At 35.2% G+C, this 71,359-nt stretch overlaps 5 protein-coding genes and 1 pseudogene across 9 annotated transcripts; 3 read left to right on the forward strand and 3 right to left on the reverse strand.

Annotated features, from left to right (window-relative positions):
* Nucleotides 1–7,567: 7,567 nt before the first annotated feature.
* Nucleotides 7,568–15,663, reverse strand: LOC145601536 (uncharacterized). Of its 5 annotated transcripts, none has more exons than XM_081657574.1 (16): nt 15,390–15,663; nt 14,215–14,305; nt 14,068–14,120; nt 13,864–13,900; nt 13,557–13,628; nt 12,775–12,828; nt 12,605–12,700; nt 12,285–12,356; nt 11,313–11,366; nt 11,143–11,229; nt 10,283–10,336; nt 10,112–10,207; nt 9,949–9,978; nt 9,793–9,864; nt 8,600–8,803; nt 7,568–8,166 (listed from the first exon to the last, which is right to left on the reverse strand). In XM_081657574.1, the coding sequence occupies exons 1-15, from the start codon at nt 15,653–15,655 to the stop codon at nt 8,636–8,638; spliced, it is 1,302 nt and encodes a 433-aa protein (XP_081513700.1). In that variant the 5' UTR covers nt 15,656–15,663; the 3' UTR covers nt 7,568–8,166; nt 8,600–8,635. The 5 variants fall into 5 exon arrangements, with proteins under 5 accessions (XP_081513700.1, XP_081513696.1, XP_081513695.1 ...); XM_081657570.1 differs by having other exon boundaries at nt 11,143–11,226; nt 14,215–14,434; XM_081657569.1 differs by having other exon boundaries at nt 14,215–14,434.
* A 2,477-nt stretch (nt 15,664–18,140) lies between these two features.
* On the reverse strand, nt 18,141–19,641 carry LOC145603032 (WEB family protein At3g51220-like). The gene is made up of 2 exons (XM_081659161.1): nt 19,455–19,641; nt 18,141–18,831 (listed from the first exon to the last, which is right to left on the reverse strand). The coding sequence occupies exons 1-2, from the start codon at nt 19,596–19,598 to the stop codon at nt 18,286–18,288; spliced, it is 690 nt and encodes a 229-aa protein (XP_081515287.1). The 5' UTR covers nt 19,599–19,641; the 3' UTR covers nt 18,141–18,285.
* A 1,942-nt stretch (nt 19,642–21,583) lies between these two features.
* Nucleotides 21,584–25,459, forward strand: LOC145602012 (AP-2 complex subunit sigma). The gene is made up of 6 exons (XM_081658122.1): nt 21,584–21,746; nt 21,830–21,928; nt 22,025–22,075; nt 24,060–24,233; nt 24,885–24,944; nt 25,170–25,459. The coding sequence occupies exons 1-6, from the start codon at nt 21,744–21,746 to the stop codon at nt 25,209–25,211; spliced, it is 429 nt and encodes a 142-aa protein (XP_081514248.1). The 5' UTR covers nt 21,584–21,743; the 3' UTR covers nt 25,212–25,459.
* Nucleotides 25,460–27,990: 2,531 nt separating this feature from the next.
* LOC145601467 (uncharacterized) lies at nt 27,991–57,877 on the forward strand. Its single transcript, XM_081657487.1, has 35 exons — nt 27,991–28,433; nt 28,906–29,678; nt 32,521–32,646; nt 32,745–32,830; nt 33,018–33,126; nt 34,555–34,650; nt 34,762–34,824; nt 35,126–35,185; nt 36,581–36,649; nt 37,084–37,165; nt 37,246–37,298; nt 37,391–37,471; nt 37,556–38,785; nt 39,498–40,496; nt 40,565–40,900; nt 42,290–42,548; nt 42,672–42,894; nt 42,981–43,371; nt 44,697–44,846; nt 45,046–45,267; nt 45,408–45,629; nt 45,882–46,535; nt 47,516–47,776; nt 47,888–48,235; nt 48,391–48,800; nt 48,884–49,304; nt 50,649–51,947; nt 52,510–52,770; nt 52,853–53,143; nt 53,249–53,725; nt 54,438–54,869; nt 55,064–55,342; nt 55,574–56,125; nt 56,766–56,972; nt 57,529–57,877. Exons 1-35 carry the CDS (start codon nt 28,376–28,378, stop codon nt 57,646–57,648), a joined length of 11,700 nt encoding a protein of 3,899 aa, XP_081513613.1. The 5' UTR covers nt 27,991–28,375; the 3' UTR covers nt 57,649–57,877.
* Nucleotides 57,878–58,421: 544 nt separating this feature from the next.
* On the forward strand, nt 58,422–59,898 carry LOC145601938 (pentatricopeptide repeat-containing protein At3g42630 pseudogene; annotated as a pseudogene).
* Nucleotides 59,899–66,306: 6,408 nt separating this feature from the next.
* LOC145602517 (uncharacterized) lies at nt 66,307–68,464 on the reverse strand. Its single transcript, XM_081658709.1, has 3 exons — nt 68,260–68,464; nt 67,611–68,065; nt 66,307–67,113 (listed from the first exon to the last, which is right to left on the reverse strand). The coding sequence occupies exons 1-3, from the start codon at nt 68,354–68,356 to the stop codon at nt 66,559–66,561; spliced, it is 1,107 nt and encodes a 368-aa protein (XP_081514835.1). The 5' UTR covers nt 68,357–68,464; the 3' UTR covers nt 66,307–66,558.
* Between the last annotated feature and the right edge of the window lie 2,895 nt (nt 68,465–71,359).

The following is a 71,359-nucleotide window of genomic DNA, read 5'->3' on the forward strand; positions in this document are numbered from 1 at the left end:
AGCTTGAACCAAAAAGAACATATATGACTATTAAAAAGAACACAAGACCGGTATTTAGTGATATCAAAAGTGAAAAAATAGTAGCGTTTAGAAGTAGTGGGTAGGGTTTGACAAATTTTTATTACTTTTTAAACAATAATTATATAAATTTTGATATGTTTGCAACCACTACTTTTACCAAACACTCATACTATCAACCGTTACTTTAACCGGTAACCTCTACCCACTACTAATTGACCGCTACTCGACTACTAAAAGCTACCCGTTACTCGACCGCTAAAAGTTACCCGCTACCGCTACTTTTGCCTAACGAGACCTTAAGCTTTAGATAGGTCAGCTTGATAAGTGATCATGTAACATTTTAATTTTTAACTTCTTTCATATGACTTTTTCAATATGTTATTTATAAAAAAAAAAAAATAATAATAAATAAATAAAATAAATAAATAAAAGGTGAAATCTTCCAGAATTATCATGTAACCCTAATTATATGTATAATCCTATTTCTATATATATTATGATCATGAATAATACATTAGCCGCCTCCTAAATATAATTTTGATAGCCATATTGATGGATATACCATCTTGAATTCTCTTAATTGGAACCAAATTAAAAGAAAAGAGAAGATGCTGAAAATAGGCAACAACACAAGCAATTGCATCAAAAGTCTCCTCCAAATCCGCCATCTTCCACTCTACTCGACTTCAACTTTGAGCGACATCAAGAGCACAAGCACGATCACGAGGCCGTTCTTGGTTAATTATTTAATTAGTCTCGGGTTTTCCAGGGAAGAGGCTAATAATCTAGTTTCCACGAAGAATCTTGCTGACTGTTGGAGTAACAAAAGGAGGAGTAACAAACCCATTATTGCTGCTCATAAACCACCCGAATTACAAGTCTGGAGAAATCGAGGTGCGAAAACAGTTGCTGACTTGAATTTCCTCGCAAATGCCGAAATCTGTTGTCTCCTACCTTCAACACGACGTCGGATTCAGAGCGTCTCATATTCGAATATTGGTATAAAACATAGATGAAGGATTTGTTTTCTTATTGCTATTAGTGACCTTGATCCATCAAGTCAGGGATGGGGAATCGTTGTAGTTGTGCAGGATTAATTTTGTTAATGTTTGTAAAATACACATTATTACGAATCTAACAAGACCTTAATTGATTGGTCAAATCTTAAACAGGGACTTAGTATTATTAATTTACTTGTTCCTAATTAATTTACTTCTTATTAGGGGTTTTTGTGGGGTTAAAATCCTCTATCCCATTTTTCAAGTTCCATTTGTGTTCAACTTAATATTATTGGTTGTAATAATTACAAGGTCCCACTTCTCAAATTTTAAAAGGCAACTAAATATTTTAAGAACCAATTATACGTAGTATTTAGTGGAACATTAATGGGACGCAAAATATGGGATAGATGATTTTCTCCCGTTTTTGTGTGGCAGTTTTTGCCCAAAAAATTTTAATGAGTTGTGTTTGAAAGATAAGTTTTCGGTGTGCATGTTGAATGTTTTGATATTTATTGGCTTAATTAATTCATGTAAATTCGATCAACTTTATATACTATTTTAATATTTTTTAACAATAAAATCAACTTTATATTGACTTAATTGACTAAGTTAGGCCTTGTTCTTTAGAGTTGCTATGCTATGCTAAAATCTACTTTGCTCTGCTTTAATCTGCTCTACTCTATTCTGCTTGGCTTACAAATAATTATTAATATTAAATTATTATAATAATAATTAATAGTTAATAATAATAAATAAATACTATTTAATCATTATAATAATAAATAAATACTATAATAATTATAATAATAATAATAATATTTATCATGTCTCTAGTTCTTTTAAGGCTATTTCTTGGAACTTTGTTCATAGGGATGGAAATAAGGTGGCTAATGAGCTTTCTCATTGTCTACCATGGAAGGTGGGAAGGTATGTTTGGTTTTTGGATTTTCCAACTGATATTGTATCTTTGGTGGAACGTGATATCTCTATGAATGTAAGCTGATCCCATTGGGACTTTGTTTCAAAAAAAAAAAAAAAAAAAAATAATTAATATTTAATAATAAATAATTAGCATTAAATAATAATAGATAATTAAATGGCTACAATAAAATTGTGGTCATTGCACTGTGTGAATCACAACCTTCCAATTAATATAATTCATCATATCCATCCATTTAGTTGACTTTAAAATACACCTTATCAACAAAAAAAAAAAAAAACTTTATCTTTTTTAATAATAAAATAAAAAGTTTGGTTGAAAGATGAAATTTATCATTCATGTTACTTGATGTTTTCAACTTTTTTTTATCTTTAATGTTAATTGGTTGGCCTGGTTTCTTGATAATTAGAGACAAATCTCATTCATGTTACCCTTAAAGGATGCAGATCTTGTATGTTTCAATTCAAAGTCTCTTTTTCTGTCAATATTTCTTGCTAATATTCAAGCGTATGTGGTGTACGTGTTAATGTTATATCTAATGCATTCGTTGTCTACATATTTTAGGCAATCCTAGTACTATATATATCAGGTGTTCTCTCTCGCGTTATTTTCTCATTATATGTTGCAGTTCCAAGGGTAACATAAAGGATTAGTGTTATATGGATCAACACCATGGACACACCTATATTATTGTTTCAACTTGGTGTTCATAAATTCGTAATAATGTATGCAATTATATAAAACTTTAACATATACATATCCTAAACTAGAAACCATTTAGGCATTAACCTTTGGTTCGATGTATATTGCAGGCCGATCAGCCCAAACCAAAGTCATATAAAATAGACGACTTTGCAGAGATAGAGGAAGCCTATAGAAGTGAGTATTTTGCTATTCTTGCATCACCCCTAGTTCAAATTTTTTCTGTCTCCATCGACACGAATTTTGATGATGAGAGACCATGTAAACTCTATGGTTCGATTCGAGCCACTGAAGGAGAAGGTACTGCTAGCTTTAGTCTCTATGATCGAGACCATGACTGCCCGGAAACAATATTGAAACATGGCTACTTGTCCCTAATTGGGCCACAATTCAACAATGATTTCCCATGCACAAAATTGGATCTGTATCTAAAAGATAAGACTCGAAACATTGAATTCATCAAAGCACGGCTTGATTTAGATTCTAACACTGAAGAGGCATACGATAAACTTCAAAAAGCTGTAGTCCGAGGACAACATGGCTTTGCTTCCGTCTACTATGCTACATTTCGGTTTGCAGCTTTTGCTTTTGTTGAGGTTGCAATCTTCGCCAAGTATGATGAGAGTCGCCCATTTTGTGATGTTTATGGAAGCATTGTTGCCGGGTATGCCAACAGCAAAAGCTACCACAGCTGCGAAGATGATGATATGGAGAGTACACTGTTTAATAAGTCACCTGATGAATTTGTGCGAACCCCTGTTTCTACACCACTTAGCCTCTCTCGATATGTCGTGGCAGTGCCGGTGCATTCCTCTCTTAAGATTCAAACACACTTGTGGGATTTGCAAGATGGTCCGTTTGCTAGCGGCTTTGTAGAATTTTTAGCAGGTCCTTACAGTGCCTCTAACAAGTTGATTTTTGGAGAAGGTGGTTCTGTTGTTGTGGCGGTCACATGGGAGAATGCTTTTGAGCGCGTTTATGATGCGGAAGATGTGACCGACTGTGCGGATGAGGAGATTGATCATGAGACCAAGGATAGAGATAATGAACAGAAAAACTCCCTGGTAAGTGGTTCTAGTAAACTAGCTATTTCTACAAAAAGTGATTTTCTTATTCCAAAACTTAAGCAGACATGATGATTATATGAAAGGAAAGAATACAACAAGGACCTCAACTTTCAAGTATTCACCACAAATGGTAACCAACAACAGGAACTATAGGAATAACTTTTTGGCGCATAGCACCTATTTGTTTCGATATAGAATGGCTAAATTGTAAATATTAACATGAGTATAATGTACCATCAAATTAGCAAATAGTAGCATTAAATGTTGCAGTGGTATAAATATTTTTTTAATGATTACAAACAAGTATGTAAATTGTACATCAAATATTATGCCAATGTAATATATATAGACATAGTACTATTAAAACAATCTATAATCTAATGGTATAATAAACATTCATAATAGTACACAAAAAGTACCTTTGTAACCATAAATTGTACCATTATAGGTGTCAAATGACTATTTTACCCTCCTATTCGCAAAGAAAAAATATAGGCCATATGTGCTTAGATGGACTCGAACTATAGTGTAGGGATGCAAGAAACAACGTAAAGGGCTTTTTTTTTTTTTTTTTTTTTTTTTTGCCTAAATTTCTAAGTTCTTGTTTAATCTTTGATCTTATTTTATATTTAGTCCAGGAAACTTTAGTTTTCTACATTATACTTTCCTATCCTAGTCTATATATATATATATATCATTATTATTTGCAAATGTTGGCTTAGCTTAGATGGTTTAGTATGTAAAAGACTCATAATTTGGGCTAATTGTCTTATATCTCTATGTCTACTCTGAAGCAGCCAACTTTTTAATTAGATGTCAATTCAATTTTTTTTTTCCTGCCAAATGTGGGATCTTAATTAATTGGCATCTCTTTCATTTTCAGGTGATTTCTGATCAACTACTTCCATTATCCGAAAATGCCTTGAGGTACATTAGTTTATGTCCTTTTGCCTTTTGGGGTGCATGCATTGCATGTACTATATATATATATGACTTCATTTTTTTGTTGGACTTTATGCGGCTAGGAGCACACATTCATCTGATGATGAGACCAAAGATAAAGATGCACAGATAAATTCCCTGGTAAGTGGTACTAGGTAGTTTGACTCACAAAATCTAAGGTAGTTTGTGAAAATTTCAAAATTTCATTTTCAGATGCATTCGGATCAACCACTTCCATTACCCGAAAATGCCTTGAGGTACATTGATTTATGTCTTTTTGTTTCTTGGAGTGCATGCATGTACTATAGTCTATATATATGACTTCATTTTTTTGAATTTATGCTAGGAACACTCATTCAACTAAGAGTATGCTGCGTCCAATTTGTGGACTAGAATTAGTTGAAGTGCTGTCCATATTTATCGATAGCAAAGCTAATGAAAGTCCTTCCGTTTGTGGGTTGGTTAGTTACGACGATGGTAAATTTTTTTGTGTATTTGACCGAGACATGAGTGATCCCGAATTTTGTTCACCTGGTAAGCGCATGCTATCTTTAGGAGGTGGGTGGAACCAGGCAAGTATCTTTTTTACAACATATTTTTGCATGAAATTATATCTTAAGGATCCGATTAAGGATCTTGAAATCAGCAACGGGTTGATGCCCATGCGCCCCTGGTTTAAATGGTATGACAAGCGCGTATGCTCAGTGATTGAAGGTGCGCATGGATATGCAGCGGTGCACTACATTATCTTTAGCGATGCATGTATGGCTGTCATAGACATGACCATCTTCATTGATGATCCTATTCGGTCATCTCCCAATTATATCTATGGGTGTGTTTTTGCTCGGTATGGCAGCCACAATTATTCGAGTGTCTATGACAAGAAATATTATCAAACCAGACTCTTTGACAAACCACAAGCTGACCCAGTGGAGCTAACCGCGCAGTTGTCATCGTATAAACTTCCTTTGTCAAAATCAGCTGTATCGATGCCTATAGACGACTCCCTAATAGTAGAAGCAAATTTGTGGGCAACAAATCCAAATCAAGACCAAGTTGTAGCTGTTTGTGGGACCGTAGAGTTTGAAGCTGATGATAAGTACAAGCCTTGCATTATCCATAAAGAAATTCACGGACAACGCTACCGCATTCAAGTATCGATTAAATTCGATGATACTTAGCTTGTGGTTTGCCGTGATAGATAGATAAGTCGTTAAAATAATATGCATATTCTATGTTATTTTTTTTTTAGATTTGTGGTAAATCCTTTATATATTGTTTTCTCTTATTGGCTATTACTCCGTCCAATCCTGTAAATTAGTTTGGTTTCATTTGAAATTAAGGAAGAGATTAAAAAACTAAAATACTCGAAAATATCAACAAAGAATACATTTAAAGAAAGAAAAATTCGCTTTTGACGAATGGGGCTGCCTTGTCTCAAGTAGAGTTATTAGAAGAACAAGGGCTAGTGGAGGAGCCAACGGAAGAAAGTATTCAAGAGTATAAATATAGGAAAGCTATTCTAACGAAGGTCTGCTAGCAAGAATCTCAGAGCAATAAGGAAAAAAGGAGGGCTAAAGCATTGCAAAATTACCAAATTGAGATGGAACGCATAAGACAGATAGCTGATGGAGCAAGAGCAAAGGCAATGGAAAAACGGAGGAAAGAAGAGCTCAAGGTGAAGGAGAAGGCTAACAAATACCAAGCAACAGGAGGACCTCCTCTGCCTCTAATGTGCCTTTGTTTGTGAAGACAACAGATCAATATGGCATCATCACACTACAACTCTACAACACAGAGGAACAGTTAAAAGCCTTTGGCTAAAATAGAGCAGTTATTTCTTATTACCTTTCCATCAAAGGTGTTTGTAAAAGTGTTTCAAAAAAAAAAAAAAAAAAAAAAGGTGTTTGTAAAAGGACCATCAATACTATATCATATTTAGGTATAAATAATAACAAACATACATTTCAAACAAGTCATATGTACACTACATTTGAACAAAGCGTGAGGTGTGGAAATATTTGATATAACAAGTCAGCAACCTTAAACAGATGGAACCCTGTGTTTTTGTATAAACAAAATGTTTGTGCTAGGGTGTTTTGGTAACAGTCTACCATTTCATACCGATTAGGGATAAGATTAAGGCCCAAGCAAATCTTTTCCCTATCAAATGCAAATGACCACAATTTCTTTTCAATTAAGCAAAACAACACAATAAAGCCATGAAAACACAAATGATAGGACCTCCAAGCTAATGAAGCCAATACTTGGTAAATATAAACCAGGAATCTAAAGATATGAAAGCTTGTTTTACAAGGAAAATGAGGGATATGAAAAGAAATGATTTGTGAACAATTCAACAAGATATTGTGAGAAATAATCACATCAACTCAAAAGTATATTTATTCAAGAAGGAAAAAAAAAAAAGGAAAAGGAAAATAACGTTGTTGCATAGTAATACCATCAAACAACAACAAGCCCTAAATTGCATGCTATGCTCAGGTATATATCAAAAGCAACATGTTCTAAAATAAAGGAGACCATATATTTGCTTTATGCTTAGGTATACATACAAAACCCTTAAAAGTTGCAGCCTAAATATTGGTAGTTTGATATTCTAGAGTGATGCACATCTGAGAATTTTGATACAAAAAAATGTCTTTTGTTATTGTGGCATATATTTACTGCTTCACTTTATTGGACACTCCCAATACACCTAGAATAATTTTTGAAATGGCGGACTATGCATAACAGTAGCCTAATCTGCACGCACAGTGAATGATTTAGCATTCACTCAGACAGATTAAACATTATCACAATGGATAAATTCCATAAGATGAATTCAAACACTAAAAAATCTAGCAGTGGCATATTTAGTATTTATCACAGCACAATTGATCATAATAGTCCCTAATATGGGAATCACATTTTATTATGAGCCTATAGGACTCCAAATAATCACAACAAAGCATTACAATTGTGATGTCAACTGCGAGAAAGTATGCAACTTCACAGGCCTCTCATTCCATCACACTTCCTTAATAAATCAAGCAATGACCAAAATACATGGATAATAGAGAAGCTGGAAGTAAAAAAGAAACTATCTTGCAAGCCAACAAACTCAACATGAACACAAACTGCAGAATCAAACAAACCTTAGCTGGCAATTTCTCTCAATAACCAATCCAAAGTAGGGTATGCAAAGTAAAGAACCAAAAAAATGGAAGCTTAATCTTCTGGCAGGCAATTTCAGAACAGCCCATTGAAGCCCAAGAACACAATTCTGGCAGAGTGTGACCACACCATAAGACATAAGGCACATTCTCAACGATATTGAAGGATTCAAATAAAGCAAATCGGGCACTCTAGACCTTCCTCTCTGCTAGAACTTGACCCAGTGTCATCATCTGACGAGTCAGCACAACACAGTTTTGGCTCGGTAGAAACCTTCCAAAGACGAAGATTTGGGATTGTATTTGGAAAACTCCACATTCTAGCCAATGAAAGTTTGCTAGTTAGTAATTTAGTATAGTACAATTGGAACTAACACTTATTCATTTATTTAACACAAAAGACACAACATTGAACCTACATGTCTCATAAATTTTACACTCTTGTCACACATTTGGACACTAAATTAGGCAGCCAGATATATAATTTTTGGGCATTGACAGAGTGAAACACTTTTACATACAATGGTAGCTTACTGCATATATAAATTAGTGGATGATGCACAATTATGACGAATTGTTACTAGAGTACTAAACTCTATTTCAACCGGAGAGCAACTTGCATTCGATTTTACACTTCACATAGTTAGTTGAGCTATCACTCCATGATAAATATTTATGAGCTTCTGATAAAACACCGAAAATACTGATGAAAAATCGTAATGTTGCAAACTATTACAAGTTCAACTTACTGACCTCGGAAATGTATCAATATTCAGTCTCTTTGTTGAATTAATAAGCTCCTTTGTTCCTGTAACTGCAACCTGCAAGAAACCGCTTTTTCACTGGATTTTCAATTCTCTTAGCTCGTGATTCTGCAAGAAACCGCTTTGTGCTTTCAAGTACTCCAAAGAATATAGAACCGCCAATACCAATCCTCAAAACTCTTGGCCCAACCCCCTGCACAAAATTGTGTCATATTAGCCATAGATGTAAAAGAAGCACAAGATAGTTAAATTTATGACATTGCAAAACAATAAGGATTGAATGTAATAATTACACTCCATCCACTTTAGCTTAAGCTTTCCAATAATATTGGGGTCAAACTACAATCCAACTCATTATTTTTATCATGAAGTAGAAATATTAATACCAACTAGCCTATTGGGCCTGTCTGAACTAGAGATTTTATTTCAGAAGTAAATTATTGTGAATTTCACAGATGAATAACTGACATTAGAGCGCATAAAGTAGTTGGGACAGGAAAATTATGAAGTAACAATAGGAAAATGAGTTTTTCAGTACATATATGCACCCTACAGATGATTCCTTAAAGATAGTATCCAGTGCACAAGGCTCTCGCTAGCTCCAGATGTATGCAGCCTTACCCTTATTTTCATAAAGAAGCTGTTTCCATGGATCAAAACCATGACCTTACGGGTAACAAGTAGACACTTGACACAACACCAAGGCACTATCTTCCCATAGATGATTACTTCCAACATGAAAAGGCTTATGTGAATTACTGTAAGTTCTATAAGTTCATAACACCAATAAGCCATAGTACTCTGAATTTTATACTCTTGCATATAAAATGTGGCCTAAACTAATTAAATCTTAGGATGAACAAAATTATTCGAGGGAACTGAAAAGTAAGTACATTTAAAACAATAAACCCGATTGGACCTTCAAGAAACGACCCCTTTTTAAATGCCCGGCAATTCAGTTCTGTAATTGTGGCCAATCTATCTGTTTTTAAGTTCACTTAGCTACTTAGGGATTATAATGGCTTGGTTCCTGTCTGTGTTTTGCAGAGAACCATTGTGTCTGCTTCATAATCAGCTGTGGGTGCTACTTAATTCTGCACACTTGTAGCCTTTACGATAGATTACAACAACTTTATAGAGATGGCCCCACATAAACAATTGAGCAAGTGCAAGAAGACTCACTGCCAGTTTGTAACCAATTCTAAGCTGTTCATAATCGAAGGGCAAATCTCGGAGCAGAAATGATCGATATCCCTGCAATGTGCACCCAAGAAAAGAAGTATTTCAAAGATTCTTGCCAGATTCCAAAGTATAATAATGATTTGTAACAAACTGTACCAATATAAGAAAGATGAACACTGGTAAGAACTGCTGAATTGGATAACGAAAACATTAAGCACCGCATATAGACTCCAATGGATTTGCAAGGAGGGTAGGAAATCATTAAGTGCCACATATAGACTTCAATGGATTTACAATGGATTTTCAATAGATTAAGTACCGCATATAGGCCTTTAAATCCTTCCTTAGCAACAGTTAGATGCACAGCATCAGGAGCGGAAACAAATTGACCTGCTTGCATCCTCTGCTTAACAACCTGCAACAGAGTAACATTTAATATAGCACAGAATTTCAGAACATTATACTTTTACTAAAAAAAGAAGATAATTACTTCAGTGGGGACGCGAATTAGAGAAGCAGCAACTCCACCAACAGCACCTGCAGTCTGCACAGAATTGACAAAACATACAGACGTAGATAAAGAGATGAGGGAGAAAACATAAGCTAAACATAGAACACTAATTAGGCAAGGAAATCTGCAATTGAGTGTTGAATAACCAGCTGAATATACAGCACAGACATGTAAATTAATGTGAATTTTACAAATGTATAACTGACATTAGAGCGCATATCGTACAAACTCTCGTACATTAGAGCGCATAAAGTAGTTGTGACAGGAAAATTATGGAGTAATAATAGAAAAATGAGTTTTTCAGTACATATATGCACCCTACAGATGATTCCTTAAAGATAGTATCCAGTGCACAAGGCTCTCCCTAGGTCCGGATGTATGCAGCCTTACCCTTATTTTCATAAAGAGGCTGATCTAGGGATCAAAACCATGACCTTCCAGATAACAAGTAGTCACTTGACACTGCACCAAGGCACTATCTTCCCCATAGATGATTACTTCCAACATGAAAAGGCTTATGTGTATTACTGTAAGTTCTATAAGTTCATAACACCAATAAGACACAGTACTCTGAATTGTATACTCTGCATATAAAATGTGGCCTAAACTAATTAAATCTTAGGATGAACAAAATTATTCGACGGAACTGAAAAGTAAGTACAATTAAAACAATAAACCCGATTGGACCTTCAAGAAACGACCCCTTTTTAAATGCCCGGCAATTCAGTTCTGTAATTGTGGCCAACCTATCTGTTTTTAATTTCAATTAGCTACTCTAGGATTGTAATGGCTTGGTTCCTGTTCGTGTTTTGCAGAGAGGGTAAGTAAACATTAAGTACCGCATATAGGCCTTTAAATCCTTCCTTAGCAACAGTCAGACGCGCAGCATCAGGAGCGGAAACAAATTGACCTGCTTGCATCCTCTGCTTAACAACCAGCAACAGAGTAACATTTAATATAGCACAGAATTTCAGAACATTATACTTTCACTAAAAATGAAGATAACTACTTCAGTGGGAACACGAATTAGAGAAGCAGCATCTCCACCAACAGCACCTGCAGTCTGCACAAAATTGACAAAACAAAAAGACGTAGATAAAAAGATGAGGGAGAAAACATAAGCTAAACATAGAACACTAATTAGGCAAGGAAATCTGCAATCGAGTGTTGAATAACCAGCTGAATATACAGCACAGACATGTAAATTAATGTGAATTTTACAGATGAATAACTGACATTAGAGCGCATATCGTACAAACTCTCGTACATCAGAGCGCATAAAGTAGTTGGGACAGGAAAATTATGAAGTAACAATAGGAAAATGAGTTTTTCAGTACATATATGCACCCTACAGATGATTCCTTAAAGATAGTATCCAGTGCATAAGGCTCTCGCTAGGTCCAGATGTATGCAGCCTTACCCTTATTTTCATAAAGAGGTTGTTTCCAGGGATCAAAACCATGACCTTCCGGATAACAAGTAGACACTTGACACTGCACAAGGGCACTATCTTCCCCATAGATGATTACTTCCAACATGAAAAGGCTTATGTGTATTACTGTAAGTTCTATGAGTTCATAACACCAAGAAGACACAGTACTCTGAATTTTATACTCTGCATATAAAATGTGGCCTAAACTAATTGAATCTTAGGATGAACAAAATTATTCAAGGGAACTGAAAAGTAAGAACAATTAAAACAATAAACCCGATTAGACCTTCAGGAAACGACCCCTTTTTAAATGCCCGGCAATTCAGTTCTGTAATTGTGGCCAATCTATCTGTTTTTAATTTCAATTAGCTACTTAGGGATTGTAATGGATTGGTTCCTGTTCGTGTTTTGTAGAGAACCATTGTGTCTGCTTCATAATCAACTGTGGGTGCTACTTAATTCTGCACACTTGCAGCCTCTACGATAGATTACAGCAACTTTATAGAAGTGGCCCCACATAAACAATTAAGCAAGTGCAAGAAGACTCACTGCTAGTTTGTAACCAATTCGAAGCTGTTCATAATCGAAGGGCAAATCTCGGAGCAGAAATGATCGGTATCCCTGCAATGTGCACCCAAGAAAAGAAGTATTTCAAAGATTCTTGCCAGATTCCAAAGTATAATAATGATTTGTAACAAACTGTACCAATACAAGAAAAATAAACACTGTTAAGAACTGCTGAATTGGATAACAAAAACATTAAGCACCGCATATAGACTTCAATGGATTTGCAAGGAGGGTAGGAAATCATTAAGTGCCACATATAGACTTCAATGGATTTACAAAGAGGGTAAGTAAAGATTAAGTACCGCATATAAGCCTTTAAATCCTTCCTTAGCAACAATTAGACGCACAGCATCAGGAGCGGAAACAAATTGACCTGCTTGCATCCTCTGCTTAACAACCTGCAACAGAGTAACATTTAATATAGCACAGAATTTCAGAACATTATACTTTTACTAAAAATGAAGATAATTACTTCAGTGGGAACACGAATTAGAGAAGCAGCAACTCCACCAACAGCACCTGCAGTCTGCACAGAATTGACAAAACATAAAGACGTAGATAAAGAGATGAGGGAGAAAACATACGCTAAACATAGAACACTAATTAGGCAAGGAAATCTGCAATCGAGTGTTGAATAACCAGCTGAATACACAGCATAGACATGTTCATTCTCCCTTGGTGAAAAATAAATAAAATGTTTACAAAAAATGAAAACATAGCATTGGTGAAGAAAAAACTTCTGAACTTAACCATTACAGGAAACATATAAGACTATGGAGTCAAGGTCATACCCTGCTCAAAGAACACGGTGTTAAACCTCGTGAAACTTTTGGATGAAAAGAGACCAAGAAGCTTTCTTTCACTAAGAGCAGTACTACAGTCAAATCAATATTCAATAATATCACAAGCCTAAGCTAATGATGTAGCTAAGCAAAAGCAAGTCATAACAAGGTCATTAAGAATAGATCTTTGCTTGGCTCAACACCCCTTTCCCAGGACAGAAAGAGAGAGAGAGATACCATTACTGCATATAACCAGTCAAAACATATACTAATGGTAGACTCACAGCATAAAGGTTGGACTTGAATCACTTGATTCAATCCAGTGTAACTAGGCTTCCTAGTCATGAATTACTCGTTGGCTTCAGTAAAATATACACATATGTGACATAAATATTCAAAGGGCTATAATAACATACCAGTAGAGACAAGCTACTAATAATTATATAGAATAAATTAGGACCTTAGTACTTACTGTGACTAGACAGAAGCGCTTTAAGGAGTTCCCATCTTGTCCAGAGCATAGACTTTTGAGTGCATAGAATTCCTGTAAAAAATAAAAAAATAAAAAATAAAAAAAAAAACCAAGTCATTTCCATTCATGGAAGAAAAATATATAAAGCACCCATGGATCCTCATGCATAAGCCAACTTCAGAAAAAATAGCGGCATTTTAACTTCTGATTATAACCCATCCCAAAATTTCAATTCAATCTTGATTAAGGAATATAGTTCCTTTGTTACATTCAATCACATTATCACAGTCTCCTCCAGAAAATTCACCTGCTGTGCATACTTTCTTTTGAATGCTTCTATGTGCCTGAAAGAACAAAAACATAACGAAAACTGAGACCCAAAAAAAAAAAAAAAAAAAAAAAAATCAAAAGTTAAAGACAGAAGCAGCAGAGAAGAGGGAGAGGTACACCAAATGCATACCCTCCATGGAAATATGGCTTTACAAGGTTCATGATGGATATAGAAACTAACCGCATGTATGATATAGATTCCCAATGAGCTTCTGCACGCAACCATGCTGCTGTCTGCCATACAGATAGAGGAAAATTGCACATCTAAATTAAAGGCTCGGTACCCCAATTTTGATATTTTGAGGGGAAAAAGGAAAACAAAACAAACCCAGTATTCTTCATCAAGAACAGCTTCACGAGCCAGAAATCGACCAAATTGCCTATGTAATCCATCACACTCCTTGTCACAAGGCTGCAACCTGTTGAAAGAAAGCTCAGGTAGCCTCTGACTGTCACTAGTCGACACAGAAGATTGCTGTAAACTCTGACTGTTATTGCAATGTATTTCTAATGATTTCCATCTTGAACATGAGCTAGGAAAGTTTTCTCTGACAGGAAATAGATGACATTCACATCAGATATACAATCTCCAATAACACTTGTAAGAAAGATCGATTAAAAGCCTATGAGAAAAAGTCAGCATTCTATTTTCTCAGTTTTCCAGGATCAAAGAAATAGGGAAACTATCGATTCCTTCTATTAAAAGGTTAAGAAGAGGGAATGAAATCCTTGATGATCAAATACTTGCTATCCACATTGTGATTGTAATCTTCAAAAGCCACGTCACAACGAACATGTCTTAGAGTTTGGACTACCGAGGCATCTAAATCTTAATGAGTTGGAGCTTGGGCAGTAGGCAACTAATGAGCATAAATAAGGAACATCCTCTAGTGGATTATCTTTAATCATTTGCTTATTAGTCTACCAGTCTTAAAGTTTTGAGTTTTATGCAAAGTCTTTCTCATTGCAATTTGCAATATAACAAGTCTCAATTCTAAAATAATTAGGCTTAAATTACAGCAAGAATCAAACTGAACAGACAGCACTTCATCGAAATCAAAATACACAGACGGGCATAAATTCCATCCCTATTGCACAATTACATCACTCTAAATGAATGATATTCACTAATCAACTAATTAATAGCAATGTGATGGCTGCTCACAAAAATGACATTCAACCTTTTCATCAATCATAACATCCTATTAAAACTTTACCAAATTTCGATTTAGAGATACAATTCCCCTTTTGACTAAATATTTCCTGTTTATCACATAAATTCACACAGATATTCAAATTAAGCAAAAAATCAATTACTGCTAAACCCACCACAACTTGAAGAAAAACCCATCATAAATTCTGACAAAATTTCTTAGCTTTTTAAGTATAATCATAAGATTAAACTAAATGCAATAACCAAAATCAAAATCATAATCAATCAAACTACTCGACAAGATAAATTATCATCTTTCTCTAGGGACACAAGCTCAGCTGTAGTTTTACCTGTAACTATCATCTTTCTCTGATATCAGTGTTTTACTCGCCTTCCTGGTTGAATTAACTGCCTTTTTCTCCTGTATCACCTCTCGGATTTTACCCTCTTTGGCTGAAATATCTCCTGACTCTCTCAAGTGTAAGGCATCATTAGTATCAGTATCAGATGACTCACCATCTTCTTCTTCACAAACTTCTGAAATATCAACAACATTTCTCTCTTCATCATCTTCTGCTACATGTTTTATCCTCTCAGCTTTTCCAATCAAGTCCATTCCATACAAATCCATCCCTGACTTTTCAAAGAGAGTAGAATACCCTCGGGCCTTTCATGCTCTTGAGTGTTGGGCCTTTCCTGCCTTTCTTCTTGCTTTTTGGGCCTTTTTTGGGTTTTCACAATTTAGAATACCAATGACAGCCCAAACATCTTTGTACTTTATACCTAATGTCTTTATCACATCATTATTATCAAATTGTTCTTCACTTTTGATGTTACTAACAACATCTCTGAATAGTTCTGATATCTTACCCCAGTGATGTATCAATTCTCTTTGTCTTTCATTTAAGACATCCTCCACATTCTCTTCAAACCTAGAAGATATAAAATCTTCTAATTCTTTAAATCGAACTCCTTCGATAATATGGATAATCACAGCTTGAAAACACTTACGAAAGTGTTTATAATTTTTCTTCTCTTGCTTTAAAACATAATACAACTGGATTATCGAATTCTCTAATGTTTCAGGCCCTACAACAACTGGCCTTGTGAAATCATAACTGATGGATGGGGTAGAAGACCAATCTGTATCATCCTTTAGCTTGCATGAGCTACAATACAAGTTATCCTTCCTAATTTTCCACAAAACTTCTATGATTTTCCCATCATTTTCTGTTATCAAATTAGCGTAGATGAATTCATCATTTTCATTTGACAAAGTTGGTATGTCTTGAATCAATTCGACCCCTAATTTTGTTCTAAAATCCCGAACAAAATCGCGATATCTATTTTCTATTCCTTTTACCGATGAACTAACATTGAAATCAACTATGCTCCTGCAATTAATTAAAAAAAAAAGGTACTATAAGTAGATCAAGATTAGATAATAATCTATTTCAAATCATGATTATCTATTTGAGAAAAAAATTAGACAATAATCTAGCAACTTAAAATTGACCTTTGGCCCTGCAAAACCCAAATAGCCCATTTCATTTAAGGCAATAATTGGGCCCTAAGACATTTGCCCATATTACTGTATCCATCAAGATAGTTGTTTGTGGCCAAAGCCCAATTACAACGCAAGATATGCAGTTGGTTTAAGTTATCAGCTGACCTCAAACTATGAAATCATATTATAAGTATAACAAAGCTATGAAATCATGTCACGTACAATAGTATCTATTGCTTGCACTATCTCATAATCTGATTTTTATATAATCCCAACTTATCCAAAATTACAGGTAATATTAAAAGGCGTTACACACTAGTTTACTCATTAAAGCCTACATAATCCTTCGTTCCTTTAACATTATTAATCATTAGTTAAAGCCTACATAATCCTTCGTTTCTTTAACATTATTAATCATTTTATATGGTGAATATGTTATTGTGAAGTAGCCACATTTCCTTTATAAACGTATAAGTTAATTAGATAATGCAATGTTAAATATATTTTGTCTAACAATCATTTTAGTATATTTTCAATAACATAATAAATACTATGATGTATCATTAAATTATAACCATTAAATGTTAAAAAAAAAAAAAAAAAAAAAAATTATAACCATCAAAAAAGGATTTGTATTTATGAACAAACTTTTTTTTTAAAAAAAAATACGAATCGAGTCATGTTAAAAAGTTACTAGTAATAAAAGAAATAAAAGAAATATAAAAAATTTATTTATTACCACCGTGCAACGCGCAGTTACCTATCTAGTTTTATATATGTTCAAAGTAACATAAAATTTATCCACTTTTTCGTATATAAATATATTCACGTAATTTGTTAATTTATGAATTATATATTACAAAATAATATTGAATTTCACATTGTTTTCGAAATATGAATTATAATTCATTATTAAAAAAAAAAGTAGAAGATATAAAATCTTCCAATTCCTTAAATCGAACCCCGTCTAAAAGGTGGATAATCACCACTGCGTGCCTAAAAGGTGTGTTGCAAGTAAAAGAAAACGGAGGAAGTAGTATTGATTGATTTTTTTATTATCCTATGGAATTATTTCTTGAAAATTATAGGCCGTGTACATACATCTGCTTACATATATTTCATATCGTGTTGTAGTCATATTAAATCGGCTTATTTTCGTACCTTATCTTAAAGACCCTCGTGCCAGCCTAATCATGCCCACCTTTAGTCCTTTCCATGGTTATAAACTTACAATTGCAACTTTCTCCATCTTTCTATTTTCATGCCTATGCTTTTTACAAAAAAATAAAAAAAAAATAAAAAAAAAATAAAAAAATAAAAATCAACCCATTTACCATTTAGCTTTTCTGCTTCGATACTTCAATACTCCATAATTGATTGGAGAAGAGAGAATATAATTTATCAATATCAAATAGGAATTCTCTTTAGAAATTGGAACAAAAAATAATGAAGTAATGTCCAATCATATTGGTATATGGTGTTACTCAATTAAAGTAATAAACAAAATTTGGAAAACCAAAATGGATACACCAATCAAAGATATATATGGAGCTAGTACGTATGCGTTACATTGTACTATATTTTTCTTCATCCTTCGATCTTGATTGAATTTACTATTATTCTTTCCATTGCGTACCTAAATCAACTATTACGTTGATAGTGTAATTTTAACTAATAATCCAAAATTTAAATGTAGATTGAGATAGCTCCGTAATACATATTCATTACTAGCTAGCTCTTCAAACTTTAGGAAAACGTTCGAGATCACCTTCATCACTTGTTTTCTTCCTAGAAAACAACCATCCCATAATTGCAACACCCGGCTTTTTCTTTGCATCCTTCCTAAAAGAAGAAGATCTTCCCAACTTGCTTGTTCTTTGATCATTTTGCTTGATTTCTCTAGTTAAAGAGGGTGGACTTGCAAACGTTACAAAATTTTTCTTTTGAAATAATTCTTGTTGATGATCATAACTAATACCGCAATTATTATTATCAAAATGATTATTTTTAGCATTAGTCTCAACAAATTTTAGCTCTTCTATCTCCGGAGTGATTGCTTTTGTATGATGATGATGATGATCTTTCACGACTTCTTTAGCAGCTTTCAAAGTATGGAGCTCTCTCTTTGTTTCTTCAAGTTGTTGTTTTAGTGATTTTAGACAATTTGCCATGTAATTGCCTTCTTCTCTTGCTTTTTGTAGACTTTGCTTGGTTTCTTCTAATTCAGCCGATACAATTTCTACTTTTTCTTTCTCCAAATCTTCCTTCTTGGGTACTTGTTGTATCTACATATAAGCATGTATCAAGTAGGAATTGAAACATATCAGCATGCAATGTAATACTATTTCTATACATTTTTAACATGATATTGATAGTCGCATATATTATATGTACTATACTATGATTTAAAATGTTTGGAAAAAGTTGTTACATTTTCTAAAATAGTATAGAGTTTGGATGTTCTAATGATATCATAATTCAATATAAATGATGGGAACAAGAAAAAAAAAAAAAAAAGTGCACAACTATTATACTCATAATTTATAGATTTTTGTATAAATTGGTTACAATATATATATTACAAGGGCGAAAGAATGGGACCAATAATTCCAATTGGAAGGAATTGAATGTTTGTTTATGAAATAAAGTTATTAAGATAGATTGTTGAATTACTTTTGCCAATTAATTTATGTATGTTTAATTAATTGTGTCCTGACAAATTTATCTCATACTAGTGATACCACTAAATAATAAAACGAGACTTGAATATGAACAACATAGTTAAATTGGCACTAGTGTACTACCATCCATTCCTTTTTAGCTACATGCCTACATAAGCTATCTATTGCACAAATTCGAGCATGCATACTATCACATAGGATTATAGGAAAGAATAAGCATGTAAAACCTCTTTGAGTTGCTTGGCATAAATTTCCCCAACTAGCACCCTCTCCCCAAACAATGCGACTGCTTCTTTAACTGATCGGAAAGGCGGCCGTGTGTCGATGATTGCCCTTCCCTTGACCGTCACACCCCCGTGCTCACTCTCCATCCTTACCTCTATGTCAATTGATGTATTAGTGTACAGCTTTTGTTATGTAACAATTACTAGTCAACTAAAACTTTCATTTGGAAATTAACAAACATGAAAACAAATGGAGCCTTTTTATACCTCTGATATTAATTGGTAAAAAGACAAAAGAGAAGTTAAGTTGATAATGCCATATTAACTATACTTTGTTAATAGAAATGATTAAAATTGTTGTAGTAGTGGATCATAAAATGGGGGTGAGATAGTAGTAGTAGTAGTAGTGGCTTCTGCTTCATTTCTTGGCTTCCACTTCACTTTCTTTTGTTATTTACAATGTGGTTGTAGAGTAGTATCGTAATTAGTTAGAAGAGGAGTCCTTTTAATTGCTCTTAATATTTGGCAATTGGGTTTAAAAGTAACATGGTTTATACCTAATTAATCAGATTTAGATTGCTTTTGGGCCCGCCTTTGATTTGGACATTGCTCCTTTCACAATTGGGAATTGCCTTGTTACTTTGTTAGTATTTTGTCTCATGTTAGTTTGTGTATGATTTTGAGAAATACTTGAGGATAATTATAATACCTCCATTAACTTTAGTTGCAACTTTGGGTATTATTTGTGATATATGAAATATTCTAAAGTTGAAATTAAAGGATAAAAGAGGTAGTATTAGTCTTGAATCAATTAATCTATTCACCAATCTATAGTACTTGTACAAAGTTGTACTTCATGGGAAACAGTACACAAGCTTACAACTATAGACGACATTGGCCAATCCGGACCGAAGTAGCACAGTGAAGACACACATGTTGGGTTTAAGTCGTTTTTACTTGAGAGAAGTATGACAAGGCACAGAATGGTCTAACCCGACCTAGCAAGATATAGCATGCTAACATTAATGAATTTTTTGGCTTAGACACGCAAGCTCGACATGACTCAATTGTTCCAACACAGCGACACATGGGCTTGGGTAATGCATGAGTCACTCTTTATAAAGTTTGATATTGCACAACACAACACATTGTTCATCATGGGTTAGGCTTAACTAACCCCTAGAGCATATGGGCTTATTATGAGGCATATGATCCAACACAACCCACAACCATCTTTACATGTAACCGACCACTATAGCTACCCACTATAATGATGCAATCATACTTCATACGTAGTATAGAGGTAGATATGCAAGATATATAGCGACTCTTTTGTTATTTACACTTCCTTGGCTCTTTGTGGGAGGTGAATCAATTTGCGATCCAACTATACAATGGAATACTTTGAAATTCAATAAACGAGTTAAAACATTGTACTTCGTAATATTTTCCATTTAAAAGTTAGTCTCAATTGATTTTCTTAACCAAAAAATTCTTACCATTGCTCTCTCTATTTTAACATACAATAAAAAAACATAATAAACTTGACATCAATTTGAAAATAAGATCAACTAATTTCAAATTTAACTAGTGTGTACCCCGGGCGATGCCCCGAGTTGCTAGTTTGTGTATTTCTTGCTTTAATTTAACAATTATGTTCGACTATTTGTATATAGTTAGTGTTTGTAGTAGTTCGAGCGATGCCTTGGATGTCACCTTTTTTTTTTTACATCATATGTATTTTTATTTTAATCTTGTGAAAAATATATGAATTATATTACCTCTAATTTACTTAATAAACGAAAGGAATATTATAATATTATGTGAAACTTAAAACATTAATAATAGTTGGTTGAGATGGTAAAAGTAATACCTATATGAATTGGAGGTTATGAGTTCGAATCTGCTTGAAAGCATATTTTATTTTGTTAAATGAAGTGGCTAGATTTCATGGCGCATATACTTTAGATGATGACGTGACATTGTGACATAGGCACACATACTTTGAAGAGTGCCACGTAGCATAAAATAAATGTATAACCGTAACTCAACAATTCTTTACAACTCTTATTTTTAACCACTGTTGCAAGGCCGAGGACACATATCACACATTGGACTATTGGAGTTGACGGTAATAATCGCACCCGCACCTCAATTACCAGTTTACCCTTCATTCATTCTCGTCGCCGGCGCCTTCTTGTTTCTTAATTTCCCGGTATTACACATTTCAAAGTTGAACAAATCTTAGAGTGAGAAATTTCCGATCTCCCAACAACAAACAAGACAAAAAAAATGGTATGAATTTTTACTCATTAATTAATCAGCTCGATCTTAATTTCTGAATTTCTTTGCCCTAATTTTTCTGGAAAAAATGGCAGATCCGATTCATTCTCCTACAGAACAGACAAGGGAAGACGCGTTTGGCAAAGTACTACGTTCCTCTCGAAGATTCCGAGAAGCATAAAGTTGAATACGAGGTTTGCTTCACTTGTCATCTCCACTTGTTTGATTTTTTATTTAATCTGGGGTTGAATTTGATTTGAATTTGATTATTTTTAATGATTTGTGTTCAGGTTCATCGATTGGTTGTAAATCGAGACCCCAAATTCACCAATTTTGTTGAGGTTTGTGTTCTTTGTGTTGGTTAAATTTTATAAGATTATAAGAATAGTTTTGATTTGTTTAGTGTAGTTTGTGAAATGCGAAATTGGGTATGAATTTTTGGTGTTTTTAGGTTGGTTGTGAGTTTCTTGATGTTTTGAGTGAGTAATCAATTATGGATGTAGAATTAGTGAGAATTGTTATGCTTTGAAAAGTGTCATTTGCCAGAATCCAAATTTTGGTCATATTTAGGCTAGTTGTGGGAGTTTCATGATTTATTGAGTGAACCATCTAGTATAGTTGTGAAAATTGCCGAGTCTAGTAGAAGAGCAAAAAATACTTGCAGCTCGTTTGGATACAACTTTAGGGAGAAAGAGGAGGGAAGGGAAGGGGTAAGGGAGGAAGAAATTCAACTCCCTTGTTTGGATTAATTAAGGAGAAAAGGAAGGAAGGGGATGTAGTCACCACCGCCATAATCGTTTGAATTGAAATTGTTCTTTGGTAGCAGATATCAGCAAATTTGAGATGGTTCAGAGTAAGATTTGAGAGTGTGATAATCATAAATAGATGAATAAACAACGATGAAGAATCAGAAATAAAAAAAATCCAGAAATCAAACTTCCTGAAAGCCTACTGCTCCATAAATCAAAAGTTTGCTGTTGCGGGGTGGGGTGGAGGAGAGGGTATGGTTGTGTATTGAGGTCATATCTTGGACTTGAATATAATAAGACTTTGTAGCCTACTGTTTACGCCCAAGTCATGGATGGCTAGGTGAACTATGGTTTTTTGGTTCTAAATTGTTTAGGAAAGCAAATGTGGTTGGATCTCCAGTTATTATGAGTTTTGACTATGTCCTATATTTCTTCTGCTACAGATTTGAGGGTAGTTTTAAAATGAGTTAATCTCTCTTTGTGGGGAGGGAGCAAGATATAAAGAATTGATTTTATATAAATATGATGGTCAGAAAAATAGGCAGTGTTTGTTAAACCCATTTCTTTAGTGTATTCACACTACTGGAGTCCTTTTAAAAGGCAATCTCTTAACATTCTAGCCTATTGCTTTATAGCAAGAAAAGTGACGTACCACAAGTTGTCTCATAAAGTCATAAATATTGCTTGATGTTAGATGAGTTGGATCATCATTTCATAGCCTTAATAATGTGTCGTTATGTCTTGCAAAGTTTAGTGAGGTAAGTGTTTCTAGAGATTATGTATTTTTGACTAATCCAGATACTATCCACATGACATGTAATCCACCCTAGGCTGTGCATAAAGATTGGGACTTTGGCACTACCTTCACAGTTGACAGAACATGAGAAGTGACATTTGTGTTGCAATGCGAAAGTTGTCATTAGTGTGTTTCTCAGATGCTGTCAAAACAATGCGAAAGTTGTCATTAGTGTGTTTGGAAGTCAATTAAAAAACATATATCACCCAAAGGGGTGTTTCTCAGATGTTCTATCCTTCATTCATAATGTAAAGACAACCAAAAAGCATTTTTTTTCCTCTCCATCATTTTACGTGAAGCACAACCTTTCTTTACATCTAGAGAGAATGAGAGAGATTGGAGTGTAGGGATCACCATCAAAGTGTTATTTTTTGGGGATTTTTTTAAAATTGGGGCCAATCACTTCATCAAGAACATCAATTGTAATTCCTTGGTTTTGTAGATAAAGTCGTACATGAGCTTTGTTAATAAGTATTTTTGTTTAAGAGACAAGTGATTTGGCCTTTGGGCATGAAACTTGTCTGACCTTTTTTTTTTTTTTAAATGTAATTGGCACTCCTTTGGTGTCATTATTATTCTTTGGTGCATATACAAATTGAAATTGTCTTCCCTTCTACACTCTTGCTAGTTATGCTCTAGAATAATTTGCTTGTTGTATCCCTTCTAACTTTCTAAGTATTACTCAACTTAGTAGACATTTGGTTTCCTCATTCTTCATTTCATTTAAGCTTTCAGGTTAATTCATAAGATTGTTTAATCTTATTGTTACTATTTTCTCAGTTCCGTACGCACAAGGTCATCTACAGGCGTTATGCTGGATTATTTTTCTCCATGTGTGTTGACATCACTGATAATGAGTTAGCATATCTGGAGTGCATTCATCTCTTTGTGGAGATACTGGACCACTTTTTCAGCAATGTTTGTGAGCTGGATTTAGTCTTCAATTTTCACAAGGTCTGTGCTATATTTGACAATATCTTTTTCTGTCATGTTTCATCTCAATTTAAAAAGTTTTCTTTATCACTAAAGTTTATAAAAAGCCAAATTTTGGCGTTTGCAATTATTCGCGCCTTGAATGTTTAGGTATCATACCAAACTTGTATGTTTGTGCTCTTCAATTTAGGTAATGGTACATGACTTTATATGTTTTGATATCCAATTGACTAGAGGAGTTATTTATGTGTAGATTGTGAACCTAATTGCTGCTTACAACTTGTCGAGTTGTTGGCACTAATCAATTTTAGGGGCTTCTGCTTCTTGGCAAGCCTCTGGTGTCTGGTCTGTCTCTTCTTAGTTCAGGATAATCGTATTACTAGTATCATTTATTTGATCAAGTCTTCAGCCTTTTGTGTTTCTTTGAAAATGGCCAGTGTACACTAATAAAGTACCTCCCATACTTTGTCAAAAAAAAAAGAAAAAAAAGAAAAAAAAAAGAAAAAGAAAAGTTGAGGCCATAGTCCCATGTAAAGTGAGTATCTCTTAAATTTCACAGATCTATAGTGTGATCTGTGATGTAGTTGATGAGCCAGTTCTGTAGGTTTGGTTGTACTTGTGTTTGTTCAATGATATCTGGTTTCTTAATTCCCTCTTTTAATTTATGTATAGGTTTACCTGATACTTGATGAGTTTATCCTTGCTGGAGAGCTTCAGGAAACGAGTAAGAAGGTGAGTGTCCTTACCGTTGTTGCTTCATTTTCTTGTTCATTTTTTTGGCTTCTTAGCTGTGGCCTTCTGTTTCCCTTCCATCTAGCACCTTACAATACAGTTCATCACTTCATGTATCGAGTCTTTTAACTCACGGTTTTACTTTGTCCAAAGCTTGCTGAATGAATAATGGTAGCTTGAATCTCCTCTTCTGGAAACTAAAAAATTCAAACTGTTGTATTGCAGGCTATCATTGAGAGGATGGGTGAATTGGAGAAACTCGAGTGATTTGATTTTGCTGTAGATGAATAGCCTGCAAGTTGCTCGTTATGGATTGATGATTGAATTTAACTGAGCTTTCCCATGTCCTTTTAGGGGAGCAGATATATTCGGCCTGTGTATAAGATCTTGTGATCACAATCCATTTTTTTTTTTTTTTTTTTTTTTACAGTTAACTTCATGCCTGGCAATTTTCTGTATTGATAATTGTGATTTAGTATCTTTTGCCTCGATATGAATATACAGTATATGCTTTACTCCTCTCTCTTTCTCCCTCTCCCCCTTTGTGGCAAGTCGATTCTCATCTCTTACCGAGTTACCGTGGAGGTGGGGAGTTTAGGATTTGGTAACAGCTACCAAGAGGACTTGTGTGACAGTGTAAGGTTACTAGCTCTCATCTTAAGCAAGACCATGTGTGCATGTTAAAATTAGGTACAGCAACTGGACTTCAAGGGAAGTTATTACTCCCTTCGTTTTTAAAGTGTTACACTTCTTTTTTGCCAACCTACTCTTGTAATTTCAATAATGTTTTGGTTAAAGTGTAACACATGGAGGGAGTATCCTTTTCTTTTCCTTGTAATTTCAATGATGTTTTGGGAAAAATAAAAGGCAATTCACCATTTTATTTTGAGTTTGTTTGAACAGCTTTTAACTTTATGAGGTCTTTAAAGGTTTGACCATATGAAAAACTAATTTGGAGGATTGGTAAATAACTTACTACAAAAGCATTTTGTGCCTAACAAATATTTTAGAAAAAACTCATCATAGTTAGAAAAAACTCATCATAGTAGCCTTTTGAAATTAAAATATTGAACACTTATCTTTTTGGTTAATATACACACGAATATAGTTGACAATTAACAACTATTTACCAAACACTTTTGCACCATCAATTACTAACTAGTCAAATCAACTAATACAATCAATTAGTATTACAACTTGCTGTTTCAATCAACTAAACATGATTGCTGTGAAAGTACCAAACATCCAATTACTCACCTATGGTGCCACAAATGGAAGGAAAAATTTGCAGCAAAAAAAAAAAAAAAAAAAAAAGGAAGGAAAATTGGGGAGGATAATGCAAAACAATTCTTTTGGTCTATTTCCATTGAATCTAATATTTTAAAAATATGATTCCCTCAAAATAATAATAATAATAATAATAATAATAATAATAATAATAATAATAATGGATAAAGTTGCTTCTTAATTTAAAAAAACCAACTATATGAGGAGTGCTAAGGAATTAATGATTGTAGTATGAATTGACTAGGAATGAATAAGAAAAGCATTTAGATGCTCTTGCATTGGAATCAATCTTTTTTTTTTTTTTTTTTTTTTTTTTTTTGAGGAAATTCTTTGTGTTTGTTTTACTACAAGGAAATACAAAAAAAAAAAAAAAAAATCATGTTTAAGGCTATTTAAAAAAAAAAAAAAAAAGCAGCTTTATACATCGTGCAAAAGTATATCTTTTATTTAAAGTATTACAAAGTACAATGTTTAATCTAGAGGAAGCAAAATTCGAGATGGGTCTCTTACATTGCAATTTTACAAGTACATGTTTTTCGTTTATATGGAGACATAAATTCGATTAACCATTAAAGTAAAATATTTTAGAACTTTTAAAAACAATTTTTCCTTGGCTAACCTTGAATTTTATTGGGTAATGGGTGGACCTTGGCTCAAGGATCCACCCATGATGATAGTAATGTTCATTTTTAAAAATTTACTTTAGTATAAGGCATCTAATGCATAAGCAATGTTTTTCTAAAGCCTATTAATCTATAAGTTGAAATATATGACATGTATAAGACTAGTAGCAGTATAGTGTTTTCACTATACATATTCGGTGAAATACGAGCTTGTCCTAATGGAGTTTCGTTATGCATAGAGAATTGTAGACAAAGGGCAAGAGTGTAATTACACATAAATGCATATTCTGAATTTAAGTAGTACCATTGGGTATTAATATTACCATTGGATGATCAAAGAGTACCATTGAACATTCAGTGGTACAATATATGTTTGTAGTGGTACTATATATGCATTGAGTGGTACTAACTATAAGTAGAAATAGTATCACTAAATAGACAATGATATTATATAAGTTATCAACGGTACATTTAAAAATGGTCTCACTTACCTATCTCTCTCCTCCTTTCTATATCTTTCATGTACTTTTTAATATTTTTATATTTGTTATGCATTTGCAAATGCATAACAAAACCACATAAGTACTTCCTCGTGAAATACAATTGCAAAATTATCATTCCTCATTTATCTGTATTTGCAACTATATTACAGATAGTAAAAACTTTTTTTTTTTTTGAAGGAGCAGCGCTAGGTAGTATTAATCACGGGACAAAGAGTCCATAAGTACATAAGAGAAACTTCGTTGGGACAATGATTCTCCCAAACTTGCTCCGTACCGAGAAGAACTACCCTAGCTAGATGATGAAAATTGAAAAACAAAGTTACCATCTCTTTTTACATGAGACCACAAAACAGACTTAAAATAAGTATCGTACTTGACACAATTTTACTAATATCTCCCAAAATTGAGTCTAAATCAACACAGTATGAGACACCTTTCGAGAGTCGGTTTTAAATATTTACTACACTGCTACAAAAAGTAAAAAACTTCTTTGCTCTCTAATAGAGCATTTTACAGAAATCAGTTTTAATGTGTAAAAAGAATATAAATAAATTTTAAATATTAAGTCACTCATAATAAAATCCAATAAAAATGAAGGACTATAAAAGAAATCGAACTCAGAGTCCCTGAAAAGCTCTTCTTCAACTCTCAACTCCCGAGTTTGGGACATCAAAACCTCGTTTCAGAAAAAACAAACACAAAATATACGAGGAGAGAGAAACTTAGAGTAAATTTCAACAACCAAAAACTCCTTAATTTCAATAAATTATTTGTTTATCAATCTTCTTGACCTAATTCTTCCCTCAAATTCAGCAAATAAATTCATCTTGAAAGCAGAGAATTTTTTCCCAGAAATCCAAATTCACAAATTCAGCATTTCAAACGGGGTTTTATTTGTGCTGGGTTTATCCCAGGGTCACTCTGAAGTCAAATTGATTCAGAGTGTTAAACCCTAGAAATATTTCATCAGATTTTTCTGAGAATTTTTTAGGGTTTTTCCCTAAATTATTTTCCCGCCATGAGTCCAATTCAGAATTTTGAGCAGCATTCTAATCTTCTCATCGACCATGACCTTCGTAATTTCTCTAATCTTCTTATATAGTTTTTAATTGCTTTTGATTTTGGTATAATTTGCTTGCTTAATTGATTTGTTGTTGTGTTTTTGGAGTTTTCATTATATTTAATAATGTCAGTTGAAGCTATTGGAGTATTTGATTGAATTATGTACTCGATTTTCTTATGTGCCATTTCTGTTTGGGATGTTTCGTGTGCCGGGGTTGCGGTAGGAGATCGAACTGATTAAAGAGCTGTATATCACTGTGCTTTTAGAGTTCATTTTTGCTATGATATTGATATGGTTATAATTCGTTTTAAGTATTACCTTGTGCATTGTCCCCGCCCCTCGAAAATAGGGTTGTGGTATGGAATTGATAGGAATCTGTATAGTTATTGTAGGTTTACATTTTGTTTGTGCTATGATTTATTTTTATGTTATTCAAAAGAGACCAACTTGATTTTTTCTCCTTTTGTTTTGTGGGATCATGATAGCAATACAAACAAGACTACAAATGGCGATGGAGGTACGGGATAGTCTAGAGATAGCACACACGGCTGAGTACTTGAATTTCTTAAAATATTACTTTCGGGCGTTCTCGGTGATTCTTCTTCAGATAACAAAGCCACAATTCACTGATAACCCTGAACATAAGCTCCGTAACATTGTGGTTGAGATTTTAAACCGTTTGCCGCATAGTGAAGTTCTTCGACCCTTTGTTCAGGACTTGTTAAAGGTTGCAATGCAAGTGCTCACTACTGACAATGAAGAAAATGGATTGATCTGTATTCGAATTATTTTTGACTTGCTTAGGAATTTCCGTCCTACACTCGAGGCTGAAGTACAGCCGTTTCTTGACTTTGTGTGTAAAATATACCATAATTTTAGTTTGACAGTGAGCCATTTCTTTGATAACGGGGGTGCAATGGTAGCCGTTCCCCCTGTTGGCACACCTGGAGGTGGAGATGATATTAAGCCAATGGATACATCTGATCAGTTGACACCTTCCAGCAGTAGCGGGCTTAGTGGTGCTGCTACTGGCTATCATGGATCTGGCCAGCTAAATCCCAGCACAAGGTCATTTAAAATTGTTACTGAGAGTCCGTTGGTGGTCATGTTTTTGTTCCAATTATATAGTCGGCTTGTTCAGACTAATATCCCTAATTTGCTGCCACTGATGGTGGGGGCTATCTCTGTTCCTGGTCCCGAGAAGGTGCCTCCCCATATGAAGACTCAATTTATCGAATTAAAGGGCGCACAAGTTAAGGTAAGCTATCCATATTTAATGCACTTGAAAAGCTTTATGGTATTGTTTTCCTTGCCACTCTCAGCTGTTTTGACATTTGATGATTGTTGGTCCCCTTTCTAACTTGCAGTGAAGTTGATTTTTAAGATGCAATAAATGGAATATTATTGATGGTGAATTTGGTGATAGATATTTCATTTCATGCAATTGCTTGTTTTTTTGGAACTAGGGTTATGGTACTTTGGAGTCATGATAATTCTGTGCGAACAGTCACATTTCGAAAACAGTTTAACTGAATCAATAGTTCATGTAACTTGCTTATTAAAGTAGTGTTTTGTAACATTAATCATTAGTCAGTGTTAACTACACTAGATGAGGCATTAACGACTGCACGTGTTGTCAAATTGGGCTGTATTTCTGCTAAAAATACTCTGTATTAAATATCATATTTATATTCACATTTGTTTTGTGTAAAGTTTTGGGATGTAAACAATAGAATTAGAAAGAGATCAATTTGCTTAGGAAGTTCCTTTCAGGGTTATGAAATGTCTGCTTAGAAAAGCATGAAATTCCTGTAGTGCAAAAGGCTACTAGATTGTGTTGATGACTAATTGTGTTGATGACTAATAAGGAATACTCTGAAAAAGATATCCCTTACGGAAAAAAGGCAGAGTAAAATGATCAAGCCCACAGGATGATAGAACACCTTATCAGTGAGAGCTATAAATAAAAACAAAAACCTTAAGATAAAGAATCATTTATGATCTTATTTACATAATCCAGAAAAAGGAGAGCTTAACACTCTGAAGTGACAAAGCTGTTTCCTCAAGAAACAGTCAATTTTCTTACAGTCTTACATCCTCATTGACCAATGAAATAATAAATGAACAAGCTTCCAGACTTTAACTTTTCATTTATCCTTCTATCTTCTTTGAAACCTGTGGCTATGTGTCTACATTTGACATTACTTGGTTGTGAAACAAATCGTAAATCAATATAGACCCCAATGACACAGAGAGAACTTCCAGAATGCAAAAAGGTAGGTACTCAATCCCTAGGAGCCCTTCCATTTGGGATTTTAAAGCTGGAAAGGTGTCTTCAGTGTGCAGATAGGAACTGGAGTTTGTATCAAAAAAAAAAAAAAAAAAAAAAGGAACTGGAGTTTGTTTGCTAGTGCTACTTTTTCATCATGTCACTGCCTATAGAAGTTTAAAATTTGCATAAAGATTTTAGACTGAGGGTGGTTCAAGGAGAAACTGTGTTTTCTTCTGTGCTGTTAATTTTGGGCCATATTTTATGGCATGTTGTTTTACAAATATGGCATATTGTTTTACAAATACTTAAGAGTGCGCTATTCCAAACAAACAGAATTTGCTTGTTAATAGGATAGACTGTGTTAAAACACTTTTAGGTCTTCAACCTCTCAACTTTGCCATGTTTTTAAAATTTGAAGAACACAGGTAGTTTAGATGGTTTTGAAAGGTTAAGAGGAATAGTAAAGCTGACTAGTAGATCCGCGTTTCATTTCTTAAATTCATTAAAGCCTAGCTCCTTTTTTAGTGAGAGATGTTTAGAAATTAGAATCTCTCATTTCACCATGAATAACAAGACAAGATGCCAGAAGTAATGTCAACCCTACTACTCAAGAATCACTTAACTAAACAAGTAATCCCTTGAATAGGAATAAAATTTTGAACTTTACGTTTCATGCAAATCGATGTAATGAGTTGTCCCTTAATATGACACTTTTGACAAATCCTTAAAGCATTATCATGACAGCAATTGTGATTGCAATCTGTATCCCTCAATGGATCCTAGACTGCAACTATTTTCTATCAAGGGACATCTCTTCTATATTAGCTAGAACAATACGTATTAATCAACATTCTTTCTTGATATGTCTTTATTTTCCGCAATCTATTGTAGAGATCTTCTCTCGTTGTCTTACCAGAGCATGGATGCTGCAATGTACATAGAAATATTCCTGACGACACGTATCTTCTCATAACACTGATAACAGCCTTTAACTATCTATCACTGGTAGATTTAAGCTAATTTTGAAAAATATGTAAAACTATTTTCATTTTGAACAGATATGTAAAACTATTTTTTTTGCTATTGAAATAGGTAACTTATGTAACATGGCTTATATACGTATAAAATTTTGTAATAAATAATTTTATTTGTTCAAAAAAAAAAAAAAAAAAGTTAAATACTGTTAGTATTGGGATTGTTTTGAGAAGATACCTCCAATGTTGGAATGTTATTTGCTAATTCAAAGTTGGGTTTATGTTTCTACGACTAGCAAAAGTTAGGTTAATTCCTTTGTACTCCCTCCGTTCTTTTTTGCTCTACTCACTTTCCATTATACTCCTCTTTTTTTTTTTTTTTTTTTTTTTTTTTTTTTTTTTTTTTTTTTTTTTTTTTAATGTTCTACTCACTTTGCTTTATTCTATTTATGAACTCCTTCAAGCCCACAATAATTACGCCTTTCCATACTTTCTCTCTCTCTCTCTTACTTTATTCACTTTTTCCTTTCACAAACCCACCTTTTTACATTTTCTCTCTTACTTTATCTTGCACCCACTCACATTCTTAACAATTTCTTAAATTGTGTATCTATAGTAAGTGAGTAGAACATAAAAAAACGGAGGTAGTATATCTTTTCAAAAAAATGATAGAAAAGGAATATGGATATTCCTAGAAGTAAGCTCTATCTGTTAGCAAGAAAAGAATGCATGAAGCATTGTGTGAGTGGATAATTTGTATATATTGCCCCTGTTTGATTCTTGGCAAATTTTAACTTGCCTTACATGGTATGAGTTGTTTATAGAGATGGTAATGTCTTTTTCCATGGCTGCAGACTGTTTCTTTTTTGACATACCTCCTGAAGAGTTTTGCTGACTATATCAGGCAATATGAGGAGAGCATTTGTAAAAGTATTGTTAATTTGCTTGTTACTTGTTCTGACTCTGTCTCCATTCGGAAGGTGTGTGCTCTAATCTTTATATTGTCATTTGTAATTCAATTCTTTGTTTCCCTTTTTTAATCTTTTCAAGTTGAATGTAATTGTGCATTGCTATGCAGGAATTACTAGTAGCCCTGAAACATGTTCTTGGAACAGATTTTAAAAGGGGTTTGTTTCCTTTGATCGACACATTGTTGGAAGAGAGGTATTATTTGAACCAAGTATTTTATGGCTTTACTTACTAATACAGTCGGGTTATTTCATTGACATCATATTATGTAATTTTTGTTCTTCATACATAAAGAATGTGTTGTTCACCCATATAAGACCATTGCTTAGCTGTTTTTTTCCTATTTATATAATAAGTCTATCTTCTGTTTGTGCTTTCTTAGGGTTCTTGTTGGGACTGGACGGGCCTGTTATGAAACATTGAGGCCACTGGCTTATAGCTTACTTGCAGAGATAGTACATCACGTTCGAGGAGATCTCTCCCTGCCACAGGTCTCTGTTTTCGAGCTGAATTGATGCCATATTTGTCTTTTTGTTGAGATGAGTTGATTAATGTTTATTGTTTATGCGTTTGTTCCTGGGTTTGAATATTATTGAAGTTGCTGCTCTTTCCTGCTGGAAGGGAAGTTTCTTACTGCAGCATTTAGTTGGATTTTTTGCATGATATGCAGTCCTGTGCTTGTAGTTGCTGTTGTTATCTCTGTTGGCAGTTTTTTTGGTTGATACAACTTTAGTTGCTATAAGTGATACTTTTCCATGTTTTTTTTTATTGTCCTTTTATAACTGAATTGATAGTAAAGCCAGGGGAATACACACTGTGCCCTAGCTAAAAAAGGGTGATTAAAAAGGAACTGGTTAACAGTGTTAAGTCTGCTAATTATTTATCACTTCTCTGTGGGATATTCTTATATTGAACATTCTAGATGTTTTAAAACCAGTAATAGACGGGCTTTCTAAAAAAATCAAATGCATTTTCTCCTAATGGGGCTGACAACAGAAGGTAAAACTTTGCAACAGAAGGATCTACTTCACAAAGTTATGGACACTACCTTTGTATGGGCGCTGCCCTTGATTGCTTCCCTTTCCTTTTAATCCTTTTGGCTATATCCAAGAGGGTTGCGAGTGAGGCTTATAAATAATTAGTGTATGAAGTTACTACAATCTATTATGAAATGAATTAAGGGGGTGTTTGGTTCGCAAACTGGTATGGGGTTGGAATCAAGAATGAAATCATAGTGGTAGCGGTTTGGAACTTGATTCTCAATACCATATTTTTGGTATGAGTATGGAATGCATTTTATTTTCTTTTATTTGATATCTAAAAGTATGGGAATGAGCCAAATCCACCTCCCCCCTAGGTAGGTATGGGTTTGAAACTCTTAAGCTCATAAAACAAACATAATGTATGGGTTTAACCCATTCTAAATCCATACCTTATACCTAAATTATGCAAATTAAACACCCCCTAAATGACTAGATTTCAAGCTTTGTCCCCAGCAGTTGACACCAAGAGTAAGAAGTTTCTAGTAGTAGAGAGAATAGAAGCATGGGACTTTGGGGCCTTAATTGACAGAGGTTTATGGTCAATTGGTGATACTTATTTATGCTCATTGCCAATAAACATCTCCCAATGCCTCTAAAGAGCCACTCTCCATATCAGGTTAAACTAAGTAATCTATGCTCAGTATGCTGCAATGTCTTTAGTTAGAGGTGACTGCATTGTGTTTACTTTTGTTAGCTTCATTTGTTCATATTTTCTGCATGTTTATTAAATTTCATGAAGTCAGCATGTTCACACTTTCCTTCCTCATGCGCACGCATGCGCACAAAATGAAGAGATATTTCACACAGGTGTAGGAAGTATGATATTTATATCTTTCACCAATTTTGGTTGTTGACATTAGTGTGGTTTCCATGCAGCTGTCACGTATCATATACTTGTTCTCGAGCAACATGCATGATGCCTCGCTAACATTGAGTATTCACACCACATGTGCTCGCCTGATGCTAAATCTGGTGTGTATGATGTCTTATGTTAAGGGCAATTGGGCTAGCTGTTGGATGATTTGTGTATCTCCTTTGTCAGACATGTGGTTTATCACATATTTTCATTCTTGTGGATTTTAGGTTGAACCAATTTATGAAAAGGGGGTTGATCAAACGTCAATGGATGAAGCACGGATATTGCTGGTGTGTATTTGTAATTTTGGATTAATTTATTGGTTTGCTGTACATAACTTAATTTTAACGCTTTATTTTATTTTTTGCCATATTGCCGCCTTTTCCTCCTTTTGTTCATTAGATTGGTATCTATCAGCAACTAGTGAATTACTTGTGTCTTGGTGGTTCAATTTTGCAGCTTTATTACGTATCAGGGTCATCTTGTTGCTGTATATGCTGTGAATTATCTTAGAATTTTATGTTAAATTTGTCTTATATATTTCACAAGTTCACACCAGCTTTCGGGGGATATGTTATATTGTCTTTTCAGGTCCGGATATTGGATTCTTTTGTTGGGAAGTTTAGTACTTTCAAGCACACAATTCCCCAGGTAAATAATGCTGTTAACCCTCTGTATTATTATAATTTGTAAATACAATTGTGGCTTGTTGTTTGTCTTGGTACCTTTGTCTGCATGCCTGCTATAGCACATTGTACTTTAGATGATCTACATAAAATAGAATTTTTTAATTATTGTATATAGCTAGTGGACTTTAAAGGCATCCCTTTCCTTTTCTTTTGTCTCGTTGGCTAATAACAGAGTGCTGAAATGAAATAATACTTCAAGATTTTGTTTTGTTTTGTTTTTTTTTTTTTTTTTTTTTGAAAGAGGTGGGGTGTTGGACGAGGGTGTTTAGGGATTAGTGAATGCTGGTTTACCCTAATTTCTTTTCTCTGGAGTGTACAGGCGGATGAAATTAGTTCTGTTTTTCCTCATTTTATCCTTAGTTGAGTTGTCACCTTTGGGAGTTGGGAAATATGAGTTAAATTAGTTTGTAAAGTGTTTGCTATTATTGAACACCATGTGTTCCCTTCTAGGACACGTTATCTCATGCCACATGGTGCAATGGACTAAATAAATTTCCACTTGTACTCTGGCAGTGGTTTATGTTGCTAAACTTTTGCTTGAGATTTTTTGCTCAAAGCTATATTCTAAATTCCTTTACATTGAGTATTGAGGCCTTTGAGGGCTTGAGGCAATTACACTAGATTTAAGTTTCTTTGTTGGCATTTGTAACCTATATTATTAATATTATTATTATTATTTTTTTTTTCCATTTTTGCGGGGAAAGGGTGGTGCGGTAATATATTGTGATGATGTACTTGATTATTTGAAGAATTTTTTGTTAACCATTAAACCTTGAAGTATTAATAGATGTTATACATTATCCATGCCTCCAGTTAGTTTGGTACTCCCATCAGATGTTGCTGGGGTCTGTTGATGTATGCATGCTTACTTGTAATTAGCAAAGGTTACTAGAGAAAGTGTACTGAAGGGTGTTATATTAATTGCTCTGTTGACTAAGTTCTGCTGTTAAGGTTGGGCCGGAGTAAAAGTATGTAGATTATGTATATGATGTATTTCTAGGTCTATTATGGATGGTTTGATTCATACAAAAAAAAAAAAAAATGTTTGTCAAACTAATGTGGTGTCAGAAATATGCTCTCAGATTTTAACAGACCGTATGATTATTGGGATGAGCAGAATTTCTAAACTAAATCTTTTGAAGTTCCTGCTAATAGTGTGACATTTATACTGTAAGATCTAGCAATCTACTGATTGCCAACTGGGAAGTGGATACTATATTTGTAATGAATTCATAATCAAACTCCTCTTAGCCTATGAATCTTATGCCCTTGTTAATTTTTTATTTGTATATTTGGTAAATCTAAATATTCTTAATGCCGTTTTTAACTTTATTGATTCTTTATTCATGGGTTATAGCTGCTCGAGGAGGGTGAGGAAGGAAAAGATCGAGCTTCATTGAGGTCTAGGTTGGAGCTTCCAGTCCAGGTTATTTCTGACATAAATAATTTTTTGTTTGATTAAGGTTGATTGACTTATCTATTGGAATGAAATGATTTTTGTACTGTTCACTCTATATAAATCTTTTGGTACTCACTGGAACCTGTGTTAACTATTACACATAAAAAACCAGGGCAATTCAGGAATTGAAATCGTGTTAGGTTCGTCATTTTTACTCTTATTCACAAAATCATCTTTTCAGCTACTAATAAGATCAAAATCTGAGCTAACCTCTTTTAGGTTATTGATCACCGCACAATGCTGCTAGTCCTGCTCTTACATTAGCTCATGGGGTCCACAATTTTGTCTCAATTAAAAACATTTTCAGGATTGGTTTATTAGCTGAGTTGTTATCTTTGCCAAGTTGTTGAAAGGGGGTTGGTTCTTCTTCTGAGTAGTCCTAACATTTAATCTGGTTGCAGGCTGTATTAAACTTGCAAGTGCCGACTGAACATGCCAAGGAAGTCAATGATTGTCGACATCTGGTCAAGACCTTAATTATGGGTAATCTGTCATTTCAAATTTGTCTGCTATATTATAGACTTCCCAGTTGCTCTAAGAAGAGCTCATTTCTGTGTGTGCAGGAATGAAGACTATTTTTTGGACAATTACTCATGTTCACACTCCTCATATGCAGGTTTTCTGATTTCTTGAAACAATGTGAAAGTTGTGTAATGTCTCTACCTGCATCTGATGGATTGTTACTTGTTTTCTGATATAAATTTTCAGGCTTCAGCTGTTCATGGGGTGCATCAACAAATGTTGCCAACAAATGGTTTGCCTGCATTCAAAGGCTTGAGGGAAGATGAGGTATTAATATGAAATTTTGAGTTATTGTACTGATTGAGATCAACTTGGTCTGATGTTTTGTTTTTTCTTTCTTTCTGTTGGTAGGTATGGAAAGCCTGTGGTGTTCTAAAAAGTGGTGTGCATTGCCTGGTTATATTTAAGGATACTGATGATGAAAAGGAAATGCTTGGGCACTTTTCCCAAACTTTAGCTATTTTGGAACCTCGAGATCTGATGGATATGTTCTCACTTTGCTTGCCTGAGCTTTTTGAATGCATGACCTCGAACAATCAGCTAGTTCATATATTTTTAACGTTGCTGCAAACAGCCAAGGTTTTCCGTCCATTTTCAGATGTTCTGATCAATTTTCTTGTTAGCAGTAAGCTTGATGTTTTGAAACAACCAGATTCCCCTGCTGCAAAATTAGTCCTGCACCTCTTTCATTTATTGTTTGCAGCTGTTGCAAAATATCCTTCAGAGTCAGAACGTATTTTATTGCCTCATGTTCCTGTTATTATTGAAGTGTGCATGAAAAACACCACTGAAGTTGAGAGGCCTATTGGGTATCTACAGCTGCTTCGAACAATGTTTCGTGCACTTGCTGGTGGAAAATTTGAACTTATATTGCGAGACTTGATTCCTTTACTACAACCTTGTCTGAATATGTTACTTGCCATGCTCGAGGGACCTGCTGGAGAGGACATGAGGGAACTTCTATTGGAATTGTGCTTAACTTTGCCTGCACGTTTAAGTTCTTTGTTGCCGTTCCTTCCCCGTCTTATGAAGCCATTGGTTTTATGCTTGAAAGCAACTGATGAACTTGTCAGTTTGGGGCTGAGGACTCTAGAATTCTGGATAGACAGCTTAAATCCTGACTTTCTTGAGCCCAGTATGGCAAATGTTATGTCGGAAGTAATCTTGGCCTTGTGGTCTCATTTAAGACCTGCGCCATACCCTTGGGGTGGAAAGTGTTTGCAACTTCTTGGGAAGTTAGGTGGACGTAATAGACGTTTTCTGAAAGAGCCACTGGCACTGGAATGCAAGGAAAATCCAGAGCATGGGATTCGTGTGATTCTTACCTTTGAGCCAGGAACCCCATTCTTGGTGCCTTTAGATCGCTGCATAAACCTTGCTATAGCTACTGTCATGCAAAAAAATGGACATGTAGAATCGTTCTATAGAAAGCAGGCCTTAAAGTTTCTTCACGTGTGCCTATCAGCTCAGCTGAATCTGCCTGGAAACATTTCTGATGAGGGTTTTACTCTGGACAAGCTGTCAAAAATGTTATCATCTGGTGATTTGTCCTGGCGAAGATGTGAAACTTCAGATGTCAAGGTTAGTTTCTTTGTTAGTGTTCATATTGCTTACAATCATCATTTATTTGCAAAACCAGCTCAGTGTCAGAAATTAGGATTTTATTTTCTAATTCTGCTTTTTATTTTTATTCAACAATAGATGTTCACTTGTCTCTGCATTCCCCTCAGCATCCTGATATTTTTGTTTAAACATACCCTCTCCTCTCAAAGACCTTATCTTAGTACTCTTATTTGTTTTTTTAAGGCATAAAGAACTTGCAAGTGTTGATTGTGAAAATTCTGTGTACCTCAACCTCATTGATTTTATGAAGTCCTGTGAACAGTTTTATTTCATTATGTTGTATATTTAGGGGGATGGGGATGGGGTGTGAGAGTTGCTACAATCCTTAGTCTATCTTCTTTGGGTAGAATATCGGCTTGTTTAGGGCTTGTTTGGCATCATTTTTGGCATCAGTTTTCTGTTTTTTTCAAAACTAAAAACCAAAAACAGGAAACAAGAAAAAGGAGTTTCCACTTTTTTGTTGCCAGGTTTCAAAAATATTATGATTTTAATAAGTTTATATAATTTTTGATTCATTATGTGGCATATATCATATACTTTCATATAACAAAAAACCAAAAAACAGAAAACCACAGCAATGCCAAACGAACCCTTATTTATTTGTTTTATTTTTATTTTATTTTAATTTTTATTATTTTTGGAAGATGTAATGAATGAATTTTCATTTCAGGCAGAGTATGGTGTAAAGACAAAGACTCAGCTTATGGCTGAGAAGTCTGTTTTCAAGAGTCTTTTAATGACTGTCATCTCATCCAGTGCTGAACCAGATCTTCTTGACTCAGAGGATGATTTTGTAGTAAATATATGTCGTCATTTTGCCCTGATATTTCACGTTGATCATTCCTCTACCAGCACATCTACAACATCTACAGTTGGGGGTCCAACGCTTTCGTCAAATACAAGTATAGGTTCTAGGCCTAGAGGAAGTACAGGATCGAACCTTAGAGAGCTGGATCCCTTAATATTTTTAGATGCTTTGGTTGATGTGTTAGCAGATGAAAACAGGCTGCAAGCGAAGGCTGCTCTGAATGCATTAAACACATTTTCTGAATCCCTTCTATTCCTGGCTCGTTCAAGGCACAATGATGTGCTAATGTCAAGAGGAGGTCCTGCAACACCTATGATTGTCTCTAGCCCATCAATGAATCCTGTATATTCTCCACCACCTAGTGTTCGTGTCCCTATTTTTGAGCAACTTTTGCCCCGTCTATTGCATTTATGTTATGGAGTTACATGGCAAGCTCAAATGGGAGGTGTTGCAGGACTGGGGGCCTTGGTGGGGAAGGTCACTGTTGAGACTCTTTGTCACTTTCAAGTTAAAATCGTCCGAGGTTTGATATATGTCTTGAAAAGGCTTCCAATATATGCAAATAAGGAGCAGGAAGAAACAAGCCAGGTTTTAATGCAGGTGCTGCGTGTGGTGAACAATGTCGATGAAGCAAACAGTGAATCTCGGAGGCAGAGTTTCCATGGTGTTGTTGAATATCTTGCGTCAGAGCTGTTTAATGCAAATGCATCAATAAATGTGAGGAAAACAGTGCAGTCATGTTTAGCCTTGCTTGCTAGTCGGACGGGTAGTGAGGTGTCTGAATTGCTTGAGCCTTTGTATCAACCTTTACTTCAGCCCCTTATCATGCGTCCTCTTCGTTCAAAGACGGTTGATCAACAGGTAAACTTGGCTTGTCTATTTAATCCTTGAAGTGGTTTTATTTTATAACCCCTTCTTGTTGCATGCAGGTGGGAACAGTTACTGCGTTAAATTTCTGTTTGGCCTTAAGGCCGCCTCTCCTGAAGTTGACCCCAGAATTAGTTAGTTTCCTGCAAGAAGCATTGCATATTGCAGAGGCTGACGAGACTGTGTGGGTTGTGAAGTTTATGAATCCCAAAGTTGCTACATCTTTGAATAAGCTTCGCACAGCTTGCATAGAGTTACTTTGCACTGCAATGGCCTGGGCAGATTTCAAGACAGCAAATCATGCTGAATTGCGTTCAAAGATCATATCCATGTTCTTTAAGTCCCTGACATGTCGTACACCAGAAATTGTTGCTGTTGCTAAGGAAGGCCTGAGACAGGTACTTGTGCTCTTTCCTAGTCCGATCATGCCATTTGTGTCACTTGAGACTGATGTCTGGTTTGATATTGTGATGATTGATTGAGTTACATTGGATTAGGTGTACTTGTGAGTTTGTAACATTGATGCAGAGTACTAGAATATAGGTTTTTTCTATATTCTGTGTATGACATTGTGACTGCTGCATGGTGATATTTCTGTTTCCGACTTCTTTTTTTTTCTTCCGTTCAGTCACGAAACAGTTGTGTTTTTGTTATGCATGACCCTTAATTGTTCCATATTGATATTGTAATATGGTTGTGCACTGTAAAGAATTTTGTGAAGCTTTCTCTCTGTAACCATTGAATATACTGAAATTTGATCAATATGAATATCACTCTTCTGCTAATTTCGTTGCCAAGAAATTGTTTTAGTTTGCATAACCTGACTGTCAAGAAAACATACCTCTGATAGACCAGTCAAAAGTAGAGACACTTTTGCCCATGTATATAGGAGCGCTGGAAATATAATTACAAGTTATATCTTGATTTAATGATAGAAACGGTCTATATTATGTATAATGAATCAATGCTACTGTAGAAAGCATGAAAACATTTTGGGACTTCTTAGAACTTTAGAAGAACAATGGAAAATATTACACCTTTATTTATATGAATAAGAAGAAATTATATCGTTTTTGTTTATTAATAAAGGCGAGTACCAAATTTTGTAATGAAGAAAGGCCTTTAATTCAATGATTTTGTTAACTTGATCTACGTTAATATAACATCATTGTATACAATTATATAGTCTACTCCATTTTTATTTGCAAGGTTTCCTGTAAAGAGAGTTTTTGATTCTTCTTCGTTTTCTGGTTCTCCAATTTAAATGGCAGCGCCCGAGTATTCATAGAATTACATCTGTTGTTTGTACTATTTGCCTTATGAGGGTCATTGTAAGATGACGTAATTTCATCTACAATAGCCAAGACTAAATTTTGAGTTCATATAAGAGCTAATGCTTTCACACCTTTCGTCTCTGGTTAGCTAGTTATAGTTAGGTTTTCCTCTTGACTGATATAATTTGTGTGAATCAGTGTTAGAATTTAGATTCACCTGAATCAGGTCAGCATTATCTTTTGGTCATAGGATACCAAAATAACTGAGTTGAATTCTGTGTCTTGAATATTTATTTTCTTTTCAGAGCAATGTTTTCATTTGTGACATTGCTCATTGTATGTATGATCAAAAGTAGAATAGGATTAATGTCTCTGTTGAAAGGGGTTAGGCTTAAAACATTCGACTACCCTACCCTACCTTTTCGGTTGCTGGCCATGGTGGGGGTCTCTTTAGATGTTTAGGTGTAATATTACATTCCTCATATCCCTGTTCTTTTTCGATTTCATTTTTAGGTTATTCAGCAACAGAGGATGCCCAAAGAACTTCTCCAGACTAGCCTCAGACCCATCTTAGTCAACTTGGCATATACCAAAAATCTCAGTATGCCTTTGTTGCAAGGTCTTGCCCGCCTCCTTGAACTTTTATCTACCTGGTTTAATGTTACCCTTGGTGGTAAACTGTTGGAGCATCTTAAGAAATGGCTAGAGCCTGAAAAACTTGCACAGAGCCAGAAATCATGGAAGGCTGGTGAAGAACCAAAGATTGCTGCAGGTAAATGAAAGAATGTCTAATTCAAAGTTAATTTTCCTTATTATTCACTTTTTATTTTATTTTATTTTTATTTTTATTTTTTTTTAATAATATTTTATGATCAAATGTTTCTGTTTATTGCAGCTATTATCGAGCTGTTTCACCTTCTCCCCAGCGCTGCAGGAAAGTTCCTTGATGAGCTTGTAACTCTAACTATTGACTTGGAAGGAGCTCTCCCACCTGGACAATTCTACAGTGAGATTAATAGTCCGTACCGTCTTCCCCTTACAAAGTTTTTAAATCGCTACCCAACAGCTGCTGTTGAATACTTTCTTGCTCGATTGAGTCAGCCACAATATTTTAGACGGTAAATTTACTATGCTCACTTTGTTTGCTGATCTGTTGCTGGCTATTTATCTTGAATGATGAATCATTGCTGGTTTTTGTATGTAGGTTTATGTATATAATAAGGTCTGATGCTGGACATCCCCTAAGAGAGGAACTTGCAAAGTCACCTCAGAAAATAATAGCAAGTGCATTTCCCGAGTTTCTGCCAAAATCAGAGCAACCAACTGTTTCAGGATCTACTGCGACACCTTCCACTCAACCGGGTGATGAAGCCCATGCTGCTCCTCTTTCTGAAAGCTCTAGTGCACCTTCAATTACCACTGGTGGTTCATCAGATGCGTTCTTTCAGGGACTTGCTTTGATCAAAACTCTGGTCAAATTGATGCCCACTTGGCTGCAGAACAACCGTAATTTGTTTGATGCTCTTGTCTTAGTTTGGAAGTCACCTGCAAGAGTTGCGCGTTTGAATAAAGAGCAGGAGTTGAACCTGGTTCAAGTAAGTGTCTCTCTCTCTCTATCTATCTATCTATCTATCTATATATATATATATATATATATATATATATATATATATATATATATATATATATATATATAGGGGAGGGATCCGGTGAGAATAGGTCCATATGTGAGAATTCATACTTATATGAGAACTGATTTAAAATTTAGAACATATGAGTAAAAATTTAGAACATGTGAGTAAAATTTAGAACATGTGGATCAAACTAAAATTCTGAACATATGAGTAATAATTTAGAACATTTGTGTAAGTAATATGTTTAGAACATCTGATTTAAGAATTAGAACAAGTGATTAAAAATTTATAAAATTTGCTTTATGAAATTTAAACATATAAGTAAAATTTAGAACATCTGATTTAAGATTATGAACATGTGAATAAAAACTTAGAACAAATTGATATAGAATATAGAAAGTGTGAGTAAAGAATTTAGAACATACGTGTAAAAAAATAGAACATACGCTTTAAAATCTAGAACATATAATTAAAAAATCTTAGAACACAAATTTTAAAATTTAGAACATATAAGTTAAAACTTTGGAACAAGTTATTTAAAATTTATGACATCAAATTTAACTAATTTATGGTTAAGAACATGTGAATACTAAATTAGAACACCTAAGGAAAAGTTTAGAACATCAGATTTAAAATTTAGAACATACGAGTAAAAATTTAGAACATAAAGAGTGTTCTCACATAAGAAAAATTCTCACGAGAGCCTTCCCCTATATATATATATATGTATATGTTTATATTATTTATTTATTTATTTATTTATTTATTTATTTTTTTTTTGGGGGGGGGGGGGGGGATGTGCAGGACTGTAGGTGAGGGGTTTTGGTGTATTTGTGGTGTTATTATGTTGAAGTCTTTCTAATTTTCGTGCCTCTATCTTTAACCATGTGTGGAAGAAAGAAGAATAGGCTTTCATTTGTGTGGCAGCTGCTAGTTTTGTGGGGTGTGATAGCTTTTAATACTCATTATGTTTGGCTGAGCTTCTCTTCTTCTTAACTTGCATGGTTAGGAGTTTAGGCCATGGGAGCATCTGTCTCATTTTGTCATTATTCTGATAACTTTATGTTGCTAGCATAAGTTTTTTTAGTTTACGAGATGATTATTCTTAGAGCTGGATACAGCTAGTGCGCTTAGCAAAGTTACTGGTTTTCTAGTGGAATTGTTGCTGACAGTGGAATTTGTGGTCGGAAAGTATTCTGGGACAAGAACAGCTGTTTAAAGTCTTTTGGCCCGCTGAATTGCTTTAGAATTATTTTGTAACAAGGCGTTCTGGAATTCATGTGCAGGTCAAAGAAAGCAAATGGCTTGTGAAATGCTTCTTGAATTATTTGCGGCATGACAAGACTGAAGTGAACGTGCTATTTGATATTCTTTCCATATTTTTGTATCACTCACGCATTGATTATACTTTCTTGAAAGAATTTTATATCATTGAGGTGAGTTTGCTCCAATAAAGGGTGTCTTATTTTGATGAAGTATTGCACCCTCGTCTTTTTTTTTTGGAAAGTGAATGAAGTTTTTAGTCTACTAGATGATCCTGCTTCTCTTTGCAGCTGTTTTGTACTGTCTAAAGAAATTGATATCTTATTCCCTATTCTCTTTTCATCCTATGCTAATAATTAAGCTCTCTTCCAGGTTGCAGAGGGATATTCACCTGACTTGAAGAAAACACTTCTGTTACACTTTTTGGACATTTTCCAGTCAAAACAACTGAGTCATGAGCATGTGGTGGTGATAATGCAAATGCTTATTTTGCCGATGCTAGCCCATGCCTTCCAAAATGGTCAAAGCTGGGAGGTTGTTGATCCAAGCATCATTAAAACAATCGTTGATAAACTTCTTGATCCGCCTGAAGAGGTGATAGTCTATTCCTGGCTGGTTCCTAATGATGAATGTTGTATAAATTATACTGTTGCATTGTTACATAAGTAGTATTGTGATGTTAATTAAGAAGTTAGTTTCTTAAATAAAAAGGTCTATGTTGGGATCTTGTACAGGTTTCTGCTGAATATGATGAACCGTTACGCATAGAGCTTTTGCAGCTTGCCACATTGCTTCTGAAATATCTTCAAGGTGACCTTGTTCAGCATAGAAAAGAGCTTATTAAGTTCGGTTGGAATCATCTTAAACGTGAAGACAGTGCCAGTAAACAGTGGGCATTTGTGAATGTTTGTCACTTCTTAGAAGCTTATCAGGCCCCAGAGAAAATCATACTCCAGGTACACTAAAGTGATAATATTCTTGTTAGAGTTTTTAATAGTAGTGCAGTATTATTTTGTTCTTTGGCAGAATTTTGTCTTATTACAAGTTCATGCGTGATTGGGGTTTTTCTTTGGAAGTTCTTTTATTGTATTTATTTATTTAGTGGATACCTGAGTACAGTAGGTCTTGACTGAAAATCTAAACCCCCAATTTATCTTAATTTCTGTGGTTCTTTGAATGCCATTTTTTTTCCTGTGCTTTAATATCAGGTGTTTGTTGCTCTTCTGAGAACTTGCCAACCAGAGCATAAGATGTTGGTGAAGCAAGCATTGGATATATTAATGCCAGCATTACCACGAAGATTACCTCCTGGAGATAATCGTATGCCAATTTGGATACGATATACTAAGAAAATCCTTGTTGAAGAAGGCCACTCAATTCCTAATTTGATTCACATTTTCCAGCTCATTGTCCGTCATTCAGATCTTTTTTATGCCTGCAGAGCACAGTTTGTACCTCAAATGGTAAATTCTCTTAGTCGACTAGGCTTGCCCTACACAACGACTGCAGAGAATCGTCGTCTTGCTATTGAATTGGCTGGGTTAGTTGTGAATTGGGAGAGACAAAGGCAAAGTGAAATGAAGGCTGTGGCTGGGACTGATACTTCAACCCAAAATTCTGATGTATTAAGTTCTGGTATGGCTGGTGTCGATTCCAAACGTTCCACAGAGGGATCAACAGTTCCTGAGGATCCGAGTAAGCGTGTAAAGATTGAACCTGGAATCCAATCCTTTTCTGTTACATCTCCGCCAGGAGCAGCTTCCATTCCTAACATTGGAACCCCGGGGTCTGCTACTCAGGCAGATGAGGAGTTCAAGCCAAATGCTGCAATGGAAGAAATGATAATTAATTTTTTGATCAGGGTAAACCTTCTGTGACATGGCCTTACTGATGAATCCATGCATTATCTGATTCTTGTCACTGTCTATCTATGATTTGACTTATTTGGGTACCTCATTGTGCTTGCTACTCCTGGCCTATTTTATTTGTCATGATGACTCTTTTATACCATGCTTTGACACTTTAATTGATTCTTATAATTGCTGGTAGGTGACACTTTCAATTGGTTATCACTTTTTAATTAAAACTTATAAGTTATTCTTGTACAAAAATATTTAAACGGAGGCAAAAGTGAAAATTTAAAAAAGATGGAAGTGTAAGAATATTTTTGCTCTTATATTTGGAATGCCGATAAGGAAGGATCAATTCGAACGGAAGTTTGTTTGTTTTTTTTTTTTTTTTTTTTTTTTTTTTTTTTTTTTTTGGGTTTTGGATAGGGTGCTAGGATTAGCAAATTTAATACTGAATGCAGTAGTGTTTTCATTATATTTTGGAGACCTAGGAAACTTGAATGCAAATAGTATGAAGTATATGGTAAGTTCATGTCTGATCTTCTCCTATAAATTTATTATTGTTGGTGCCTTTTTGTAGGTTATTCTTCATACACCTTTCTATCTATTTGGAATTTGCGTTATATGTAAAGTGTGTTGTGGAATCTTTTTCCAATTGTGAACTTGGAGCTTTCACATTGATTCTTGACTGTGTTTGCTGACCATGAATCTATGTTTCTGGTCCTAGTGATGTGGTGTTAAGTTATCATATTCGAGAAAAGTAACAATGCAATGGATATGTATTTGTGTCTTAGTTAACTGTCTCGAATTACCTTCTCCAGGAAGCACCTTACTCTAAGAAAAGCTGTGGATTTTCTATTGTCTATCGTAATATAACGTTCGTGAATCTCATGATTATACAATGTTTTGGATCACAAAAGTTAGGGATTCATTCTTCTCACATGTTATCCTCAGTTGTCATACCATTGTCTTCTTGTTATTTTGTGAACCAGGTGGCCCTGGTAATAGAGCCCAAAGACAGGGAAGCAAGTTTAATGTACAAACAGGCTCTAGATCTACTCTCACAAGCTTTGGAAGTGTGGCCACATGCTAATGTGAAATTTAATTATCTCGAGAAGTTGCTCAGCAGTATTCAGCCATCTCAATCAAAAGATCCTTCCACTGCTCTTGCTCAGGGCTTGGATGTTATGAACAAAGTTTTGGAAAAGCAGGCACAATTGTTCATAAAAAATAACATCAGCCAGATATCTCAAGTAATATTGTTGTTACAGCCTTTTTCTCTGGTTTATTGTCATTATCACATTGTAACTCATTTTTTGTTGTGGTTGTTGTTGTTGTTGATATGTTACTTCAATTTGCTTCAGATTCTTGAACCATGCTTTAAATACAAGATGTTAGATGCCGGAAGGTCATTGTGCTCGTTGCTGAAGATTGTTTTTCTCACATTTCCCATGGATTCAACTAGCACTCCGTCTGAAGTGAAGATTTTGTACCAGAAAGTTCAAGAATTGATCGAGAAACAAATTGCCGCTGTCACTGCTCCTCAGACATCTGGAGATGATACAGTGGCCAGTTCAATCAGCTTTGTGCTTTTGGTCATTAAGACTTTGATGGAGGTGCAAAAGAACCTAGTTGATCCTTCCTTGTTGGTCCGAATACTTCAGCGCCTGGCACGTGATTTGGGATCACTTGCAGGTACTCAAGCTAGACAGGTATCTGTTTTTTTCCTATAACTTCCTCCCCTCTGAATCTATCTTTTATCTCTCACTCATTTGTGCAGTGCTTTTGATGTGCTATTGACTATTGATTATTTGGCCATACTCCATATATTAGCATTCATGCTGGTGATATGTTTTTTTCAATACAGGGTCAAAGACTGGATCCAGATTCAGTCACTTCATCTCGTCATGGTGCTGATGTAGGGGCTGTCATCTCTAATATTAAATTGGTCTTGAAACTTATTGGTGAACGGGTCATGCTTGTGCCAGATTTTAAAAGATCTATTACACAAATTCTGAATGCTCTTCTCTCAGAGAAGGTTACTGATGCAAGTGTACTACTTTGTATATTGGATGTGATAAAAGGGTGGATCGAGGATGACTTCAGTAAACCAACTGCATCTGGCACGATGACTAGTTTTCTTAATCCGAAAGATACGGTATCTTTTCTTCAGAAGCTTTCCCAAGTTGACAAACAGAATTTTTCCCCAAGTCAACTTGAAGAATGGGACCAGAAGTACCTGGAACTTCTTTATGGAATCTGTGCCGATTCAAATAGGTATGTATTTACCATCGGTTTTCAGTTTTCAGCAGGTAGCCAGGTAATTGGAACATATCTATTAATGATGTCATCCTTTGCAGATATCCTCTTCCCTTGCGGCAAGAAGTATTTCAGAAAGTAGAAAGGCAGTACATGCTTGGTTTGAGGGCAAAGGATCCTGAAACTAGAAAGAAGTACTTTTTGCTTTATCACGAATCTCTTGCAAAAACATTATTTGCTAGGTTGCATTACATCATTCAAATTCAGGACTGGGATGCTTTAAGTGATGTTTTTTGGCTTAAACAAGGCCTTGATCTTCTTCTTGCCCTGTTGGTAGAGGATCAGTCTATTACACTTGCTCCTAACACTGCAAGATTGCAGCCTCTTGTTACATCAAATAATAGTCCTGAAGGTTCTGCTATGCAGCACCAGGTTGCTGAAGTTCCAGATCCTGTTCCGCTGACATTTGAAGGGCTTATTAATAAGCATGCTCAGTTTCTAAATAAGATGAGCAGACTACAGGTCGGTCGCCCCTCCCCTACCAACTCTGTAGTATGTTTGCTGGAAGCTTATTTTTCTATAAAACTTGACATCCTTTAGCTTATATAGTTACAGGTGGAACCCTCATATTGGAACTTTCGCTATATCCTGTTTAGCTCTATGCCTACTGATTAGTTATTTTTTTTTGCACTTTATTGTGGCTATTAATCTAAATGCTTATCTGATGGGTTTCTGTGCCTCTGTGGCTATTAACCTTCACTAAGTTACTCATCGGCTTATATTCATTTACCTCTCTTGTTCTTTTTGACATTTAAGCCTTGACCTGGCTATAGGGGAGCCTTAGCCCCTTTTTCTGGCACCACTGAAGTCACTCAAATCATGCTTTGCCTCTTTATTGCAATATCTTCTCCCACCCTATTAGCCTTCCACTAACGGATTGAGGCCTTACCTATCACCTGGGCTGGAAATCCCTCCAATCACTAAACAATTTAAGTGCTGGCCTACCAGCTGACATCCCTTTTTTCATATCTTGTTCTTTCTTTCTCCTGTTTTCTTGGCTTATTTTTGTCTCTTTTATTCTGCTTCTGCTGCCTCAAGCAGCACTTCATGTGATTGGCCATTATTACTCTTTTATCCTTTCCTTTGGTACGTCTATTAATATGTTGTGAAAATAAAAGACAAAAGCTAAGCTTGATTTCCTCCTAATTTGGTCTAGTGAGGTCTTGAGAGGCCTACTATTATTATTCCTAATTAGTCAAAGACTGTTAGAAAATAGGTCTCTGACATTCTAAATTTTTTAATTTCCAAAATTTGAAAATTAATCAATAGTGGTTACATCAAAGTAGCAAAAACTTTACAGTATCATTGTATATACAAATGGCCGCGAAAATTGGCAAATACTACCTCCGTTCCCCTAATATTGCAACTACAATTTTAGGAAGTTTCACAAATATTGCAACATTACCATCTTTATTTTTCACTTTATCTCTCCTCATCTTTAATTCCATGTCTTCCCCCATTGTTGCGATTTTAGGGGGGAACAAGGAAGTATAACAATAGCCAAAATAACAGTAATAACAATAATAGTTAGCAGCAGCAGCAATAGTATCAGCAGAATCATAAGGAAAAAAAACACTGTTGAGATACAGCCATTTAGGATAATAATGGAAAAGGAAGCAGTGTAAGTTTACAAGAGCAACATCCATGTGAATCTGTGCCTGCACCCTGCTCGGTCCTTTTCTGTGTACCTAAACTCAAGATTTACAAGAAATTGTCTATGAAACAGAGTTTGTTACTGCTTAAACCAGAATATGGTAGCTATATATGCTTAGAGTGAAGTTAATTCAAATCTATCTTCTCTTGCAGGTGGCTGATCTTCTTGTGCCACTGAAAGAACTTGCTCACACAGATGCAAATGTTGCATATCATTTGTGGGTGTTGGTATTTCCTATAGTCTGGGTGAGCTTAAACAAAGATGAACAGGTTGCTCTGGCTAAGCCTATGATTGCTCTCTTATCTAAGGATTGTCACAAGAAACAACAAACACATAGGCCAAATGTTGTGCAAGCTCTTTTGGAAGGACTTCAGCTTAGCCATCCACAACCTCGGATGCCTAGTGAACTTATTAAATATATTGGAAAGACATACAATGCTTGGCATATTGCATTGGCCCTGCTAGAAAGTCATGTCATGCTGTTCATGAATGATACTAAGTGTTCTGAATGTCTTGCTGAGCTTTATCGTCTGCTTAATGAAGAGGACATGAGGTGTGGGTTATGGAAGAAGCGGTCTGTTACAGCTGAAACTAGAGCTGGGCTCTCACTTGTGCAACATGGCTACTGGCAGCGTGCTCAAAGCCTGTTTTATCAGGCTATGGTTAAGGCAACTCAAGGGACCTATAATAACACTGTTCCCAAGGCTGAGATGTGCCTATGGGAGGAGCAATGGCTTTATTGTGCTGGCCAACTTAGTCAATGGGAGGCCCTGGCAGATTTTGGGAAGTCCATTGAAAATTATGACATCTTACTCGATAGTTTATGGAAAGTTCCTGATTGGGCTTATATGAAAGATCATGTTATCCCTAATGCTCAAGTAGAAGAAACACCGAAGCTCAGAGTGATTCAGGCCTACTTTGCACTCCATGACAAAAATGTGAACGGTGTCGGAGATGCGGAAAATATTGTTGGGAAAGGTGTTGACCTTGCTTTAGAACAGTGGTGGCAATTGCCGGAAATGTCTGTGCATGCTAGGATACCCCTTCTGCAGCAATTCCAGCAGCTAGTTGAAGTTCAGGAATCTGCTAGAATTCTTGTAGATATTGCAAATGGAAACAAACATGCTGGGAACTCTTCTGGTGGTGGGCATGGGGGTATTTATGCAGATCTAAAAGATATTCTTGAGACTTGGAGATTGAGGACACCGAATGAATGGGATAACATGACAGTTTGGTATGATTTGTTGCAATGGAGAAATGAAATATACAATGCTGTCATAGATGCTTTTAAAGATTTTGGCTCAACCAATCCTCAACTTCATCACCTTGGCTATCGTGACAAAGCATGGAATGTCAATAAGCTTGCTCATATTTCTCGTAAACAAGGGCTTTATGATGTGTGTGTCACCATACTTGAAAAAATGTATGGTCACTCTACTATGGAGGTGCAGGTATGTGAAGTCATAACTGCTTTTGATGGCTTTGTAACTATTATTCATGGTGACCTTAATCTCTTAAGTCATTCCCCCTCCCCCCCCCCCCCCCTCTCCCTTCTCGCTTTCTCTTTTCGCCACCTCATTTTGCTCAAATATTGTGACTGTGTTATCTTTTTGCCTGTTACTGGTAACCCTAATGAAGGATCTTTGTACAAAATATGTTGGTCACTATATTTGTATTGAGTAAAAATCTCACAACCCCGCTCATTGAATGTAATGAAGTTCTCATGATTTTTGAGTCAGGAAGCATTGCCCAGTGATAGTACTTGGCCTAAATATATCCAAACTCATTTAATGACCTTCTTAAGTAGTCTTTCATTTAGGTTTTTGGGGATCTTGGGAGGAGAGAGCCCCCATGGTCCACGTATAATTAATGTAGATGATCTTGAAGGAATTGTGACTTACAATTCCTGTGTATTAAAGTTTATCCTCAACGTGGACTGTAAATGGCACTATTAGATAGGAGGGCTGCTGTCATCTTATTGACTTGCTTTTTTTTTTTTATGTATGCCTACAGGAGGCCTTTGTTAAAATCAGAGAACAAGCAAAAGCTTATCTTGAAATGAAGGGAGAAGTAACCAGTGGATTGAATTTGATCAATAGTACCAATCTTGAATATTTTCCAGTCAAGCACAAAGCAGAAATTTTTCGTCTGAAGGGAGACTTCTTATTAAAGCTAAATGATTGTGAAACTGCTAATCGGGAGTATTCGAATGCCATCAGTCTTTTCAAAAACCTGCCAAAAGGATGGATTAGTTGGGGAAATTATTGTGACATGGTATGATATCTATTATTGGCTTGTAATATGTATATTTTAGACATTGTTGCTTATTGTGTACAATTTTCTGCTCTTTACTTAGGCATATAAAGAAACACATGATGAAATATGGCTGGAGTATGCTGTTAGTTGTTTTCTTCAAGGTATCAAATTTGGTATACCCAACTCAAGAAGCTATCTAGCTCGTGTTCTTTACCTTCTCAGTTTTGATACCCCTAATGAACCTGCTGGAAGAGCATTTGACAAATATCTGGAGCAAATACCTCATTGGGTATGGCTTTCCTGGATTCCTCAATTGCTGCTTTCATTGCAGCGAACAGAAGCCCCCCACTGCAAGCTTGTCCTCCTAAAAATTGCCACAGTATATCCACAGGCAAGTTTCTGTGACCCTTTTAGATATAAAAGAAATAGAAATAATAATGTTTGAAAGGTCAAGAAGTTCTCCATGGCTGTGTAACTATTTTTCTTTGAATTTTAGGCTTTGTACTATTGGCTGCGCACATATTTACTTGAGCGCCGGGATGCTGCTAATAAATCCGAAATTGGGAGATTAGCAATGGCTCAGAACAGAATGCAGCAGAACCCTTCTGCTGGTGGTCCTAATTCACTTGGTTTGAATGATGGGGCTTCAAGAATGCAAAACCATGGTGTTATATCTTCAGAGAATCAGGTTCATCAGGTGTCTCAGTCTGGCAGTGGTATCAACTCTCATGATGGTGGAATTATAAGCGGTCAAGATTCAGAGAGATCCGCTGCTGGGGAAGGAGGCACTGCATCTGGTAGTGAATCGCATCTGCCACACAATTCGTCAAATATCAATGATGGTGGTCAGAATGCACTTAGGCGCAGTGGTGCTATGAGTTTGATGGCTTCTGCTGCCAGTGCGTTTGATGCTGCAAAGGATATAATGGAGGCTCTCAGGAGCAAGCATACTAATCTTGCCAGCGAGCTTGAGGTGCATAATTTTATGCTTTTATTATGTTTCTGTGGACACACTACATTCTTATTCATTAATCTGACATAATATGTGCTGCACTTAAAATGCCTCCCTATTATGACACATGTATATAAGGTTGTTAGCTTGCAACTTATTTCTGATTACTTTTCATTGTTTTCAGTATTCGTGATGTATTACTCATCACCTTTATTTTAACGCATCAACACTCATGGATAAACTTTATGTCATTTTGTGATATTTTGCCCATAATTCATGTCATTGGACTCTACCTATGATATAAAATTCTTTCATGTGATGCTGTACACCATTCCATGGCTTAATTCATGTGCTGTGATGAAGTTTGGAACTTAAAAGTCATGTATGTAGATGGTGTGGATGAGTGGGAAAGTAGCAGAGAGAGGATGAGATATTTTCATTTCATCAGTGATGATGCTCATAGGGTGCGTATGAGTGAGGACAAAATTTGCTGAGCTTGTGATGGTCTATGAACACAGTTGTTGGTCCTAGATGCACATTTTGTGACAATTGGCTCTACCCCAATTAAGGATTGGGGGGTTACACTGTCCCTGCCTGCATCATGGTTTATATAATGATGTGTTTCTCTTGCTTCCAAGCTCCTTTTTAATGTGCTCCTGGCTTTTGACATATTAGGTTTTCAAGGTATCTAATTTTGTTTTTGTTTATGTTTAATATACGATACATTTGGCAGATTTTGCTCACAGAGATTGGATCAAGGTTTGTCACTTTGCCAGAGGAGAGACTTCTAGCAGTAGTTAATGCTCTGCTTCATCGGTGCTATAAGTATCCCACTGCAACTACTGCAGAGGTTCCTCAGTCTCTTAGGAAGGAGCTTTCTGGTGTCTGTAGGGCTTGCTTCTCAGCTGATGCTGTAAACAAGCATGTAGAATTTGTGCGAGAGTACAAACAAGATTTTGAACGTGATCTTGATCCAGATAACGCTACTACCTTCCCAGGAACACTTTCTGAACTCACTGAGAGATTGAAGCATTGGAAAAATGTTCTGCAAAGCAACGTTGAAGACAGATTTCCTGCTGTGCTGAAGCTTGAAGAGGAAAGCAGGGTTTTACGTGATTTCCATGTTGTTGATGTTGAGGTTCCTGGGCAGTATTTTACTGATCAGGTATGGACAATGCTTATAAGAAATACAAGGCATGACCAAGCCAAGAATCAACTTTTTCTATATTAATTTCATTGTGCCAGTAATTTTTTTTGTCATAGTTTCCTCCTTTCCTTTTTTTCCCCTTAATTTGTGCATTGTTTTTTTTTTTTTTTTCCCTTCTTAATCTCTCAACTGATTCCTTTCCATAATCGTAGGAAATTGCACCTGATCATACAGTGAAGTTAGATCGGGTTGGCCCCGATATTCCAATTGTACGAAGGCATGGTAGTAGTTTCCGTCGCTTGACACTAATTGGATCAGATGGTTCACAGCGTCATTTTATTGTACAAACATCCCTAACTCCAAATGCTAGGAGTGATGAACGCATGCTTCAACTGTTCCGTGTGATGAATCGCATGTTCGATAAGCACAAGGAGTCTAGAAGGCGGCATATCTGCATCCATACCCCAATAATAATACCTGTTTGGTCTCAGGTGATTTATCTTCACCGGTTTATTTATTCTTATCTTATACGGAGTAGCAGTACTAATAAGTTGCTTGTGATTAAATCCTTAAGATACATTCTCTTGAAAGCTGCAAATGGCTGGCCTCCTTAATTTATGTCTGTGGGCCAACCTATCAGCATTGGCTTGTTAGGGATTTGTTCCTGAAACTTGTTGCTTCCATCATCTACCCTAACTTTAGTATTGTTTGCTTTGGATCAGGTTCGCATGGTAGAAGATGATTTGATGTACAGTACATTACTTGAGGTTTATGAGAACCATTGTGCAAGAAATGACCGTGAAGCTGATCTTCCCATCACCCTTTTTAAGGAGCAGCTCAACCCGGCTATGGCTGGTCAAATATCACCAGAAGCTATTGTTGATCTCCGCCTCCATGCTTATAATGAAGTAACAAGGAGCCGTGTGCCTGATAACATATTGTCACAATTCATATACAAGACATTGCTAAATGGAAACCATATGTGGGCTTTTAAGAAACAATTTGCAACCCAGTTGGCTCTCTCGTGTTTCATTTCATACATGCTGCAAATTGGGGGGCGGTCCCCTAACAAGATACTATTTGCTAAGAACACGGGCAAGATTTTTCAGACAGATTTCCACCCAGCATATGATGCTAATGGGATGGTTGAATTTAATGAGCCTGTGCCATTCCGTCTCACTAGAAATATGCAGGCTTTCTTTTCTCATTTTGGTGTGGAGGGGCTCATCATCTCTGCTATGTGTGCTGCATCTCAAGCTGTTACAACGCCAAAGGTAAGAAATCTACTCTCCATCTGTTTATATTATCACCAGGGAACTTTGAAAGAATATGCAGTGCATTTGTTTCACTTTCTTGTTTGTGTTTATTACTCGTAATAATATAGTGATGTACCTTTTTTTTATTTTTGAAAGAAATGAAGTGATGTACGTTGCTACAAAGGCATTGAGGAATTGTTTTTTTTTTTTTTTTAATTTTTTTCTTAAGGTAGGAGGATTTAATGTGTGGGGGGTGTGGGGTCAGCGGGATTAGTGGGCCAAAACATTCAGTCAGAGGTAAGACATCCTTCCAAATGCACAATGGAAATTCATTCCAGATGGGGTGGAAAACCTACCTAGGACCTTATCCCTAGAGGAAAAATAGTGGGTTTTTTTCTTATACATACATTAAAGGCATTGTCTCTTACACATCAATTGATATTAAAGGCTAAGGATCCAGCTATTTCTTAACATATTGGTGACGTTTTTACGCATATTTAGTTATTAAAGTCTATTATTGAACAGATAAATGCCGCAACAATTATGGAATAATAAAGAATTCAATAGTATTTAGCAGGATGACAAAGGAGATATTGTGTGCAACTATTATGCTATGGTAGATTTGATGCCTTTACTCAAAATAATGTGTAATATGCAGCAAAACCAGCATATGTGGCATCACTTGGCTATGTTTTTCCGTGATGAGCTGCTGTCCTGGTCTTGGAGAAGACCACTTGGAATGCCTTTGGCTCCCGTTCCTGGTGGTGGTCTAAGTCCAGCAGATTTCAAGCACAAGGTGACGACAAATGTCGAGCATGTTATTGGTCGCATCAATGTAATAGCACCCCAAAGTTTGTCTGATGAGGTAATGGGACAGGTTTTCATCCCCTTTTTTAAAAGATTTTTCGACATATACAAGAAGATACTGGACTGATATAGTTGAATGATAGATTATTTGCATGAGCATTTTATCTTTGTAAATATGATGGATTGGTTGTGAATATAAAGATGAGTTTGAAGCTAGGTAACATTCCTAGGAGAGTAGGTGTGTAACATTTCATACTTTCAGACACAGATGTTTTGCATATACATGCTCCATCCATCCCATTAAGGTATGCTAATGTGTTCCTATGTAGAAAGAAAAAAGAGACAAAAGAGCTCATTGCATATGCTAAAGCTTTCAGATTGAGGATAGTACTAAAATGTTTAAGATATGGAGATAGAATGTATTCCCTTTTCTTTTATACTAGTATATTCTTGGATGTAAGCTTATTCTCCCTACAACTTCCCTTACCGTACTTGTGTTCATAGCTGCATCTTTTAACCTGGAATCTCCATGACGTGTATCTCCTTATGCTCGTTGGGAAATCCCTCATTCCTTTGGTTGAGTTATTAAATTGTTCTTTTGTGCTGGATTGCAGGATGAGAATGCCATGGACCCCCCGCAGTCGGTTCAAAGAGGTGTGGCGGAGCTCGTTGAAGCTGCATTGAGCCCTCGAAATTTGTGCATGATGGACCCAACTTGGCATCCATGGTTTTAATCTTTGCACAATGTACAGTTTTGCTAAAATCTTGGACATGTTTGATATAGGCTCCTGCCAATTGTATATATCATGTACATATGTAGCTCTGTAGTTGAAATAGATGATGAGGAAGGCGAGTACTTGCAGAATTGCATGTTTAATTTATTCATCCGTCTGTATTAGTCCCCTTAATGTTGTATTATGATTTATGCACAGTAAAATTGATACTTGCCTATTTTGAGCTTAATTCTATTTATCTTGTGGTGCTCGTATTAAAAAAATCTTAATTGAAAGTCAGTACAAAATATGATAGAGCTGTAAAGCTCAAAATCTCTTCGAATCTCGTATTCATTTTGTTGATTTTGTTGCTCACTTCATATGTTAAGATAACAATTGGCCATTATCTGAAGATTGCCAATCATGTTTATTTTTTGAAAGTAATTATTCATTTTAATTTTAAAAAAATTTACATGCACATATACACAACCGATTGAATCAAATAAAGGGAAATTTTGTATTGTTTCATCTGATTGAAATTGAATACAGTACTATGGAGTAACCTTCATTCCATGATTCCTATCTACACAAATGTACTACTTCTATTTTAATTTATTTGCAACGATTTGATGTAAATAGAGAGGAAAAATGTCTAATCGTTGTAAATAATATAAAACGGAGGTAGTAGTTTTATTTAAAATTAATGACAAAAACAAGAAAACAAAAAAAAAAGGTGAATGATATACTTCCTACATTATCCCTCTTTTACTTCAATATGAACCACATATCACTCAGACTACTTACTCTTCACCACCTTCTTTCTTGCATACCACTTAATTAATTGCTCATTTCTTGTATTCGTTTATTTTATATCAATCAGAAAAATGGGGGTTTGCCATTTATCCCCTGATTCTATCTTACCATGGAAATTGCTTCAAAATTCCACCAAACAAACTCATTCAAATAACAGACTAACACCCACTTCACCATTAACAAAGATGATTAATCAACACAATCAAACTAAACTCTTGAGCATCAATCACTCTTCTTCTTCTTCTTCCCAGGTAACTACAACTAATTCTGGGTATTATTCAAATTCTACTGATATTGATTCTATTTTGTTATTTTGTGCTGAAAATGGTTATGTTGATGAAGCTCAGATGTTATGGGATGAAACCCTGAACAGTTCTTTCACTCCTAGTTTTCATTTAGTTTCATCTATTATTACTGCTTATGCAAAAACTGGCCATTTTGATCTTATTTCTGATATTTTGACTCAAATTAGATATAGAAGCTTTAGTTGGCTGCCACAGGTTTATGCTCTTGCAATCAAATCTTTCGGGGCCGGGGGGCGGCTTGATTGTATGGAACAGACATTGAATGATATGGTTTCAATGGGTTTTCGAGTCGATTCTGTAACTGGAAATGCTTATGTAGTTTATTACAGTATGTTTGGTTCTTTGGCAGAAATGGAATTTGCATATGGTAGGTGTAAGAAGTCTAGAATTCTCCTAGAAGAAGAAGGAATTCGCGGTGTTTCTATGGCGTATATTAAGGGGAATAAGTTTTATGCACTAGGGGAGTTCTTAAGGGATGTGGGTTTAGGCAGGAAGAATGTAGGAAATCTTTTGTGGAACCTTTTGTTGCTTTCTTATGCTGCTAGATTTAAGATGAAGAGTTTGCAAAAGGAATTTTTGGCTATGTTAGAAGCAGGATTTCGGCCTGATCTTACAACGTTTAACATCAGGGCATTGGCCTTTTCGAAGATGAATTTGTTTTGGGATCTTCATTTAAGCCTTGATCATATGAGGCATGAAAATGTTATTCCTGATCTTGTGACTTATGGTTGTTTGGTTGATGCTTATATGGATAAACGGATGGGAAGGAACTTGGATTTCGCTTTGAAGAAGATGATCAACTTAGATGAGGTTCCATCTGTTGCAACTGAATCGTTTGTGTTCGAGGCGATGGGAAAGGGTGAATTCCATATGAACTCAGAAGCCTTTATGGAGTTCAATAGGGATAAAAGATGGACTTACAGGAAGCTTATTGGAGTACATTTGAAGAAACAACATCGGAGTAACCAAATCTTCTGGAATTACTGATTGCACATGTAATTTCTATTACCAAAAATCAACTAGTATTAGTGCATTACCATCTTTCGTTTGATAACTATAGCTTGCATAGTTGGTATGCAAACTGTTTGTGTATAAAAGTTAACTTACCAAATCAACAACTATAATCTTCTTATACATACACTGTTTTACATCAAATCTTCTGGAATTACTGGCTGTGTAGTATAATACACGAAATCGGAGCGATTTAGGAGGTGTCGGGAGCTGGTGTTGGAATTTCAAGGAACACTACGGGATGAATCCTGCGATCATATAATATTGTGTGGACCCATATATGACCATTATCCGGCAACGTAAAGGCCCCATGAGAGCTTATAGCCAACATAAGAGGCATGTACGAAAACGAGTAAAATGACCATTAAAAAGCAAATTGGATGGTTCCACCCACCCAATTAAACTCTCGGAGGGTATTAGGGGCCATAGTAAACATCTCGGCAATTATTTTTTCCGGACGAAAAAAGGTCAAAAAAAATTACAAAATTAAACGCTATATAAATCACTGTTTTAGAGGAATTTTTGAGGTTTAGGGGCCCGGTGGCGAAAAGTATTGAGACCCTAAAGCTGTTAAAAACTGACCCGACCCGAGAACCTTACCTTAACTGACAATGATTTGAACCCAACCTGTACTCGAACAATGGGGAGGATTATAGCCTTCAATTTTGCCACTTTTCGCCATGAGGCCCCAAAAACTCAAAATTTCCTTAAAAAGCAAGGATTATAGCCTTCAATTATTAAATTTTTTTTTACCTTTTTTCGCCCTGAAATAAAAATTGTCAAGATGTTTAACATGGTCCCAAAAACCCTTCAAAAGCCTAATTGGGTTAATGGAACTATCTTATATACCCTTAAACGATCATTTTACCCGTTCACAACTTGAAGTGATTTAGTAATAAAATCAAGCCTACCACGGAAGTTTATGACAACATATAATGATCACATGTGGTTTCAAACGGAATTATATGACCTCGAGATGTATCCCTTAGGGTCTCAAGGCTTTTCGCCACCGGGCCTCAAAACCTCAAAATTTCCTCAAAAAGCGTGGATTATAGCCTTCAATTTTGTAATTTTTTGACCTTTTTTTTCCGGGAACTAAAAATTGTCAAGATGTTTACCATGGTCCCTAATACCCTCCAGGATTACAATTGAGTCGGTGAAACCATCAAATATTAAACAGTCATTTTACCCGTTCACAACTTGTAGTGATTTCGTAAACTCAATCCTACAACGGACGTTTAAGACAACATATAATGATCATATATGGTTTCAAACGGCATTATATGACCCCAAGATGAATCCCTTAGGGTTTCAAAGCTTTTCGCCACCGTGCCCCGAAACCTCAAAATTTCCTCAAAAAGCGTGGATTATAGCCTTCAATTTTGTAATTTTTTGACCTTTTTTTGCCCGGAACTAAATATTGCACAGATGTTTACCATGATCCCTAATACCCTCCGGGAGTACAATTAGGCCGGTGGAACCATCAAATATCCCCTTAAACAGTTATTTTACCCATTCACAACTTGTAGTGATTTCGTAAACTCAAGCCTACCACGGACGTTTATGACAACAAATAATGATCATATATGGTTTCTAATGGATTATATGACCCCGAAATATATCCCTTAGGGTTTCAAAGCTTTTCGCCACCGTGCCCCGAAACCTCAAAATTTCCTCAAAAAGTATGGATTATAGCCTTCAATTTTGTAATTTTTAGACCTTTTTTTGCCCGGAACTAAAATTTGCCAAGATGTTTACCATGGTCCCTAATACCCTCCGGGTGTACAATTGGGTCGGCGGAACCATCCAATATCTCCATAAATGGTCATTTTACATTTTTATCCGTTCACAACCTGTAGTGATTTCGTAAACTCGAGCCTACCACGGACATTTATGACAACATATAATGACCATATATGGTTTCAAACGGAATTATATGACCCCAAGATGTATCCCTTAGGATTTCAAAACTTTTCGCCACCGTGCCCCGAAGCCTCAAAATTTCCTCAAAAAACGTGGATAGCCTTTCAAATTTATAATTTTTTGAACTTTTTATGCCCGGAACTAAAACTTGCCAAGATGTTTACCATGGTCCCTAATACTCTCCGAGAGTACAATTGGGTCGGTGAAACCATCCAATATCCCCTTAAACGGTCATTTTACCTGTTCACAACTTGTAGTGATTTCGTAAATTCAAGCCTACCACAAAGGTTTATGACAACATAAAATGATCATATATGGTTTCAAACGGCATTATATGACCCAAAGATGTATCCCTTAGGGTTTCAAAACTTTTCGTCACCGTGCCTCGAAACCTCAAAATTTCCTTAAAAAGCATGGATTATAGCCTTCAAATTTTTAATTTTTTGACCTTTTTTTGCCCGGAAGCAAAACTTGTCAATATGTTTACCATGACCCCTAATACCCTCTGGGTCGGTGGAACCATCCAATATCCCCTTAAACGGTCATTTTACCTGTACACAACTTGTAGTGATTTCGTAAATTCAAGCCTACCACAAACGTTTATGACTACATATAATGATCATATATGGTTTCAAACGGCATTATATGACCCGAGATGTATCCCTTAGGGTTTCAAACCTTTTTGCCACCGGGCCCGAAACCTCAAAATTTCCTCAATAAACGTGGATTATAGCCTTCAATTTTGTAATTTTTTGACCTTTTTTTCCCTGAACTAAAAATTGACAAGATGTTTACCATGGTCCCTAATACCCTCGGAGAGTACAACAGGGTCGGTGAAACCATCCAATATCTCCTTAAACGGTCATTTGTAATGATTTCGTAAACTCAAGCCTACCACGGACATTTATGGCAACATATAATGATTATATATGGTTTCTAACGGCAATATATGACCCCGAGATATATCCCTTAAGGTTTCAAATCTTTTCACCACCGTGCCCTGAAACCACAAAATTTTCTCAAAAAGCATAAATTATAGCCTTCAATTTTGTAATATTTTGACCTTTTTTTTGCCCGGAACTAAAAATAGCCAAGATATTTACACGGGTCCCAAATACCCTCCGAGAGTATAATTTGGTCGGTGGAACCATCAATATTCCCTTAAACGGTCATTTTACCCGTTCACAACTTCTAATGATTTCGTAAACACAAGCTTCCCACGGACGTTTATGACAACGTATAATGATCATATATGGTTTCAAACGGCATTATATGACCACGAGATGTATCTCTTAGTGTTTCAAAGCTTTTCGCCACCGTGCCCCGAAACCTCATAATTCCCTCAAAAAGCGTGGATTATACCCCTCAATTTTGAAATTTTTTTGACCTTTTTTAGCCCGGAACTAAAAATTGCCAAGATGTTTACTGTGCACCCTAATACCCTCCGGATATACAATTGGATCGGTGGAACCATCCAATATCCCCTTAAACGGTCATTTTACCCGTTCACAACTTGTAGTGATTTAGTAACTCAATCCTACCACGTACGTTTATGACAACATATAATGATCAAATATAGTTTCAAACAGCATTATATGACCCCGAGATGTATCCCTTAGGGTTTCAATATTTTTCACCACCATGCCACAAAATCTCAAAAAACGTGGATTATAGCCTTTAATTTTGTAATTTTTTAACCTTTTTTTGCCCTCGGAACTAAGAATTGCCAAGATGTTTACCATGGTCTCTTATATCCTCTGGGAGTACAATTAGGTCGGTTGAACCATCCAATATCCCTTTAAACGGTCATTTTACCCGTTCACAACTTGTAGTGATTTCATAAAATCAAGCCTACCACGGACGTTTATGACAACATATAATGATCATATATGACTTCAAACGGAATTATATGACCCCGAGATGTATCCCTTAGGTTTTCAAAGCTTTTCGCCACCTTGCACTAAAACCTCAAAATTTCCTCAAGAAGCGTGGATTATAGCCTTCAATTTTGTAATTTTTTGACCTTTTTTTGCCCTGATTGCTAAGATGCTAACCATGGTCCCTAATACCCTCCGGGAGTACAATTGGGTCGGTGGAACCGTCCAATATCCCCTTAAACGGTCATTTTACCCGTTCACAACCTGTAGTGATTTCGTAAACTCAAGCCTTCCACAGATGTTTATGACAACATATAATAGTCATATATGGTTTAAAACGATATAATTGACACCGAGATATATCCCTTTGGTTTTTAAAGCTTTTCTCCACCGTGCCCCGAAACCTCAAAAATTTCCTCAAAAGCGTGGATTATAGCCTTAATTTTATAATTTTTTTGACCTTTTTTTGCCCGGAACTAAAAATTGTCAAGATGTTTACCATGGTCCCTAATACCCTCTTGGAGTCCAATTAGGTCAGTGGAACAATCCATTATCCCTTAAACGGTCATTTTACTCGTTTACAACTTATAGTAATTTCGTAAACTCAAGCCTACCAAGAATGTTTATGACAACTTATAATGATAATATATGGTTTCAAACAGCATTATATGACCCCGAGATTTATCCCTTAGGGTTTCAAAGCATTTCGCCACCGTGCCCCGAAACCTCAAAATTTCCTTAAAAAGCTTAGATTATAGCCTTCAATTTTGAAATTTTTTGACCTTTTTTGCCCGGAACTAAAAATTTTCAAGATGTTTACCATGGTCCCAAATACCCTCCGTGAGTACAATTGGGTCGGTGGAACCATCCAATATTCCCTTTAACAGTCATTTTACCCGTTCACAACTTGTAGTGATTTCGTAAACTCAAGTTTACCACGAACGTTTATGACAACATATAATGATCATATATGGTTTCAAACGGCATTATATGACCCCAAGATGTATCCCTTAGGGTTTCAAAGCTTTTCGCCACCATGCCTCGAAACCTCAAAATTTCCTCAAAAAGCGTGGATTATAGGCTTCAATTTTGTAATTTTTTGACCTTTTTTTACCCGGAACTAAAAATTGCCAAGATGTTTACCATTGTCCCTAATCCCCTCCGGGAGTACAATTGGGTCGGTGGAACCATCCAATATCCCCTTAAACGGTCATTTTACCCGTTCACAACTTGTAGTGATTTCGTAAACTCAAGCCTACCACGGACGTTTATGACAACATATAATGATCATATATGGTTTCTAACGGCATTATATGACCCCGAGATATATCCCTTGGGTTTCAAAGCTTTTCGCCACCGTGCCCCGAAACCTCAAAAAATGTGGATTATAGCCTTCAATTTTGTAATTTTTTGACCTTTTTTTTGCCCGGAACTAAAAATTGCCAAGATGTTTACCATTGTCCCTTATACCCTTCGGGTGTCCAATTGGGTCGGTGAAACCATCCAATATGCCCTTAAACGGTCATTTTACCCGTTCACAACTTACATTGATTTCGTAAACTCAAGCCTAACACGTACGTTTATGACAACGTATAATGATCATATACGGTTTTAAATGGCATTATATAACCCCGAGATATATTCCCTGGGATCTCAACACTTTTTTTTCCACCGGGCCTCTAACCTCAAAATTTCCTCAAAAATTGTGGATTATAGCTAGAGCTATCAAAAACTGACCCGACACGAGAACCCGACCTTAACGGACAAAGATTTGAACCCAGCCTGTACTCGAAAAATGGGCCCGGTAAAACTAGTGACCTGATCTTAAAGGTGAAACTAGTGACCTGTAACCTGACTTGAACTTGACCTGATCTTAACCGAAAACCAATTTGATCTAATACTTAATGACCTGAACCTGAACGTGCCCCCGACCTAATAGTAGCCGTCAACCGATTTAATCTGACCCTAAAACAATCGGAATCTGAACTAGTATCCGACCCAATTAAAACATGAACCCGAGTCGTGAAAGGTTTAATAAAATTTTCTATACCTTTTATTCAGCTTATATACTGGTATAATTTTGTAAACCCTCAATCCAATTTAATAAAATCTTTTGTTCAGCTTATATAACTTTTGTTTTCTATTACTCGTATATATTTTTAATAAAATCTTGATGATGCTTGATCAAATTATGGAAGGCGTAATTATATAGTTTAACTTGGCCACATCGATATTTAATAGAATTGAATTTGAACTAGATTCCAACTCAACACTAACCCGAACCCGAAGTACCATCTTGTTAACCCATCCGAACCCGACTCAACACAACCCGAATTGATTGAAATTGAACCCGAAAAGGTGAACGACCCGTTATAACTTGATTGAAATTGACCCAACCTGAACCTGAACCTGAACCTGAACCTGAACCTGATTTGAAGCTAGATTGACCCGACATAACCTAACCCTGATTTAACCCGAGACCTAATTTGACCCGACCCAAACCGACTTGAATACCTGAATTGACAGCTCTAGTTGAGTATGAACTTTCTCTTACCAAATCAACAAGTATTATCTATTTATATAAATGCACATTGTTCTATAAACATTTATACAAAGTGCTATTTTACAAACAATAACATGTATACTGTTTTATATGAGGGATTAGATTTGGAACAATGTGACGACTAATTCTAGATGACTAGTATCATTGTTCATTGCCTCATTGGTGAAAATAAACACAAAGCAGAATATAATGCAGAATATCAGTTTCATTAAACAAATCTGCTGTGCAAAATAACAATTCAGAAAGTTTTCCACAATCAATCATAATACAATACAGAATGATTAATTCATATCAATCCACATTATTTGTTTTCCAACTCTAATAACCAAAATCCTAGAAAATGTTTCATAACCAAACCCAAAATCAGAGCATTCATCCAGAAAGTTAGCCACTTTCTCAGAAACATGTAAAACACTAAAAATTCCACTGAAATTCTCAATCATTCTTCATCCAGAAAACGGACATGCTTCCCTTTTGGAGTTGGCAATCCCTTCAAACGAGGCGCTTCAGTTGAATCAAACTCTTCAAATTCCTCAACCAATTCATCATCACTGTTATACACAAATCTTTTGTGTTTTCCCATGAATTTTGGCCCCTTTTTCTCTCCTTCCATATTCATATTGCTTATCCCATCACACAATTCATCAAGAAAAGGCACATCATTCTCTGCTTCTCCTTCTTCCTCATCATAATACTCATCAATCTCAGCAACTTCATCAACATCTTGATTCACTTCATCCTCATCTTCGTCGTCGCCTCGAGTACTTGCATTCACTTGGATAGACCAGACTGAAGCAGCATCATCATCAAATGAATCCAGTTTCTCTAGGCTTGATTCACTCTTGACTTGGTAAGTAACCACAGATGAACAGTCTGATGAGCAGTCTGATTTATCTGAAAATTCCAGAAACAATGCCCTTGATATCATCACATCTTTCTCACAGTCTGTTACATTCTCTTCCTGCTTCTTCTCATCAATTTTCCCACTCACCACCTGAACAAATTTACATTAATGACACAGAAAAGACCAGAATTTTTAGCAAACCCATCAAAACAAACCAATCTAAAAAAATTAATAATAATCAAGAAAAGTAATTCCCATCAAAATTTGACAAGAACCCGAACAAATAAAATTCAAAATTACAAACCCCAATACAAGAAATAACAATAGATTCCGACACAAATTGAAATTAACAAGAAAAGCATGTTTAAATCCATATCAAAAACCCCAAAAAAGTTCAATTATTTATTTATTTATTTTTTTTTTTTTTTTCCAAACCCAAACAAGCCTATCTAAATGAATTAATCAATATCAAAATACCAATGATCAAGTAAACTCCATCAAAATTTGGCAAGAACCCATATTGAAAGATAATCAATGTCACATTTAAACAGTTTTTTTTTTTTTTTTCAAAATTACAAATCTCCAAAACAAGAATTAACAGTAAAATTTACAATAAATTGACAATAAGAACAAGAAAATGAGCATACCAGAGGCAATTTGAGTTGATCTTCAATTGGGGGTTCAGAAACAGAGCTCAACAAATCAACTTCCTCAAAAGCAGAGAAATTCAGAACTTGTGGAGTATTCACCGGAGTCGGAGCAACAAGTCCTGCCGGAGAATTAAAGATAGCTTTAAACCCGGCATTTCGAACCGGACCACAATTTTCAAGACAGAACTTAGAAATTTCAGCTTCTTCTTCAACCTTCTGCAACAAATTCTTGACTTGACCTCTGAGCAGAGCTTCCCCTGAACCAGGAGTTTTCTTGCAAGCATTGCTCCTCCTCTGTTTTGAGAAAGATGAAATTGGGGTTCCATTTAAGCTTCCACTTGCTAATCCAACAATTGGGGAATCATTTGTTATATCAATCAAAACAGATCGATCTTGTTTCTTAGTTCTTTGCCTTGATTTTGAGATACTCTTTTCAGATTCTTCAATCTTCTCTGAATTGTTTGAGATTTCATAAAATTAGTCACATTGAAATGAATTTATCAAAAAAAAATAGAGAAACCCAGAAGATAAATAAACAAAACTCATTGAATTTGTAAAATTAATCAAAATTTAAAAGGGGTTAATCGCAAAAAAATAAAAAGAACCCAGAAATTGATTAAACCCAGAAAAATTAAACAGAAATTACTTGATGTGTTGTTGTTGTTGTTGCTGTTGGCACTATTTGCTAAAGCAATAGCTTGAGACCTTGTGATTCTCCTGTTTGATGGTGAAGGGGTCTCCATTGAATTAGGGGAATTAGAGAATTAGGGTTTTGCAGAAAGTTGAGATTATTGATCGAATTTCAATCGGATTAAACTATTAAAGAGAGAGAAAAGAAAAGAGCGTTGAAGATTGAGAGAAGATGAAGAAGACAAATGAAAAAGAGCCAAAATGAGAGAGATTTTAAAGTGGGGAATTTGACCGTTGGTGTGATAATCTGGAATTAGGATAGAACTAGCCGTTAGGGTTTATGATGATGTCATACCTTAATTATTTTGTTATTCTAATATTGGTGTTCATTGGTTATTGTTGGGCTCCTGCTTAAAAAACTATGTTTAGTGGCCCGGGTGAAAAGTGGGCCATTAGTCACATATGATCCTTTGAAAAATGTAGCAAAATTCCAATTAGTCTAAGGTGCACCCTTGTTGAAAATTTTACACTACACCCCGGTGTAGCTTCTGCTACCTACACCCCCCTCCCCAAGTGACGTCATTTTGAACATATAATATTTCAAAACTGAACATATTTTATTAATAGTTGTAAATGAACATACAATTATTTATAATTGAACATTTAATTAAGGAGCATTATTATAGATGAAAAATGTATAAAATTTATAATTTTGTACTTGTTATTGAAAATTTTTGAAGGTAGCACGACACACACTCCTTATTGTAATTGTAAAAATCATTTCCATGAAAACTACAACATAGCACCCACTCTTATTGAAATTCCTTATTAAATTTGTTAAAATAACTAATTCATGATATAATTGGGTGCTTTAATTAGTAGTATAAAAATGAACTTTTAAATATATGCACATATTCATTTTAAAATTAATGCATTTACTTGTTGATCATGAATAAGAACGAAAATGAACATTTATCAATACGTAAATTAACATTTGTATATAATGAAAATGAACATTTATCAATACGTAAATTAACATTTATCATCTATTAAAATGTGAATGACGTTATACTAACATATAAATGAACATTTTACAAAATGAAAATGAACATTCATAAAAATAAAAAAAATTAAAGAAACAATAATAATAAAAAAAAATAACTACGAACTATAATATTTGTTTCTCTTCTCTGAAACGGTTTCCTTCGCTCTGCAAACAAAACTGAAGAATGTACAGATTTAATTTATTAGTTCTTCAATAAAAATTGCTAAGATTATAGTATAATACTTACATTGATTTACATTACTATATATGTAAATGAACATTATGAATTTCATATATGATCAAAAGATTTCATAGTATGCATAAGTCAGTTTCTCAACTCACATGAATGAATATTTATGCATTTCATTAATGTGCATAATGTATCATAAAAATGAACATTTTTTATTTTGGCATATAAAGTCAAATATATTCAAATATACAAATGAACATTTATAATTCAGTATATGTTCATATATTACCTCGGAATTGTAGAATTGTTCATTTTTTTCAATTTTTCTAGTCTTGACTGAAGAGGTACATCATCATCTTCATCGTCTCTGTTTTATTTACGAAATTGTTAATGTTTTAATTGATTTGTTAATTTTCAGTAAAATTTTACTACAATCGCAATAATATGAACAAAAATTAGGGTTCATACATAAAATTGAACAAAAAATTGATCAAAAATGAACAAAAATTAGGGTACATACATTTCTTCAGAATTTTTCACTGATTTACTCGTCTCTGAAGTGTTCTTCTCCAAAGTCATACTATAATTGCAAAAAATTGAACAAAAATTAGGTTTCACATATAAATTCGCTCTATAATTTTCATCGCAAGAAAATGAACAAAATTACTTACTCTTTGGACACATTTTGCTCCGTTTTTCCAGATTCTTCTTGCATGTTCTTCTCTAAAGTGTTTTTTTCCAAAATCACTCTACAATCACAAGAAAATGAACCAAAATTAGGCTTCATACAAAAAATTGTACTAAAATCGCAAGTAAAATGAACAAAATTATTTACTCTTTATCAAAATGTTGCTTCGATTGTTTAATTTCATCTCGAATATTAGACATTTGAAGCAATTATGTAGTGTTTTGAAGCAATTTTGCAATAATTTGAAGCGAATTTCGTCCGATTCGACGGTGTGATGAGAGAGAAACTCTAGAGAAATGAAGAAGATGGTTTTTAGAGAGAGAAAATGATTTGAAATGGATTTTTTTTTTTTAATATATATATATATGTGAGTGGGAGCAGTTACTGATTTGTGGGGGTAGGGGAAACATGTGAAACAATGTGTTTTGATGGGGGTGTAGGTTGTGGTACCTACACTAGGGTGTAATGTATACCAACTACACCCTTGTGCACCTTAGATAGGTGTAACAGCAGCCCATAAATAAAAAAAAGGCCCAGAAGCAAAAAAAAAAGCCCTAAAACTAACTTAAAAACACAGTAACTACAATGCACCCACCCACACCCAGTGTAACGTCACTTCCAAACTCAGAAATTGCTATTCTTCTTCTTATGATTTTCTCTCTCCTCTATTTCACTTTCTCTCTCCTCCATTTCATTTTCTCTCACTAAAAAGTGCAAAAATATCAATGGACATTAGAAAAGAGATGCTAAATCAAAAGGATCCTTCCTAAAAAAAAGGCAATTTTATGTAAATTTCACTTAATTTTGTTTGAATTTATATGATTATCACTTAATTTTGTTTGAATATTGTTCGAAATTATTTATTGGAATTGTCAAAAAAAATTAGTGAAATCAAACGGATACCTTATGTTCACATTCCGAAATGCATACGTTCATATTTTAAATTCTTATGTTAATATTTTGAATCCTTTTGTAAACTTTCTGAAATGCTTATATTCACTTTCTAAATCCATTTGTTCATATTTTTTTATGTATATGTTCACCTTCTAAAATGGTTAATTATGTTCATACGCATTCAAAAAAGAACCAATGCATATGTTCATATTTTGAATGCATATGTTCATACTATTAATACTTATGATGCATATGTTTCATAATCATATTATTTTTTATTTCTTCAATTTTTTATGTTC

Source organism: Chenopodium album, chromosome 21 (assembly GCF_948465745.1).
Source record: "Chenopodium album chromosome 21, dcCheAlbu1.1, whole genome shotgun sequence".
NCBI lineage: Eukaryota > Viridiplantae > Streptophyta > Magnoliopsida > Caryophyllales > Amaranthaceae > Chenopodium > Chenopodium album.

Excerpts from the sequence above, each read along its gene's own strand:
- LOC145601467 (XM_081657487.1), top strand. The coding sequence starts at position 28,376 with ATGAGTCCAATTCAGAATTTTGAGCAGCATTCTAATCTTCTCATCGAC. Across the intron at positions 44,847-45,045 it reads AAGAATTTTATATCATTGAG|GTTGCAGAGGGATATTCACC; the intron begins GTGAGTTTGCTC and ends GCTCTCTTCCAG. Across the intron at positions 56,126-56,765 it reads AAGCTGTTACAACGCCAAAG|CAAAACCAGCATATGTGGCA; the intron begins GTAAGAAATCTA and ends TGTAATATGCAG.
- LOC145602517 (XM_081658709.1), bottom strand. The coding sequence starts at position 68,356 with ATGGAGACCCCTTCACCATCAAACAGGAGAATCACAAGGTCTCAAGCT. Across the intron at positions 68,066-68,259 it reads CAACAACAACAACACATCAA|AGAAGATTGAAGAATCTGAA; the intron begins GTAATTTCTGTT and ends CAAACAATTCAG. Across the intron at positions 67,114-67,610 it reads ATCAACTCAAATTGCCTCTG|GTGGTGAGTGGGAAAATTGA; the intron begins GTATGCTCATTT and ends AAATTTGTTCAG.
- LOC145602012 (XM_081658122.1), top strand. Across the intron at positions 21,929-22,024 it reads AGCATAAAGTTGAATACGAG|GTTCATCGATTGGTTGTAAA; the intron begins GTTTGCTTCACT and ends ATTTGTGTTCAG. Across the intron at positions 22,076-24,059 it reads AATTCACCAATTTTGTTGAG|TTCCGTACGCACAAGGTCAT; the intron begins GTTTGTGTTCTT and ends CTATTTTCTCAG.
- LOC145603032 (XM_081659161.1), bottom strand. The coding sequence starts at position 19,598 with ATGGAGAGTGAGCACGGGGGTGTGACGGTCAAGGGAAGGGCAATCATC. Across the intron at positions 18,832-19,454 it reads ATGCCAAGCAACTCAAAGAG|ATACAACAAGTACCCAAGAA; the intron begins GTTTTACATGCT and ends GCTTATATGTAG.
- LOC145601536 (XM_081657569.1), bottom strand. The coding sequence starts at position 15,655 with ATGGACTTGATTGGAAAAGCTGAGAGGATAAAACATGTAGCAGAAGAT. Across the intron at positions 13,901-14,067 it reads GAATCTATATCATACATGCG|GCACATAGAAGCATTCAAAA; the intron begins GTTAGTTTCTAT and ends TTGTTCTTTCAG. Across the intron at positions 8,804-9,792 it reads GAATTGGTTACAAACTGGCA|GGGGTTGGGCCAAGAGTTTT; the intron begins GTGAGTCTTCTT and ends AATTTTGTGCAG.